This window comes from Varanus komodoensis, unplaced genomic scaffold (assembly GCF_004798865.1).
Source record: "Varanus komodoensis strain SLA01 unplaced genomic scaffold, ASM479886v1 scaffold21, whole genome shotgun sequence".
Classification (NCBI taxonomy): Eukaryota; Metazoa; Chordata; class Lepidosauria; order Squamata; family Varanidae; genus Varanus; species Varanus komodoensis.
The window spans coordinates 9964140-10025087 of NW_025335589.1; the positions used below are offsets into that span (position 1 = coordinate 9964140).

Sequence of the window (60948 nt, forward strand, 5' to 3'; positions counted from 1 at the left end):
AGCACAAAAACTGCAGTTAGTTTAAACTAATGTGTACTGAAACAAGCCATGGTTAGACACTACAAATAGATCTTAACTTGTTTCAATAAGCCAGTTTATATTCATTGGATGTAATGGCAATCCAGTTAGCTTAAATAGTGAAGCAGATGCTTCCAGTTTTTCCTTTGATGTGCCCTGGAGTAGAAACAGAAAGGGAGAGCACTTGAATCCAAGTTTTGAGGAAGTTTTTTCATGTAACCCTAAACTATGGTTTAACATTACATCTAAACCTGGCCAGTGTTTAGCATCCCTTTTATCTTGGGATTTGTCCTTGTAACATTTACAACTCACTCTGTAGAGTTTCCATGGAGGATGCCACTGTGGTTTTGGCATTGTTGGAGCCTTCTTTGCCATTAATGCAGAATTTTTATTTCCACCTGCTTCCATCATAGCCTATAAAGGAAAAAAAACACAAATATTTTCTTTTAATCTCAGAAAAGATATGGCTCTTGGTATCTATAAAGAAATCCTTACATGGTTATAAAGTGGATTACAGAAAACTAGTTTCTGAGAAACGCAGTGCAAGATTGGAATCCAATTTAGATAACACTGCATCCCGAAAGTTATCTATTAAGGAGTCTTACCATAGTCAAGCCTGGAGGCTGTGAACGCTCAGGAATCCCAGCATGTCTATACATATCACCTACACCAGCAGCAGTTCGATTTGCTTCCATTCTGGAAAGAGAAGAAAAAGTAGATGTGGAGCGGAGAAAGTGACATTATACATTACATATATTTTTCAGATACACTATAGTAAGACCATTGACTAAACCCACGTAGCATGGCTTGCTTGAGAGAGAAGCAGCCCCCTTGTCATGCAGTTATTTGAGGATTGTTCAAGTAGGTAACAACAAGCCACAGCAATCACCAGAAGCCTGTCATTTCCTGTTATCCTTCAAAACCTTGTAAAGGTTTTTGATGTCCTCATATTGTGCCTTGGGGTCTAAGACAAATGATGATGGACCCATTTATGCTGCCATCCTAAGCACACTTACTTACTAAATTCATTGGAGTTACTTCTCAGGAGGCATAGTTAGGCTTACAATGTTCATGGGTCTGGTGTCATTTAAACTAAGGTTTCCTAGCAACTTACTCACATCTTCAGTCATACCAAGTCCTAGCCAAACCAAAAAAAAAAAAAAAAACCCCTACAAGAAGGCATTTACAAGTCTTCTTTACTCAAGGTGGAGAAAAGAGTTGTACATATGCTGTTATACTTGAGGATTCCTTATCATCCCAAAATCCTAAGTCCTTCTTTATCTTTCCGATGAGGGAACAGTGGTATCACAAATAGCAGCAATGATGAACTGTAGCATGAAAGGATTCCCAGCATAATCTACCCAAACATGCAATATTTGATTTGGTTTTAACAATGCTATCTGAAGCAACATGGCAGCTATAAACACTTAGGAAAATCAAATTAAGAGTGAGAATATCACTGTGCTTTAACAAATATCAACTGAAATCACGGTGCCTTAAGTTTTTACTTTGAAAAAACGATTCTGCATTTTAGATCAGATTTTTCACTTTAATAAAATATCATTACTTGGACTGGGAAGGAGGCAGTGCCACAACTAATGACTGAGCTGCTGATTCACTAGGCATCCTCTGAATTTTGGTATCTGCAGTCAAAGCCACTCCTTGTAAAAAGAGAAAGCACCCAGTTAAGAAAATGCTAATTAAATCATTACTATTCATTTTTTTCTGAGAAAAACCATTGAAAAACTTACCATCTTAATCCAATACTGGAAGAATGGACTTATCTTTGCACATTAGCAGTTTCCCTTTCCTTCTCCCATCAACAAGAACAAAGCTTCATAGTCAAAAGCTCAAATAAATTTGAAATGTAGACTTCCTTACCAGTAATTACATATAGAAATCTACCATAATAAACTAGCTTCTTAATTTGACCCAATTTTAACTCAGTGCCATCACAGCAATACTAAAACCTCTTTACTATCTAATAGTAAGTATTTTCCATTTCAAGGAAGCTATTATTTTAAGCATGCTTAAACATTTCATACACAATGGCAACAATATTCTACTAGTTAAAAAAGGGAACTGATAAAACAAAACTCTGAAGACAGTAAGTATGATTACTTGCACATTACAGATTTCCATTTAGTCTTCCCAACTTTTTTTTAAAGAGAATAAAACCTTCCAGTTTTATTAACACACAGCAATGATTAAGTATTATATCATTACTGCAAATATCTTCCCTAAGATTTTATACCAGAGCAATACACAATTTCACCCAGACCTAATCCTTGTTTGGCCAAAAACTTACCGGGCCCAGGGGGATATGGATGTGTTCCTGTTATCAAATATTCATTATCTTCTCCTAGATGGTGAGATTAGTTAATTATTACTTTATAGAGGATTAAAGTATACACGCTTGTCCTAAGATTCTTGGAAGTACATTTTTCATTGCAAGTCATGCATAAGAGCAGCTGCTGCTAATATTTACCTTGTAACAAATGCATCCCATGCTGTGTATACCCTTCATAAAAAACTGAGAAATTCACACTTTAACATTGTGACAAGTGCTGCTACTTAATAATCCAAAAGCAACAGCTCCATTAATATTTATATAAAGAGCAAGTAAACAGTCAAAATAAGGAAGCTTTGAGTTTATCAAAATTCCTATCAGGCTGAACATTAAGCAACTGATGCCCACAGAAAAGCAGGGGGAAGAGAGAGAAACTTTTATTGCTGGATGGCAATATATAAAAAACAAACAAACTCTCAACTTGAAATAGCTTACAACTGAATAGTGTGTGTTATGTAGACATGAAAGGCAACCTTATTTGCATCTACTCAGAAATAAGTGGATATATAGATTACATTGCTAGTTACATTAGGTCACACTTGATATAAAAAGCATTGAAGACTCCAAGAACTATAGATGCACTGCCTTCAAAAAAATAAAAAACAAGCATGTATTCAAAATTTATTCATTAAAAAGAGAAACCAAGTGCTTGTTTTTATATTTTCAGATGAAGAACAGCCATACTTTGTAACACCTGGTGTAAAGAATCAAGGGTTTTGGCACCACACACAGTTAACCTAATAAAATCTGCACAACACTTTCCCTGCTCCACTGGGCTTCAGCTGGTGGTTTGACACCTACTATTATTAGGTCTCAGCCTGACACAAGGTGGGTCATCACTGCAGCAACCACCTTCATAGATATATATGTTAAAAAATTAGTGCGGCTCCCCAGTCATATTTGGACAGAAGGTCCATTTTTAAAAATAATGATGGTGATTGCATTCAGTTTGATCAACCATTTGAGAACTTAAACATCTTTTCATAAGCTTTCACTTAGACCTGTTGCCTTTGGATATTTTTCTTACAGACCAATAAACTGCCTATGATTTTTGAATGTGGGATTAATATCAGTTATGTGCTGAGTGCTCTTTATTACTTTATGAATTAGCTGAATGAAGCAGAGCTTTAAAAAAAACCCCAACCATCTTCCACAGGAGGGGTCTCTTAAATTGTGCGAACTTACCATGAATTCTGTAGTACTGAAAGAAGTACAATATTTCTGACTGCAGTGCCATTTTTGCTTCAGAAATTATCTTGGGAATTAATACCCTATCAGTGTAGATATATTCTACAGTTGTGAATGATTACAGGCAGCACATCCAGACAGTTTTATTTATTTATTTTTCGATTTATGTCCTGCCTTTTTCCTACAAAGGGCTCAAGGCAGCTTACATCATTCTCCTCCTCCATCTTATCCCCACAACAACAACCCTGTGAGGTAGGTTGGGCTGAGAGTCTGTGATTGCCCAAAGTCACCCAGTTGGCTCCATGGCTGAGCGGGGACTAGAACCCAGACCGCCTGAGTCCCAGTCCCATGCTCTTAACCACTACACCATACTGGCATCTCTTAAACATGATTTAACACCAAGTATATAAGAATATGCAATGTACACCCCATTCATCCTGAAAAAATATCCTATCTTATTTGTACTTAACTGCTGAATTGGATCTGAATGACTGAGTTCACATGACCTAAGTCAGCAGGGGTGTGGCTTAGCACAGCATGCAAGCCCACTTTGCGTCCCTCAGGGCAGCATATAAATCAACCCATGCAGCCATGGCTTGTTCTTGGATTTAGATGAGTCATAGTCAAACAGAAGAACAGCAAAGAAGGGTTGCTGCTCTGGCCAAGGGACCCTGGCTGCCCTGCTCCTCCTCCTTCTCCAGCCCCACTTAGGTCTTGAGACAGAGGAGGCATGTAGCAGAGGAAGGACCTGCTTGGGTTCACTTCCTCAACAGCATCCCTGATAGAAATTGAATTATTCTAAATATACCAGCAGCACCCTCTGGCAATGACTCAAAGAGTAGTTGATAGTCTTGAGACTGATACTGGCTGAAGGTAGGCAAGGTGTCCCTTTCATGCTTCTGAAGATGCACAGCAATTAAGAGACTAACAATGCATGCATTCTCCTTCTCTTTGTATATGGGCCTAAGTATCAGTGCAATCCCATACATTCAGCAGGATTCAATGCAGTTTAATCTTGGGCAATTGGATATACAATTGTAGCCTGTGTCAAAGGGAGAAAAGGAGGGAGGCGCAGGCAGGCACCATACCTGGACTCTGAAGATACTGCTTATGTCCATAGGAATCAATTACGTTGTGAGGACCTTTCTCTCGAGCATTTTCTTTCAATACAGGCATGTGCAGCACAGAACCATACTCTGTATGAAGTTTAACTGCCATCTTAATTTTGTGGCTGTAGAAGAAAATGCTTTATTACATGTTTATTTCTGATGCATTGTTTTGTCATAACAAATCCATCTTTCGGTGAAAGATGCTCATACCATCAGGAGTTCAGGTACCAAGTTGAGTTGTTTATCCCATTGCTGGGATACAGATTGTTCCAAATCTAGATTCCTGTTGCCTCACATACAGGTAATCAGGGAAGTGTGAGGAATCTGTCGTGTGCAGAAAATCCACCAGATTCCCTTGTTTTGGCTTCCTGAACTCTTGTCTGCTTTGAGTTCAAGATTCTGGAGAGCATGCCCCAGGTTCATTGGATGCTTGCCAGGAATCAATCTGGCAGCAGCAAGCAGGGAAGAAGGTTGGTTGCCCAGAATGGCAGCCACTTTGCTTGCTCGCCTGCCCCCGTTTCCTTGTGTGATGCCCAGGCAGCCCCTGCTTGTGCTCCACAGCTACTGCTCAAACAGTGGCTGCTCCTCACACTGAAGAAGCCAGGTTGTGGTTCACCCACCAGGAAAACAGCTGCTGCCCTCAATCGGTGGCAGTGCCCAGTTGCATGTCAAAGCAGCCACTCAAATGGTGGTTGGGGGAAGTGCCTTCATGGCAGGCACCTTGTGACTTGGTGACTGCCAGGAAAGCACAACCCCAACAGCTGTGCGAGCAGCATCCCTCTTCCATATCAGCTACAGCCAGCCTTTTGGGCTGCTGCTGACAATGCAGAAGGTGGTTGCCAGTTGTGCAACTGGACCTCAGCAAGTGTTTGTGGACTTTCTCTCAGTTTGACTCTCTTCAAAGACCAAGGCAAGCACAAGAGGAAGCCTCTGAATGCTTGGAAGGACAGATTCTGAAAAGGTTCATCCCATCCCTAATAGGAATACTACTGGAATAGTTAGCTAGATTTGATTTGGGTACATCAGTGCACCCCTGCACACAAACTGCAGCACCAAATCATTTGGATAATTTAGTACACAAATGTAATCCTTGCTGGATCAGACTACAGATATTTTACTCCAACATTTTCTTCACATGGCAGGCAACCAGCTCCCTAAAGGATCCCACAAGTAGGATATGAGTACAATAGCACCTTTCTGCCTAACTTTACCAGCAACTGGTACACATTGTTATGTATATCACTGATCCTAAACTCAAGTGCTGGTCCATTTAACCACATGCATCAAAGGAACACACAGTGTTCTGCCAAAGAGGTTCAACTGGTTGGGAGAATTCAGCCCAATTTAACTTTCTAGAAAAGTACTTTCCCAGTTGCTGTAGGACCAGGGCTGACAGAAAGTACCCGATTCCAAAGTTATGTCTAGTAATGATAAGAGTGATTAGATGGGACTCCTGAGTATATGGAAACACATTACGATTCTAGAATAACTTATAACTTCAAAAATATCTTGCTGGCAATTTTACTTACCTTCTTTCATCCAATAGTATAGGTTTTGCATTGTCAGCTACAAACATGTCATGAGTTCTCTTCAAAGATCTGAATACAAGGGTATGCACAGAATGCTTCTGCACTTCCTGAAAAGATAAATTGCAGATACATCTATAACAACACATTTCATTAGACAGGTTTTCACAAATATTGGTTTAGCTTGATAGACAAATGTAATTTATCACCAGGCTAGGTCACCACTTACTCATTTTTATGTGCCAGAGCTTTCAAGGAAGGAACAGTCTCATATTACACTGAGCTATTTAAAGTAACTTGTTTAAGAAAGATCCAAGGTCTATAAAATTTAATTCAGCTCTCCATGCATCAGCCCATGTGCCAACTGGGGCTGGAAAATCAGGGGCTATTCTATGTATTTTCTTTACATAGAACTATGCTAGATCAGACCAAGCTCCATCTAGTCTGGCATTCTAGACACAGTAGCCAAGCAGTTGCCTATGAGAAACCTACAAGCAGAACATGAGTGCAAGTGAACCTTCTCACCCATGTTCTCCTGCAACAGATGTGCACTGGAATACAGTTTCTGATACTGAAGGGAGCACATACCCATCAGGAACAGTGTACATTGATAACATTACTCTCAGTGAATTTGTTTATTCCTCTTTTAAAGCCATCTAAATTGGTGATCATCACTATAATCTGTGCTAGAGAATGCTGTAGTTTTAATTATATGCTATATGAAGAAGTATTTCCTGTTATCTGTCCTGAAACTCCCAACAATCAGTTTCATGGGGTCGCCTCGATTCTAGTATTATGAGAGAGGGAGAAAAATGTCTCCCTATTTACTTTCTTCTCACCATGCAAGTTTTGTGTAAGAATCTTAGAGCTAGACAGAAAAACAACAGCTAGAAACAGAAATGCTTTGCTTGCTGCTGAGGAGGTGTATTTGCTGTCTACTTTCCATATGGGCAGTTAAACTATCCTGAAAAAACAAGAGAGGAAGGCACCTACTTCTTCTGTTTAGATTTGTGTTTACTATATCTGTGCATTTTATAAACACTGAATCAGTTTGAATACTCTAATAGGAAAGTAGAACATAAATCTACTCAATAAAATAAGAAGGCTTCTCTGACATGCTATTATTACTGTGATTTTGTTGTATTTTCATGTTATAAAACTACTTTGGAAAACTTGCCAAGAAATCATTTAAATAAATTTGCAATAGTAATCAGAATGTTATACTGGACATTGAATAACAGCTTAAAAATAATAATTCATTGTACTAGGCAACAAATGCAACAGAAGTGCTTTGTTCAGTATATTGGGATATTTTAGTTGGTTCTTCTAAAAGATATATTCGTTGTATCTCTCAATAACGTATGGGATCTATAAGTCTTTAAGCACAGTGTATTTGGATTACATTGAAGGTGCACAAGATTATACTTCAAAATAAAGTACATATATGATTCTTGTATATATATATATATCAAGGGATTAGTAATTTAACTGTATGCTGTGAGCTTTTCAACATTTTCTGGCTGTTTACATCTTCAATTGTTTCCCTCATTTTGTTTTAGAATGCCTACTAAAAAGGATTACTCTTACGTTGCTTATGCATGTTTGGTTAGCATAGCTTTATTCCTTCTACTGTAAATAAAGCACTCTTTTCACCCATTAAAAAAAGCAACTACATATCAAGGACATATGAGAGAAGGAAGCCAACTCTTACCCCCACATTCTAATAAGTAGGTGTTTACTTTGCAATAGAATCCATAGGAACTGAAGGCTAGCAAGTCTGATCCTGCTTCCTAAATAAATTATGTTAACTTTCTCCCTTTCCGGACCAGAGTGTCAAGATCAAGGATATTAGAGTGATGCTTTGGTCAACAGTCTCTTTTCCCGGCTAAGGAGAACTGGGTGCAAATGTTAACTTAAAAGCATTTCACCATCAGTCTGGCAGGATAACTTCCATATATACAAGTATTTAGAGACCAAAGCTCTGTTAAATTTATCCCCACCATCAACAATGGATTAACAAAAAAACATGAGCAGAGGAAATTATTTACAGAACATTAAACACAATCTGTTACCTTTCTGCCTGCCCAAGATCACAAAACTGTCACTCATTTTTTGTTGACTCAAATCCACTCACTTGTTTAATTAGATTAATGGATATTGTTACATAAAGAGGGCACATTAATCTGTTAATACCATACATCAGAAAGTCAATTGTTGGTGACATTGAAACAGTATACCTTCTTTATGTGACCAAATTGCTATGCTCACCATATGGGGCTCTAGTTTCCAAATGTGAATTAGGCACTAAAATATATGCCTGTGTGGTAATGGAATATATATGTTTGCTGCAGCCAGTTAAGATTATGCACAGGGATCTAACTTGTTTTAATAGTAAAGAATGTTACAAGGTACCATATAGTTAACCCCTTACATAGCAGCTATCATTATTAGCAGACCAAGAGTAAAGAAAAGCAGGGCTATTCCATTTTCTCCATCATTCCTTCAACAACTGCCTATTACAGCTCCATCAGGCTTGACACTGATGCTCTGTATATTCTCTGCATGCACTTTGTGCTTCAAGACTCTGTGTTAATCTATCCTATGTTTGGAGGATCTGGTCCAACTTTCTGATACAGAGAGAATTTGTGCACGTGCAGCCTGCATGTTGTGAATTTCCTCTGTGGCATGGTATTTTTATTCCTACCACTTGCTGGATTGCTGTGAGGAAGTCCAACACCTTGCTGGGACTTAGAGGAAATGCAGAATATAACTATTATTTATTAATTTGTTTAAAAGTCTCTCCCCAATTCTGACAACATGAGTCTGCTGTTAAAGAACTAACACAGCTCCTTCTACATTGTACTCACTTGGGATCTATGCCACTCCGTGAATGACCTATGGCTTGCTTAGGTTTCTTGCACAAATGCAGGTGTAAGACTTCTGCCTTTTTGCAAGATAAAGACTAATACCCTTGCAGCAAAGCCAGTTAGTTGATATTCTGTTAGACATTGTAACATTAGACAAGACTGGAACTTATGAAATAAAAGGAGCTGAGGAAGGCCTGGACAACCCCTATATGTACAGGAACAACAGCAGGGGTCCTTGTTCAATGGTAAGAGCACCTGCTTTGTATGCAGGACTAAAATTCAAACCAATAACCAGCTTCTTGAGGTCAGACAATGACACAATCCTACCTGACACCCAGGAGAGCTACAGCCAATCACTGTCAATAAACTGTGATCTGAGGCATGCTACAACACAAAACAGTACATCAAGAGGGGATTGCCTTTGCCAAAATATATCAACAAGCAAATTCTGGCTGTATCTTGCAATCAAAGTTCCACAGAGCTATACACAAAGACAAAGCTGTGAGTTGCTGACAAGCACAAGTACCCCAGTAAACTTGCTGTTCTGTTTTTCATTAGGCAACCACAGGAACGTACAGCCAAGCAGAGATACTGTAACACTGAAATCTTCAAAAGACCTTTACCACCAGTAAAGAAGGGCTTGAAAATTAGAAGCTATTGACAGCCTGAGTGACCTTTTCCTTTTCTCTTCAGATGGTACTTTAGCCTGAATAGTAACAAAAGGTGGAAAACCAAAACATCCTTAGCTTCCCAATCACAACAACTGCACTTTGTCCATCCTTAAACACAGGTAATTATCCTGGAAGCCCATACAGCAGCTTAAGTCAACAATTAATACTGGGATTCCTGGCTGTCGATACATAAACAACATGGATACTACAGTAGTCCATGTACTATTGTTTATTTAAACATTTCTCTTCTGTCTTTATCAAAAACAGATAAAGAACTGGCATGTGTCAGTTTTCTACACGAGTCTAGCTGTCAATTTTCAGTGAATCAAGAAAGAAAGAAAGAAAGAAAGAAAAACACTGAAAGGTTGAAAGAGCAAATGGATGCGCCTTATACTACCAAGCACACACAAAGAAACAACCTCTTAACTCAGAGATGACTGCAGCCATCACAATGCTCTGACTGAGTACTAACATGAACTGCCCAAAGGATTGCAGCCCAGCATTCAACCATTTGTCACCATTGCTGAAGACCATTAAAAAAAAGAAATAACATGTATTATAGGAATAAATTAAAGATTATGTAAGGGACTAATAACTCCCTGGGCAGTGTCTCAGAGCCCATAGGATGCAGGGGATCTAACTCTCCATAGCATTCCACCATCAGAGAAGAAAATATGAAAGTGGAACCAAACCCATGGCAGTTTCCTCCTCTGTAGTTGAAGCTCTGACCTCTGGAAAGGCCAAGAATGAGTGGCAAGAGAGAGGCTGTGGATCTGCTGGACAGGACAATCTGCCAGCTCCACCTCTGAAGCCTGTCTAACAGAAATTCCTCCAAATCCTTTTTTGGAGGAATAAGGAACATAATCACCTTACACTGTTCTTTCTACTGTGACAGGCCTTTGGATAGATAGGAGCCTTTAAGATCAGATAACTTCACTCCTAGCACTGCTTTCCTCTTTTGGCATGGAAATAACAAGAAATGTTGATAATATGTAAGATGAGAGACAGATATAAATATGTTCTAAACTGAGTCTATCCATGCTGCCTTCTATAGACCAGCACTACCGCGGCTGCTAGGCTGTTAGTGGATCTCTGAAATCTCAAACTAATACACACCTATTTTAAATTTCAGTAAGTTAAACACAGTTTGCTTTAAGAGAGTATGAAGATGAAGATAAAGGCTTTCTGTAGATTAAATGCAATTAATATGCATTGTGGAAGCAATGCATGGCGATTTTAATCTGCTCCTTGTTTTTTTGGGGGGGGAGCAATTTGGTTATCAGCAACTGAATGAACAATAATTAATTATCGAGAAAAACCCCACAGTAGCATACACCTTTATTAGGCTAACCAAAACATAGGAAAAAATGTGCACACATTCAAGATATCCAGAACATTTGATCAAGCTTGGTCAAGAGATCTTAGGAACCTACACACATTTTTGTGGGTTACTTGCAGGAAGAAGAAAAGCAGGGTACGAATGCAATGCAATAACAGTAATATTTCATTGAAACAGGTAATGGATTCTTCCCCTTTATGAACAAAATAGACATCATTGCTAATTACAGGTTGCTTTTCGAACTACTTAAGAAAATCCTCCCCAAAACAGTGACAGGAAAGGATCTTACCAGAACCCTCCCCAAGGTTTGATCAGACCCTTTTCATCAAGTACTCGCATGGACGTACACAACAGGTCTGGATTCATCCCCTTCTGAAGCACAACCGATAGACATTTAAAGAGAAGAAAATTGTTCCAGGCAGCTAATAGATAACCGGGGCGGGGGTGCGTGGGGGGAGAGGCTAGTGTTAGCTCAGTGACCTCCCAACTCAAGAAGTATGAAGGCCCTTACCTCGTTGCTCTTACCCCACGCCACCAATATAAGACGCCCCCCACCCCCATTCCCCACTGGGAAAGGGGCCCGGAGAAAAACCCATGCACTTACCTCTACCATGGCGCCGATCTGTCTTGTCAACTACACCCACCACAACCCCGATCGCTCAACCGCACCGCTACAAACCTAACGCCACACTCAGGCGCGCTAATTACAAGGCGCCCACTTCCGGCGCTTCTCGGCGCGAAGGAAATGACGTGCAGCACGCGCGGACCGCCTCGCTCGCGCCGTCGGGTTGCTTGGCCCGAGCGCGGGAGGGCGGGGCGCGGTGGGGACCGAGTGAGCGGGAGGTTGCTGGGCAGAGCTGCCCTCGTCGCCCCGAGCCCCTTCGTTGAAGGGTGGGGCCTGATATACGCGTAATAAATGATAGACTTAATGTGCACTAACTGCCTAATGCTACTCGTGTCGGCTTAAAGAAAGTTCATCTACGCGGATTGCCGCCCAAGGCCTCCCATGGGGGAATCTTTCCTAAGTAGTGCCCTCCGGAGGTGTGTGGGACTAAAATTTTTAGCATGGCTGACTGGGAGAACCTGGGAGTTGTAGTTCCAGATAGCCGGAGGGCAGCAGGTTGGGGAGAAATGATGCACGGGCTCGTCGACAGAATCGTGAGAAGCGGAAATCTAAAACGTATGCACTGCTTTTTCTGGGCCTTTCCCAGGTGGCCAGTGCCATAGGAACAATTACAAAAATAGGGAGTTCAAAAGCTTGTGAACAAGAATGGTCTGAAATTAAACTACTCCTAAAGTCATAATGTGTTGAGTTATGGGAACTGGAATTGGTCACATAGAGATGAAGTATTTTAAACATGAGTGATTCATGAAGGCATAATAAATCACTAATTTACATCTCTCTTTGTAGAGTGAATCCCAGGTCACATCCCAGGCACAATCAGGTAAAGCTCAGAAAAACCCCAGTAGGAAGCCCCAGAAAGTGGCTGCCACTCAGTGTGAACTAAAGATGGGCAATCTTTTGTTGAATGGTGATTCCATATAATGCTGGAGTTGAATGCCCATCTGCCCCAACTAGAATGGCTAATGGTCAGTGAATATGGGAATTGTAGACTTCCATCCAGTATAAACAGTCTTGCTATAAAAGTGTTTCCTCTCTTTCTATGGATATTGATGCTTTGCAATTTTTACAGTAATTCAAATGCCGCCCTCAAGTTTGTATGTAACCCTCAAAGTTTAATCATGCTCTAGCTGAAGAGCCCCATCTGTTTTTTGAAAGTAGTGTATATTTTAGTGAGTAGGGACATGACTAGGTTTGCTGCTTTTCTGAGCTTGGATTCTATGCTTCACCGCATACAATCCTGTGCAAGATTCAGCATTAAAAAAATCTGCAGTTTCCAGCATCCTCCACCTAACAGCTGGATAAATTTGCATAAGATTGTTCCCAAATTCAGCAGAGGTATATTTCCATCACTATGTTAGCAAATCAATAGATGAAGTTTCTCTAACATTTCTTGCTTGTTGCAAAAATGCTAAATGTTGAGAAAGTAGACCTATCTGGAAAAAAGAAATGTTACTAAACATTTTAAATTCATGCCCACCAGGATTTTCTTGCACCACTCAGGCCCTCTAAACGTTGCTTGGTTCACAACAGTTCCAGCTGGCAAGGCCAATGGCCAGCAATAATGGGAACAACAGCATCTGGAAGGTCACAACTTTTCTGCCCCTGGCTTAGAGGGGAGTTGGTCAAGTCTATTAACATGTACTTATACTTCTAGCTCAGAAAAGTGAGCAGTAAAGGTAAATGTTTGAAACAAAGCAACCTACTCCACCCCTGTGCATATTATTATTATTGTGTAGTTATTTAATGCAGGTGTAGCTCAATGCTTTTGCCATCTGGCTTCATTTTATGCTTTAGAGTTCAGTGACTGCAGTTACAGTTTCTGAACAGAAGAGTGCATGAGTTAGCTTTACTTTGACAGCATGGAACAACTGCCAAACATCACACAGGAGGTAATAGCGGTGCTTGTGAGCTTGAATGACCAGTAGCCTAACAGGAAGTCAGCCAAAGCTGCTTCTGCAAAGGAACAAGTCAGTGGAAGTCACAGAAAGGAACTTCACAGATTTGCCTCAATCCAAAAGTGGTAGTTCATCTAGATACCTGGGTTGTTCTAGCAAGTACTAACTTTTGATGCACTGGCACTCAATATTGCCCAGTTGGGCTATTTTGTATAATTATTTTTGACCTCATGGAAAAAGAGATTTAGGTTGCAATCCAATACATTCTTCTCTCAAAATAAGTCCTCTTGAACTCCTTGGGACTTATGTATTTAGTGCAATACTTCCAGTTGAGTATGTATAAAAGTACAGTCTCATTTTTTCTAAGGGTACAATCTCATGCATATGTAAACAGATGCCTAGCAAGAAATGCCCTTTTGTTTTTAGTTGTGTTTTAATAGGTTTTAATGTGCTTTGTTTAATATGTTTTATATACTGTAAGCTGCCTAGGAAGGCCTTGGGAGTTATAGACAGCTTATAAATTAAAAAGAAGCTGGTTGGAGAATGCTAGGATATGTAGGACTTTTTTCCTGCCTAGATATGCTTTGGATTGCAATGTAAGACTGCAATAGTATAAACCAGTGATGGCGAACCTTTTAGAGACCATGGCTTGCATGCTGACAGAGAGGGCTCTGTGTGCCTGCTGTGGCACGCGTGCCATAGGTTTGCCACCACTGGTATATACACTTTCTCAAGTGTTACTTTCACAAAAGTCACTGGAGTTACATCTCAGCAGACATATATAAGTTGCGCTGTAAAAGGACCCTTGTTTACTATTAGAGCTGGAGACAGTCAACAGCCAATCCTTCCTAACAGGATTTAAAAAATTAATCCAATAACAATTTGCACCAGGCCTATTATAAATCACTAATTTTGTCTTTTGTTCTGCATGAACATATAAAAGATATCAAAATAAAGCTCACAGGTTTGGAAGCAATTTTTGGAGCAGATTTTTCAAAAGTAATTCTGATTGAACTGTGTCACATCTTGCAAACAAGTAAACTCTGGTGGTCTAAGTAAACAGCAGGAAGTAGCCCACACATTAATCTTTAAAAGTGTTCTTGCTTGTATCCGGAGTATAGCAGTTATGGTGTGTTCTCATTTACAAGAAACCACTGTTAAAATATTTGTTGTCTTCACAGTACAGTTTCAGGGCCTCACAGATAGGCCCCTTGTTTACCCTGCTGTTTAAAAAGTCAGTAAGCTTGCAACACTTTTTATAACTAAAAAGTGTAAAGGCATTTTAAAATAAATGAATAACCAGTAGAGAGAGTTCCCCCTTCCACAAACACAGCTTATCTGTGGCCTAGAAGACTTGCTTCAGGAGTCCTGCACATAAGCATGTATTTGATGAAAGGGTTATTAACCAGTGGCCTTGACTTAATCTGACAGAGCAGGGCATTCCACCATAGTTGGAACAAACTAACAGGACAAACAATGCAAGTTAGCATCTCTTTCCTGCATTAACCAAATACATGGATAAATGAAAGAGAACCTAGGAAAAGAGGACTGCATGCAAACATTTTCTCCTTTATTTTTACCTGCATTAACATATTACAGTTTGTTCTTAATTCTACTCAAGCAGAATGAACTAAAATGAATTAATGAATTGCTTAAGTGTGAGCTTTCTTGGCAAAGCTAAGAAAATAATGTGTTCTGTCAGAAGAGTTCAAAGAAATAAAGATCTTTCTTCATCTATTTGCCTAATTAGAACAGCGTGGGCATAGAAATATTCTTGGTGGCTGCCCGAAAATAGTGCAATTTCTGTCTTCTGGATAATAATTTTTTAAACCAAATCATTTCCCAAAAGTACTGGGAATGGGTGTTTGCTATTTTGGTTTTGATGGTGGGGGTTTTAATGCCTGGAGTAGGTAAGGTTAATTTCAATTTACTTTTGAGTACTGGATAATTTCAGGTATGCATTTTGTTTGTATTATTATTTATGGGATGTTCTTAATGGTTCTGTTCCATATGGGCATGCAATGAGGCAAGAAACTTAACAAATAGATCAAGGATGTTTAGAAATGGATATCCCAAGTAACACAATCTGATAGTACACCTCACTACATTGGCTAAATAATATCTCTAAATATTTCAGTCTTTTGAGTGTAATTGTAAGGTGAGATCCAAAAAGTCAAATTCCTGCGCATGCATTGGCAATCCAGATCCCCCATCAACTGGTTCTCTTGGTGGAACATCAGAGAAGTAGGTAATTGTTTCTTTGCATTCAGGACTAGTTGTGAAAGACACATGGAGGTAAAGAAGATTCTCAAAAGTCCTAATGAATCAGTGGAAGTGGCATGGACAGCTCTTTGGATCAAACTCTTAGTGTCCATGCTATTTTTACAGAAATTGTAAAAACACATACATGGGTCAGAGGAGATACAGCAGAATTTTTTCTGCATAATTCCAATTAAAATGTGTAATTCATTTCTTAATTATTCCCAACATGGCATCTGTGTGGTTTTTAGCAAGTCAGCATTTTCATTGAGTTACCAACCATAACTCCAATATTGCTTCCTTAAATAGCCAGTGCAAGCTCAGATCCTATCAGAGGGATTTCTTGCCCCATTATTTCACACTTGTACTGAACCAAATTTGCCATTTTAATTCTCATTCTTCCAATCTGGAAAATTCTTATGGAACTTTTTCAGTCCTTTTGCATTTAACTACCCTAAATAGTTTGGTGTCATCAGTAAACTTGGCCATCCCACCACTTGGGCACCACTTGGATCTTGGCTATTCCTTAAACCATATGATTTATGAACAAGTTGAAAAGCACCAGTCCCAAAGCAGATCCTTGTGGGGCCCAACTTTACCTCCCTCCATTTTAAGAATTACTATTTACTCTCTGCTTTTTTGTTCTATAGCCAGTTATCAATCTGTAATTTCTGAGTGGATTACACCAGTATACCCCAAAATGATTAATTAAAATAGCTTGCTAAATTTGGGATCAGTTGTCAGCATAATTCAAACATAGATATGTTCTGTTTTGGCTTAAACAGAATTTTATTGGACTCTTACCTGTGTAAGGAGATTAATTATACTTAACAAGATTAAAAATAAATACTAGTTTATAAATACTAGTACAATCCTATACACATCAGCTGCTGTTTAGAGAACATATTTACAATTCTGACAGTCTTGGATTTCATAGTGTTGACTAAAGAACAGGAAAAAAGTAACAAAAATTACAAAGACGTTCAGTACCTTTCCCACGAAGAAAGACTAAAATGCTAAGCAAGCAGTGGTTCCCAAGATTTATGTGAGATACCACTTTTTAGCTATTACACTTAAGTAGACCCTCCATGTTTGCTAGTAAATAAGGCTTAGGAAAAGCATTTCAACCTTTTAGAGTGCATGGGGTGGGGGGTGGGGTAGCAGCAAAAGCCAGCAGCCCACCAAACAAATGTCATTTGGGCAGAAAGAGGTCTGATGTGATCTTGGAAACCACAGAGGGTGAAATTGACACTCAAGGCAGGCTTGATTTGGTTTGTAGGCCTGGCATTTGCAGTCCTAGCCTACAAGCTCTATTTTGTGCAGGCATCTGGTTGCCGCTGTTGGAAACTGACTGGGTGAGCTCTGATCTGATCCAGCAGGAATCCTCTTAAATGCTTAAAATTATGAAAGTAAGGAAGTATGTGGCTATAAAAATGCATTTACTGCTTCAGTTATATCACTCATTTGCTAGTGTAGTGTCATGTTGCATCATTTTAACCTAGTGTTGAGGTTGTGTAATACAAAAGATTAGTTCTTCTTTAACACTTCTAGTAGTATATACCGGAGGTCACTTTTACATAGTATTTCAGTTTCTACAAGGTAAAATATGTGCAACCTTGATGATACCACTATCCCTGAAACATAGCAGGGAAACCCGGAAAGGCCATATCTCAAATGCTGCTTTTTTCAAGACACCCAAAAGGAAAAGAGGCCATGTTAGCCCATAAGAAAAAATCCAGTATCCAAGTTCTGGCAAATACCTTGGATTTTGGATCCTTTCAGCTGGACAAACAACAGCGTACACTGTCCTTTGTCTGGACAAACAATTTTGCCAAAGAAGCTGCTATCATAACAGAGAACTTAGTTCATATGCAGGAAACAAGGTTCCACATGAAGTTTTGCATGCAAAACTGTGGCTCTGTTGCACAGTGAGGCTAGAGGTCAAAGAGCAAACTGCAATCCAAATCAGGGCAATGTGGCTTGGTGTGCAGCTTGAATACCAGGATAAGCAATTACAACATGCGAACAGCCCCTGGTAAAGCTGCAATGAAATAATTTTTAGTAAAGGGAATCACTGAAACCCAAAAGAATTCAAGCTAAAGCTGAAATGAATAAGACCTGACTTACTCAACTTACTTGTCCCATTAATTTCAATGAGACACAAGTATGAACTTTCTTGGCATTTGGGGTAATGTTCTTAATACATTGCCATAGGTCAAGGCTGTTAACAACTGGGAAGCTAATGGACAATTGAAACAGAGGCCAAAATAAGAGAGGAGGGAAAGGCCCCTGTCAAAATAGACAATTTGCTAGTCTATTTTGTTTATCTGGATTCTGCTTTTGCAATATTTTGAATCATTTGCAATTAATTTCGGTAAATGAGCACAATTTAAATAACTCCAGGTTTTCCTGTTCTTAAGATGTACATAGCAAATTGCTCAACTGGTGACTTTGTTCAGACACAGAGTGAATAATAGAGTTAAACATTAACAGGGTAATGACAGCTGCACCTCTCACTGATAACCTGAGACGCTTCATTATGATTCATTTATATATGATCACTGATTTGCTTTCTCTGAGTTAGAGCACAGGCTGTTAAGGCGTTTGGATGTTCAAGCAAACCAATATCATGAAACTACTGTTATTCTTTCTCCTTTCCATTCTCATAGTTAAATCTCGAGCTGCGGCCGATTATGATGAAGAGGTTAGAATATCTGTTCTTTTATATTGTAGTAATATTTTTTCCTGAGTTCAGAAAATAGAGACAAAAATTAATACATTTTATTTGTATTAAGGAAACCTTAATTTACAACTGATGTGAATAAGAGAAAAGTAATGCTGTTTTCATATATGAGTATATGTTTTCTGATCCTTTTTCTTTTTCTCCTATTTTCCTTTATGTAGGATGATGACGCACCAACGGTAAGACTGATTTTTTTTTTAAATTAAAGAATAATAGTATAAAGTTTACATCCTGTTGCACTGATTTCTAGATAAGTATTTGCAAATAATTTGCTATCAAATAACTACTTGTAGAAAAATGTAAATATAGTAATGCAATTTGCTAATATACTCATATTCCAGTGCACATTTCATCAGCACTTCTTGAAATAAAGCAAATGGGGAGAAAGTCAGCTGATCCTTACAAGATTTGTACATATTATTTATAGTATCCATCTGGTTAATATAGAAATGTTTTTAATATGTTTTGTAAACATGTAGTAGTGCTTGTAAAAATTAATTTAGAAGTGTATTAGTGTGGATGTGTTCCTTATTCTTAAATTGAGGAAGAAACTATATCTTCATAATGCACAATGACAAAAATGTTATCTATGAGAGGAAAATCCCAGCATTTACGAAAATTAGGATTGAGCTATATTGTAATCAGTTCTCAATTAGACTCATTTGAAAAAAGCCCTTTTGATAAATTAAAAATGTACCCCTGATTAATACTATCACAGTTTTAAAAGAAGTTTTGTTTAAAACAAGTGTTCACAATCCCCAAATTATTTAAGCGTTCTTTAAAAGTTGCTGCCTGATGAAAAATATACAAATATTTAACTGGTTAGTCAATAGATTAATCCATTAAAATTCACATTATTAATAAACAAAGGTTTCTTTGATATAAGATGTACTCTGGTGAAAATTCTTTTCATATTGCTAATCACAGACTCATTAATCTTGTGTTATTTATACAGGTATTTTAATGCATAAAATACTTGACATGAGTTTCTCTCCCTCTTTTATCCCATACAATGTTGTGAGATTGATTTTTATTATTCTCATTTTATAGATGGGAAATTAAAGCCCATCCTTGGTGTTTGAATTCCAAGCTCTTGGATCGAAATCCAGTGTCCCTATCCACAGAACTGGCTATTTTGAATAGCTGTGTTGTTCCTGAAAGGAATGCACCCCAAAACTGCATGCTCATGAGTGGTGGTTGGTGTTTGTTTTCGAGTTTCCCTTTTGGTAACAGCTTCCATGGAACCACCAACGCTCTGTCTGAATTGCTGGTGCTTACATGGGTATTTGACTGTAAACTGCAGAGCAGGACAGTGTAAGGGAAAAAAATCCCTGACAACTTCACTAATTAATGGTTGCCTTATCTTTTATGAGTCCTATTAATTTCTTGGAAGTCCAGTGATTAGCTAGTATTGCACTATGAATTTTGAATTGCTTTTTACACCCTGTTGTTTTTCCATCTATTTTTTTTTGTATGTACAGATTTGGTTTGGGGTTTTGTTAAATTTTAAAAAAGAAATTGCCTGGATATTAAGTAAAGAATATATAACATTCTGTAGTTTTAGTAATTTTTGTAACCCTTTTTTAGGCACATGTAGGTAGACAATCAGTTTGTTAAAAAAAGCCCAGCTAAATATTTTCATGCATTTTTTTCAAGAAAAGCTGCTTTAGAAGGATTGGATTGAGAACAAAAAAGCAGCAGAGAGACATATTCAATCCTTTCTTGTTTTAAGCATTCCCTGGAGCCAGTACATAATGTTTGTTTGCTGTGTGTATTTGCTGGTACAGCACTGAAGGTAAAAGCAGTGGTTAAATAGTTGGCAAACTGGCTAGACAAATGTTCCAGATTTTCCTTTCTGGAACTATGCTGCTTCTGTCCACAATCAAATTATAGTTTTTCATAAAATTGCTCACAATTGTTATATTTATTCTGAATCTTTAAGCCTCAAGAAAGTACATTACTACTGAACATGTAACCGAACAAAAAAGCAAGGTTCAAAATACATGTTCCAGTATCAGATGTTTAGGCATCAACATCAACTTTTTTATGTATACAGATGCCTAATATTTTCCGATACCCATCTTTGAATATAGCCTGGGACTCTTTGTCTTTTTGCTCTGAACAGGTTTTAATAAGTCATTCATGACACAAGCTGAAGAGAGTCATTTTAAAATTGAAGCACATTCTAGCAAATTCAGCTTTTTCATTGCATTGACAGAATGGGAAATGCAGATGCCACCTTCTGCATCACTCACCCAGAGTGGCCTGTTTTATTAATCATGAACTGATGCATGGATGAATGAAATTAGCAGACTTTTCCTGAACCAAATATGATGATGATGATGTAGGATTTACATATTCCATTAAATGCACAAAATACATTAAAATCTTTCACTGCTTACAGACTAATAGTAATATTTTCTTTCCCTTGGTTTTGTACAGGTTGCAGGTGAGCAAGTAGATGCACGAGGTCACAGGCCACTAAAAAGAACGGAGTCATATCAGCCTATCAGACCGGCTCCTCTTCCTCCCAGTGGTGGCTTCAGATATCGAGCTCGTCCAACAAAACCGCCTACTAGTGGCCAAAAGAAAGGCCCAATTGTTTATCCTGACTATGGCGGTTGCAGACACATGGCAGAGGAGCTGGTGGGTCAATTTGCATTGATATTCAGTATACTTCAGTGGGAGTAGTAGGTCTGCTGCTGTTGTTCAGGTTACTTCTCTGCATTTACCTGAATGGAAACGTGTGTCTATCCATTCATGCCTTGTTTGCTTGCTGTGCCCTATAATCCTTCGTTGGTATTTTCCAAAGTATCTTAGAACATTGATTCCTGGGCAGCTTGCTTCTGAGCTCTTGTTGACCCAGAATATTCTGTAGCCCTTACAGAACACTTTCATGACTAGTTGCTTTTATCAACATTCTTATATCATTTTTAAGCCAGTTTGGAGAGTGAGCCAGGCAGCATCTGGAGGGCCACAGGTTACTATGAATTCCCAGATCTGAGGTCAGAAACAGTACGCTGGCTTCAGAACTGGGGATCCATGCTCTGATCCTTCTCCTTCCCTTACACCCAGTATGGAACCCTGCTGAGTGCTTCTTCTAGATCAGAAAATCAGGGATGAGTTAAAGGGGGTGAGGCAGAGAGGGGAGGAGACAGAGGCCACCAGATACCAGATATTTGGTGGTGCTTTCTGCTCCTTCCCTCCCACTCCAAAGTGCCTCAGTGGTGCAGCTGAAATGGCTGCCTAGCTCAACTGTAGAGCAAGTGTTGTAGGAGCCAAATATTTCCATTGCTTCCCTTGCTCTCTGCTAGATCCTCATACGCTCCAAGTTCAAAGATATAAGAGCATTGAGGATGCACTTAATCGGTTTGCTTCCTTAAGAGTTTCAGCTTGCTTACATGTGGTAATTCTACATATTCCTCTCCCTTTAACTATTAATCTGTTAAAATGAATCCAGGTATAAAGATGTGACTAGTAGGTTAATTGCTTTGTTTGCTACTTCCTGAAATGCACACTCAAGGCCCCATTTATACAAGTGCTGCAAGAGTTCTTCCTTGTGATGAAACTCCACATCACACAGGAATATGTATGAATTCAACAACAATCAAAGAATGGAGACCAATTGTCTGACTCTTTGCCACTTATTTTTTTTTATCCATTCAAAGTCCCATCTGCGTAACCAAACTACGTGGAATTGCACTGTGGGGAAACAGCTTCCATGATGTGTTGTCTTTATGAGCACTAGTCTCAGTAGAGTCCAGGGTTATAAAAGTCAAACAATTTATTAATTTATTACTTCAATGCTACTTAATAGTCACATCTCTAAGTAGTTTACATAGAAGCATTCACAATCACTAATTCAAATGCACAGTTCAAAACAATTTCAGTGACAATAGCAATATAAGGAATACTAAGATGAAGTAGCATAGTATTAATTGCAATTAATTACAAGCCAAAGAAAGTTTGCAATAAAGATGTGCTTTCAGGAGGTGTTTAAAACAGAGCATCTTTTCCACCCCCCACACTGCCCAGAGGAGGGTGGATGCTGTCAATTGGAAGGCTCATCTTTGGGATATTGTGCACAAATATGCAAGACAAAATAGCCCATTCCTTTGCCATCAGAAATAATCTTCTCTGCCCTAAAATAACTTGCAGAAAGTGATATTTGCCCAAAAACTGGAAGGTCACAACATTGTCTAAAGAACCGTAAACAATCATGCCTAGGGAATACCTGAAGACATTCTGTTGGTCATGGAAATGTGATGTTAATGGTGTGAATGCAATTAAATACACATGTTCTTGTTATGACAGTGGCAGCTGCTGAGTGGGCAGCAAACAGTGTTGGGACTGTGGAATGTGAGAAGTGGACTTCAGTGTTGCATGGCTAGTTTGGCCCTATCTTACTGCATTTGTAACAGAACTGCTGTTCTTGTCTGTTAAAAGGGAGTATTGTGTCCAACTGGATGTGAGCTGCGAACTGAACTGATAAAACAGGAAAAGGCTGTGAAGCCAGTTGTTCAGGAGCTAACAGACAAAGTGAAGAAGCTAGAGCAATCCTCTTTATCTATCTATAGTTACACTAATACATTGGATGAGCGTCTAGCACAAAGACAGAAAAAAATAAAAGGTAATTCCTATTACAGCAAGAAATCAGTGTGTGGATAACGCTGCTTTGCTTTTCCCATTACTTCAGAAGGCCTCTCTGTGAGGGTGAAGGACAGTAAGCTGTGTGAAAGATCAGATTCTCATGGATGCATTTGAATGGGCAAAGCACAGGGGGAAGGACAGCAGAATGGTTCCTGCCCTCCGCATTTCCTGTAATGTGTTCTTGTACTCATAGAATACAAAGCTTCTACCTGTTTCCTAAAATGTAACACATTCTTGTTGTGAGTTAACTTGATCATCATCTTATGATTTCTTCTGATGCATTTGATTTGCAGCTCAACCTATGCTAATTGTGTCACTTATAAAACCTGTTTTGTACAGTTTTGTCATGGTGTGCTAGATGTCCTCTTCAGAGCAGTATAACTCAATCTAAGTTGACTGCTATAATCCTTTACATTTTCCTGGAAGTAAGTCCAATTTAAAACAATGGATCCTACTTCTGAGTAGACTCTTACAGGATTGTGCTGCAGCAATAACTTGTAGTGACACATTCATCAATATGCTAAATTTGGTCATCTGAGTTTGCACCCTGTCTGGTAATTTGGCAGTGATTCCTAAGATCATGGTTGACTACAACTCTCATCATCTTTTACCATTATCCATGCTTACTGGAGGAGATTGGAGTCATAGTTCAACAACTGAGCCAGTGTGGTGTAATGCTTAAAATGTTGGACTGGGAGATCTTGGTACCAGTCCCCATTCAGGCATGAGGCTCACTGGGTGACTCAGAGGCTGGGTGACTTTCCAACTAGCCTATCCCACAGGCTTGTTGTAAAATAAAACGGGGAAGAGAGAGAGGATTCCTAGATTCTTTGCAGGAAAAGTGGCAGGATATCAATGTAATTAATAAGCATACTGGGATCACACAATTGTAGTTGTAAGATTAGATTTTTTTCTCTTCTAGATAATCAGAATGTAATTACTGAATACAACAAAGAGGTTGAGGAGCACTACAACTTCATTAAAGATAACTTGGAAAAAAACCTTCCATCTACCCTACGACTATTTCGTGCAATTGTGGATTCTTTACACGATAAACTATCAAAATTGGATGATACTCTGACAACCCAGTTGACAGAGTGCCGCACTCCTTGTTCGGTGTCATGCAACATACCTGTGGTTTCAGGAAAAGGTAATGCTTGCCTTGCTCTGCAGTTGGAACAGGTGCCTCAGAAGTTCTGACTATGTCCTTTGCACATTTGTGACGAGGGCCTTCAGCTGCATTCCTGATATTCTCACATGGTGTCTCCTGCTTCATTGAGCAAAATGTGCCCTAGGATTGACCAGTGTTTTGTATGCATTCTGTAGCTCTGACAACCATCATAATGTTTTGGCTAATTCTGCCCACAGCTGCAACAGCAGCTTCTGAGTCCAAGTTGGTTGCTAGGGTTCATTCTCCCTGATCTTCCATTCAGCTGCTTATTAAGAGGTCTTAAGCACTAGATTCCCTGAGGAATAATCCGACTGGGGCTGCATGCTTTTGGGCAAGTATGAAGCTAGCAGTCAGCAAGGCAGAGTCAAATGTGCTGGCACTGCCTCTTCCTTCTCTTTCCCTTCTCCCACTCCACCCCCTAGGCAGCTAGGATAAAGACAGAGCACTTTTACAAGAGGCCTGAACTGATTCTTTAGAGAGGATTTTGCCATTAGTCCAGGGGTATCCTTGCCCACCTCTGGTGAGGCAATCCTGCCTTCTGTTGCTTCCTCTCCAACCAATTGATGGCATTAAAGGAAACTTGTTTTCTGACACTCAAATGAAAATGTCTTGCCATCTTGCTTTGGGCCTTTAAGATCTTGTGGTTACAAGGTTCCTTGTCAGCGTGGCTCAGAATTCAGAATATTAATGGGGATAAGGGAAAGCATTTTCAAATTAGTTTGATTCCCCAGAGCATTATGGACTTCAGTAGGGCATTGGACACAAGCAAACACACAGTGAATGGGTTCACACCACCTAAGAAGCCACGGTAGCTTATAAGTCAGGTGGCTTGTTGTATTTTTTGAACTCAGCAGTATCGTTTGTTAACCATTGTGGCAGCATTCTCCCATCACAACCTGGCTTTATTGTGTTCCGTGAACTTAGTCTTTGAAAATCATCTGTTTAAGGGAAGTTCAGGGTGACACAGGTACATTATTATTTTCTTATTCACATCCTCTTACAATGTTTTAGCTAATGCTGTAGAATAAAGTAAAATGCAGTGAACTACTTTATACAGATAATTTTCTTCTGTTTAGGTCTGGTAATGTCAAGGCATTCAAAAGAGATTTTTATAGTTTCCTCTATAACATACTCAACAAATTTCTTATTGCAGAGTGTGAAGACATAATTAGGAAAGGAGCTGAAACATCTCAGTTGTACCTTGTTCAACCTGATCCTTTCTTCAAACCATACAGAGTTTATTGTGACATGACAACAGACAATGGAGGTAATTAAGTCAGAAAATTCTTAAGAATGTATTAAATGAAAGAAGGCGTTTTTGCTCCTTCAGACAGTGGTATAGATTAGGACATACATGGGTAAGTAATGACAACCTGCCCTCAAGGAAAGATGTCCTCACCTACATGCTCATAAACCTCCTTTCTTGGAGAAGCTGCCCATGTGATTCTTTCAGGAAAAGCTGTGAGGAGAATGTGGTACGTCGGTGTAGCTGCCTAAGCACTGAGGTTGGAGTACTTTGGCCTGGCCCCAGATGATGCCAGGAGGCCGTAGGATTGTGCCCCTCATGAATAATACAGATAGTGTCAAGAAGATGAGGCCCCATTGAGAGCATCTTACACAAGCTCCCCCTGTCCCACTTGCTGTTGTGTTAAGTAAGGAGAAGTGAAACAGAAGAAGAATTTGGTACCAATTATATTTAATCCACATTTCTTCACCTACAAGGAAACATAGTTACCATGACAGTTCAACTTAGAATTTAAGATTTGTTTATTAAACATGCTTCAAATTATTTCAGGCTCTGGTGGGATTTTCATTTTGTTTGGTTTTCTCCCTTAGTTTTTTGTCTGTTGTGAGCATGATCCATTCAAAGTTAAGCATGTTTAAGTTTCACTGATTTCAAAAGAAGATATTTAAATCTCTGCCAGTGAAACCAATGGGACTTGAATGCACTTAGTTTTCATAGGAACATGCTCTGTATCCTTAAATTTTATTTACATGTTGGTAGCACACATATCGCCACATATAGTGATCCCTTGAGGCTGGCAAAATAAAAATCTTATTTTCCATCCAAAGCCAAGTATAGTTAATGGGACTTAAGTATGAAGTGATAAAAGTGAAGTGAATGTGGGCAGAATGCCATGACGACTGGGAGATGCTAAGTGCTGTAGGACATTTTGTATCTAAACACACACAGCATCGTGCCCATATATTATTTCACCAGGAAAACTTGCTGGTGGATCACATCCAATATAAGTTTTGATAGAAATTCATAGGATTACAATGTAATTTTATGGTGGGTTGTATGCTGCTTCAAATATAGCTCTGTTAATTTTACCCAACTCTTCTTAATGCTGGTATCATCAGACATTCTGAAATCCAAAGAGTTTGAGGGAGCATTGAGAAAAGATGCCAAGAATATGCCATATCTCTGTTGTTTTCTCTCTCTTCCTCTCTTTCTTAGCAGGAAGTGGCATTGTTTAATTGCATGATCATTAATTTTAATGATTTCTTTGGCAGGTTGGCTTCTTATTCAGAACCGGCAAGATGGCAGTGTTGGCTTTGGAAGAACATGGGATGCGTATAAAAAAGGATTTGGAAATATTGCATCCAGTGGTGGAAAGAACTACTGTGACACTCCAGGTAAGAACTGAACTCTGAGCAGCATTTATTCATAAATCATTATCAGTTATTCTGCTGGTGCAGTTTTTTATCCATTTTTGAGTTGTATTACTGGGAGTTGTATGATATTTCTGCCCCACTGACTGCACTTCTATTCTTTGTTGTGGGCAAACAAATTGGAACATCAGGCTTGACCTTTATGCCTAACTCTTTTGTCTGATGTTTCTTTTGTGAGATTTCTATCGGTGCCTACAACTGATACAGCAAGGGACTGTGAAGAAACCTTTTTCTGAACTGCTAATGGTTCTGGAACTTTCCTCCCATAGAGGCTCATTGAAGTAGCTTTCGCCAACCTGGTGACCTCCAGTCCCTTGGCCAGAACTTCCAATGTTCCTGTCTGATGGATATGCTAGTTAGGGCTGATGGAATCTGAAGTCAGTGTATCTATTGAGCAGAAGGTTGGGGAAGGCTGCACTAAAGACTGAGAGACTAATGTTAAATGCATCATCTGTAGCATTGTATAAAACATAAAAGTGCGAGTATTTCAAATCAGAATCGTGGTGCAAATTCTCCCCAATAACCATTTGCATGGACAGGGTCTCAGTGTCAGAATCACATCAGGTGGGGAAAATACAGGTCACTGAAGCTCTCAGTGTAACTGATCCAGTCAGTTTGTCTCCGTCATTCCACAGCAGGCTGCCAGCTGAGTGGTTTCAGACAGCTCTAGATTGAAATGATTACACATGCATAAGTCTGCTTCTTTCAGATCTTAGAATTAGTATGTTTGGCTCAGTTATTACTGATTTAGGACAGTTGGGCAGAATGTTTATAGCTTCTTCTGAAAATAATGTCAGGCAATGTATTTTGATTGTGTCACAGGTGAATATTGGCTTGGAAATGAGAAAATCAACCAGATTACCAAACTTGGCCCCACGGAAATTTTAATTGAAATGGAAGATTGGGCTGGTACTAAGGTCAAAGCGCAATATGGAAGATTCGGCATTCAGAGTGAAGCAAACAAGTACCAGCTCTCAGTTAGTGACTATAAAGGTACTGCAGGAAATGCCTTGCTAGATGGAGCACATCAGCTGACTGGAGAGAACAGAACAATGACCATTCACAATGGCATGTTCTTCAGCACCTTTGACAGAGACAATGATGGATGGTATGTATGCATTCGCACTTGATTTGCCACTGTACTCTGCCACGGACATTTGAGACATTAGTTTCTTTATGTAAGAGATGGATTTCTTGTTTTACAACACTTACGCAGGCCACTAATATTGCAGCCTGAATATTAAAGTACTGCAGTGGTTAGACAGGCATATGTGTCATTAAGAATAAATGAACATTAATGACTAATGGATTCATGACTATACTTGTAGATGATTTTAGTCTGCAGTCCTGCCCGCAGAGCCCCACTGAACTCCCCAGAATTTTCTTTTGAATTAACATTATATAGGATTGTGCTGTCCGTCTGGAACAGTTGCAAAAAAAACGATCCCAGAGGTATAATCATTGGTAATACTGATAGTTTGGAGAACTAAAAGATGTTCTTCTGCAACAGAATAGTGCATGGAGGGGAGGCTTTGTGTAATCAAGATACAGGTGTTTTTGGGTGCACAATTTGGGGTTTTTTTTTTTTTTGAAGATAAGAGGGTATTTACAGATTACATATTTATTAGTATTCATATATATTTGACCAGTCTCACAGGCTTTGTATATATTTTTCCCTCCCAGGATAACCCCAGACCCCAAAAAACAGTGTTCTAAGGAAGATGGTGGTGGCTGGTGGTACAATCGCTGCCATTCTTCCAATCCTAATGGCAGATACTACTGGGGTGGACATTATACTCCAGAGATGGCAAAGCATGGAACAGACGATGGAATTGTATGGATGAACTGGAAAGGGTCCTGGTATTCATTGAAGAAAATTAGCATGAAGATCAGGCCAGTTGTCCAAACAGTGTGATCGTGATATAAACAGTGACAACATTTTGTGCTCACATCTGTTTCATGATATGTAAACTTTACTTTACACCAGAGCAGTAAAACAACAAAAGCAAAGTGAGTAGCATGTTCGTATGAAGGAATAAAATGTGTTACTGTTTAGAACCATTGCAATTCTACAATGTAAAGAATACAATAAAAATACAATGAAATAAAGCATTTGAAACACATCAAACAGAAGTTCATAATAAAATGTTTATTGAGTGTAAAAAAATTAGGTTTCCAAGTGTGATTGCTATAGGAGCAAAACCTGCCCTTGAGAGTGAACTCACCTTATGAAATTTGAACAAAAACTGATTTTATCCAAATCTGGTCAAGCATTCCCTCCATGAGGATAGGATTTAAAAACTTTATTCAAGCTGTAGAAAAGATAGGACAGTTCAACAAATAATGAAGGAATTCCTCCATCAGTCCACTGTTACTTGGTGCAATCCGCTGAAACATTCTCATTAAAATACTTTTCTGAAAAGGCATTTAACTTCTGTTGTATACTGAGTCTTATTATGACATTTCTGAGAGTAGCATCGAAGATAAGCTTCAGATCGCTCTTATATTTGAATTTAGGTTTAAATCTTGCACATAAGGGAACTAGCTTTTTCTACGTGATAGGACAGGGGTTGGAATGAATATAAACGCTGTGGACCTATTGTTAAAAACAACATTCATAATGGGTAAATTTCAAAGTGTAGAAACACTTCCCCCAAAAGCTGTGATGACAGATTTGTGGACTAATCTTTGGAGTGAGATTACAAATTAGCTGGTTTAGCTTCCATTTGTACTGCCAGACATACCTTGGGTAAATGGGAACTTGAAAATTAATATACTTCAAGCCAAGAATTAAAAGTTAAAATAATTAATTTTACTGTTATTACACTAGTAATAAAGGAGATACAGTGGGTACCCCTGCTGATGCCAAGGATCATTCTCAGTGTTTTTGTTTAAAGAAATGCATTGTGATTGTAAGTAGCAATGTTCTGTTGAATATTAATTTGTTAAAACAGCTTGCAAGTGTCATTTGTGCTGCCCAGAAAGATCCTAAGAAAGACATAGCAGAAACCCTTTGCTCCAGGTTGCCAGGCTGGGGTCAATTCACTAATCCATTCTAGTTTTTTCTGCCTGGTGTAGTACAGATGTGTTAAACTACAACTCCCTAGCTGAGGGATACTAGGAATTGTAATCCAACGCATCTGGAATACACTGTGTTGGTGAAACCTGGCTTTCCCATTGAAAAACAAATACAAAGTGGAGAACCAAGTCTGCTGAAGAGGTCTAATAGCATAAGACAGCCTTGCTGGATTTTCTTAGTGGTTTATCCTGCTTCCAGGACATGCCATCTAGATGCCTCTGGGAAGTTTGCAGTAAGGCAGCAATTCTCTGTTGATTGACCATATAGGTATATGGCCTCTGAACATAGAGGTGCCACTTATTTAATTTTTTACTATTAACATATTTAGGCATGAATATTTATCCCCCTTCCCTATTTTTCATCTGAAAGCAGAGCCACCTTTCACATGTCACACTAAATTATTACTAATGTAAATTAGGGCATTTAAACAAATTTAGATTTCGGGGCATTGAGCTCAGGTCTCAATACCCAAAAATGTAAGTTTCCTCATTCTAAATTATATTGCAATGGTCTATCATTCCAGACAAAAGAAGGCTGTGGTTGTAGTGATCATATCCTAGGTCCTCAAGGATACAGTTCAACAAGGATGACTGTACCCCCCCAAAGTAAAATGAGTATAGGCATCCGACGGGTGGATGAGTGTGGATGTGAAGCTCACCTCCATGTATTTCTCACCCTGCAAATCATTTACAGGGCTGAACTGGCTGTGGTGATGACAATGGTGCTTTGGAGCAGGAGGGAAGGAGGGTAAAGAGACTCCAGGAAACATAGTTCTTTGGGTGATGCTGGTCTCCTTTTAAAATCTGGTGTACAATATGTTGTGGGGCGATTTTACAGATGAGACCAGAGACTGGTTGGAATTACTGAGAGATTTATTTACCTGCCGGCAGGGACCATGCACTCGTGAGAGTGTGGTGCTGAGCAGATCGAAGGCAGGATTTTTATACTCTTTTACACGGACGGCTATGCAGGTGCTTGAATAACAGCGAACAATAGGGGAAATCCACTGAGCTACATTCGCACACATTCTTTTTTTTGCTAAAGCAAGCAAGCGAGTGTACAGGGCGTGACGTTATGCTGGAGCGTAGCAACAAAGGCTGCTTTGTGGTCAGCCTTGCGTAGCGTGCACATTCGTTGGGGTTCTTGTTCTTACGCGAACAGGACACTCTGATCATGCTTCTTACCTGTGACGAGCCGTGCCCTAGCTGCATGTTCGATTGTGAGGGGGGTTACAACACAATATACTTACTACTTGGTAGCTAACCATTAGGAGAATCAGATTATCTGACACCTTTTGTATAAGTCTATCCCTTTAAAAGACAAATACTTTCTCAGCTAATAGGTGAATTTTTGTACTCTAATAGTGTATCAGCTTAAGACTCTCCAACATGGATTCAGGAGAACTATTGTGAAGAAAATTGATGTGCTTGCGGCTGCTAAGCAGTAGTAGTGAATCTCCTAGTTGGGTTACTGAAATGTTTAACTATTTGGGCAATGCTCAGAAAGTAATCAGATTTAACTTGTTCTATAGCTGCGGCTGCTGTTTCTAATATGTAGAATCTCTTGAAATAACTCTTTCAAGAGCACCAAGGTCTGAGCAGATAAGCATTTTTACAGTATTCTCTTCAAACTTACAGTGAGCTTGATTTTAAAGTGGTGAGAATTTAGTAAGCAATTTGGGAAAGGGTGCAATCCAGTGGGGTTCCCTGCAGCTTCCAGACATGGAGGGTTACAGGAAATTTTTTAAAAATATTTTTATTGCGCTGCACAGAAATAACCAAACCACAACATTTAAAAAGAAAAAGTGTCAGGGGGCTGGGTGGGAGGGAAAGAACAAACCTGAAACAATACATTTTTTGAAGTCTAAATAAAAAGATCCATTGCACTAATTACCCTTCCATTCTTAAAAATAATCATGCATGGACTTCATCAAAGGCACCCCAAATATCCATTTTTGGATCTAAAGACTACAGAATGGTCTCACTGCTGCATAGAATCACTCCCTCTCACATCATCTCCCTGGCCCAGCTGGCTGTTTCTTCCTTGCTACCTTGTGTAAGCCAGGAGCCATGAGGATCTTGTACAGAGTTAGCTATGGACTTGTTGCAAGCACCTTGTCTAGCTTCTCAAGCTGCACTGACAAACTCATCCAATGAAGCAGACTAGGCTGTGCTCCAAGCCTCTCACCTGGATGAGAAGTAACTACAATAACTCTAGAGTCAAAGTCCCAGTGGACACAAGTGATCTTTTCCTGGGATGTATTTTCCAGCAAATTTATTAAACGTCCTTAGGGTCATTGTGATCCTAAAAAGTCGCACAGGGAAACAAATAGAAGGTTTAACACAGGCAGTGAGATGTTTCTTTGCTGCCATTCCTGCAGACACACACTAGGGTTTGACTGCAGCCACTAGGGGTTTTCCTTCCATCTGCTATAGTGTTTCATTGCTCTCAGCTCCAAAGCAGTGGTGGTGAACCTATGGCACGCGTGCTGTAGGGGGCACACAGAGCCCTCTCTGTCAGCACGCAAGCCAAGTCACCCCAGCAGCCGAGCATCGGATAACAGCGCACATAGGAGCCATGCGCATGCTCGGAAAGGAGTAGCAGCACCAGGCGATGACGTCATGAGCCGTGACTCATCCGAGCTTTCGCATGGCCAGTCAGTGCACTGCCAAGGATACACACACACACACACACACACACACACACACACACGCACGCACATGTGTGTGTGTGCTTGGACTGGTGAGTTTTAATTTGTTTTTATTAACACAAGATTTAAGCTTTGAGTATCAGCATGCCTATGACAGCAAAGATCACATTAATTGTGCAAAAGCACGCCAAATGCAAACTGTTACCTTTCAATAAAAAGTCGTTTGTATCATTGAAAGCTCTGTTATTGTGTTTTTCTTTTAAGACAAAAAATGTTAATGTATGAGTTCTTTTTTCTAAACTAAAACCTCAGTATTCAGGTTTGATTGCAGTGTCGGCACTTTGCGATAGATGAGTGGGTTTTGGGTTGCAGTTTGGGCACGTGGTCTCTAAAAGGTTCGCCATCACTGGGTTAGAGTCATACAAGCTTGCAACAGACAGGGTGCTCAGGAGTGATTGGATCAACTGTCTGGGGCATTCCTGTGTTCACAGCTTATCTTGGACTTCTACAGGGATGCTAATCATATCAGCCTGATCATCACCACCCCACACAACCTCTGAAAACCAACCAGATGCATTGTTCTCTGGGAGTGGACCATCTTAATAAGTCCTCCATCCTACCAGGGAGAAAAGCTTCAGTCAGTCTGAATCTCAGCAGGCAGTGATCTCTCCCTGACAAAAGGGCTGAGTCAAAGTCCCCCAGACTCAGAAATTCTCCAGAAACAACAGCCCAGAGGACCCAAAATCGCATCTAAGGCCTCTGTCAGCTCAGGTAGGAGACTGATGGGTTATAGGGTGTGTGGTACACCAGCAGAAAGACAGATATACTTTGAGAAACACTTCCATCAGACATTGACAGATACTTATTAATGATTTCTGTAAATAAATTAAACACATATTTTTTTCAATTAGAATTGTTTATTTAATTTAAACAGGCAGATTTCTCTCAGTTGCTTTAGGTAAAAATGACACACACACAAAACAGAATGTTGAGGAATATATTCTTTTGGAAGGTTGGGGGGTTTTTTGTAAGGGGGGGGTCTTTGTTTTGGGATCTATTCTGTCTCTACAGGCCGAATTTTCATTCTAACTGTTTTCAGAGAATAATCTGATGGCCTGAAGGGTACCCAAATCACCCCATTTTCAATCTCATATGGAACATTGTTCCTTGGGTCATACTGACCTCCTGAATGGTACATCCCATTGAGATTAGCGGCTTGGCAGTTGTTGTACCACCATCCACCCCCATACATCTCAGCACAGTTCTCCTCCCACTGATCACTGTCTCTGTCAAATGTACTGAATGTCATATTAGCGTGAGCTGTGTATTGACTACCACCTTCCTCTGAGCCTTTGATCAAAGCATCCCCAGCAGTCCCTTCATAATTTGAGATGATGAGCTTATAACCTTCTGATTCAGAGCCTATCTGCACATTATATTCTGCATAAGCTTCATTCCCTTCCCAGTCCTCTAATTCAACCCGAAGGACAGAGTCCTTCTGGGTCAACATATGAAGATTTTCATTGCCCAACCAGAACTCTCCTTTTCCTTTGCCATCCACATTACCAAAACCTTTCTTGTAGTCGTCCCAGGTCCGGTTAAAATTCAATGACCCATCCAATCTCTGTTGGATCAGAAGCCATCCTCCCAAAGTGGTCTCTTGGTCGCAATAAACTGAAAAACCCTTAGAGGATCCTGCTGGCTTGATTTTGAAAAGACCACTTCGAGTACCAGAAGTGTGTTTTTGGCGGATATCCTCACAGTCTAAAAAAACAAAGTTGATCGGGTTGACAAGTTTTCAGTTAAGTTTTTATTACAAGGTCACAGGAATCCAAACAGTAACCATTATCATGCCGAAGCCAAGTGAATTACTGAATTTTGTGCTAAAGCAGAAAGTCACATTGCACTCCCCCCTCACTCCCAACCACCCCAAAATGATCACTTACATGCATACTGAATTACTGATGGCATTCTCTATACGACCGCCTTGCTATTCATTTACTTGTGGTATGATCTCATCCCCCACACAGCAACAAACAGACACATTGCTCTAAAGGCTTAAACAATAACAACTGCAGTAATGATGTAGCTTGTGTGTCAGTTTGGTTGCAAAATTCACTTCTGTTCCCTCAACAAGTATTTTCCATTAAATATATGGGTACCTGTCCTGATGGAGCTTTCCCCCTGCTTCACTCCTCCCGTGTTCGAGCTGCGTGCCCGAAAATCAGGGTTATCCTCTCCACTCTGATCATGTAGCACCCCTTCTAGCTCCCCCTGTAATAGTGGGATTTTGATTGACTTGGTCTCAAAAGTAGAGCCCCCTTTGTTGAAGGCACTACTACTACTGCTGCCAGACACGACTGTCCTGGAATAGGTCGAGCCGCCGGAAACAGCTGTCTTGGAATGCGTTGAGCCTCCACTTGCCATAGGCTCAAATACAGGGGAAGAATGGTCAAACCTCGACAAGTCCTCTTCTTCTCCTTCACCTAGGTCAGAGAAGTCTGGTCTTCCAACTGTTCCTGTGCTATGGTGTGTTTCGAGAGTATGGACTCTGCCTCCAGAAGCTGAGCTAAAAAATTCTTTTGCATCTGGGTGCAGAGAAGACAAGTCAGGTAAGCCACTTCCTCCTCCACCAACATTACCACCAACAGCACTACCACCAGTGGTCAGTTTGCTATAGTAGGTGGAGCCACCTGCTCCTTTTTCAAAGTCTCCGGTGTGGGAACATTCTCCACCTTCGGGAGTTCTATAGTGTTCGGCAATCTCTTCTCTCGTACCATCTGGGCCTTGGATAACCTTTTTGGTAATTGTTTTGATGCACGTTAGGGTATGCGTACCAGGTCTGACTATTCTTATGTCAGAGCTACCCCCTTCATCGGTAGTAGTAGTAGTGACTAGCTTGCCAGTGTGAGGTTGCCCAGCTGTTTCTGGTCTGGACACAACAACTGGGGAGCCTCTGGACTCCAACCCAGAATCTTCCACTACTACTTCCATCACTTTTATATAATCAAGCACACGGGCTTCTTGTTGTGACAGAGGACCAGTTTTAAAGTGGCTAGGAACAGAGTCCTTCAGTGGTCTTATTTTCAGCACTTTTAAGGGTTTACTTTCCAATTCCGATTGAATGTTGATGCTTTTAGTTTGTACAAGTTGCTTCTGTATTGTGTCATAGCTCCCCATGTCCACGTTGTAGTTGGGAACTCGAGCACAAGATCCTTTACAGCCACGTAGTTTAATATCAATGTCCACCTAGGCAGAGATCAATAGAAAACATTGTATAGATGTGTATATTTTAATTTCTAAATTTCCTAAAGTAGTTTTCTCTGTAATGGTTAGGCATGTCTAACTGAACAATTCTGCTGGGCTACTATTGGTGGCAGCTCCACTGCTTCTTCAAAGGATTTAGGGCAGCCTTTTCCAACCTGCTGCTCTCCATTTATTTTTGACTATATCACCCTCCAGTCCTGACCATTGGTCTTGCTGGTGGGAGCTGATGGAAACTGAAATCCCAAACATCTAGTGCTCGCCAGGTTGGAGAAGAAGCTTGTAAAAGAAAGAAGGGGCACCACCTACTGATTCATTTGCAACAGTAAGTTTGTCTCCACCTCAAAAAATAATAGAATGACTATAATGGCACAAAAGTTTCTGAAAATGTCTTGTTTCCTCATTTCTTGGGAGATATGGCTTGATGAATTGGAGTGATAAGGGGATAATATTTGGTTAGGTGCAAAAGAAGAAATCTATCATAAATCAGCTTTAATTTAAATCAATTTTGGAAGTCAACAAAATGATGAAACTCACCTCTAAACGTTTAATCTCTCCAACTTGATTCTCGATAGTGCTTTGCATGGATTTAATCCTGTTTACATGGTTGACGACTCTCTGTTTCAGTGTCACAATTCTCCTTCTCAAATCATCAGTTGTTTGCCCATAGCTCTCATCTAACCCTGAAACCAAGGGAGAGTAGAAGCCATCATTTTCACAGGTTTTTCTCCATCATTGATCTAAACTACTTATTTGGCATTTAAAGATATACATGTGTACAATAATGGGTGGGGGCAGGGATGATTAGCAGAAACTCATTTTAGGCAAAACTTCACTGGTATGTTCCAATCCCATGCTTGGGGTTCCACAAAGTCTTCCTTTCTTTTCTTTTTTAATTTACAAAAGGCAGCTGTGACTCCAAATTGGGATTAGGCTAAAATATCCTCAGGGCCACAAATTACCCATCTCTGAACTAATGGAATAAGTGAATCTTTATTCTGGAGAGTACTGACAGAAAAGGAATTTTGATTCAGTTGTGGGGCAGAATGTGTCCTCAAAATTACGTTAAGAGTAGATTTGAAAGTGTACCAAATAGTCTTCTTTTGGAAAGAGGAAATGGAACAAGATCACACTAGAGGAAAGAAGTTTCTTCAAGGTGTTCAAGCAAAATCGTTAATGCAGATAAATATTGTAATATGGGAGGAGGTTGAGAGGAATGTTGCAGACTGGACAATGAGGGCCTTCATCAAATTATCTTATGATACTTAATACAGCCCTGACATTACACTGAGGAATCTGTCTGACTTATTAAATGCAACTGATCTTATATAATAAGGGTGCAATGAATAGTCATAGTTTTGGGTTCTTTAGCAGTTAGAGGACAATAGACTTCTAGAAATGAAACTTACGTTGTTCATCAACCAAATTTCTTTCCAAAATGGTAGTGATTTCCTGTTTCAGAATATTTGATGACTTGTAGCTTTCTTGATTGTCTGAGAGTAGTTTCTTAATTTTGGCAATCCTGTCAGTAAAGTCTTGATCCATTTCATGGATCAGTCCTTGCATCCTGCATCCTGAGGGACATTTGGTGCCCTAAAATACAGAACAAACAAGAAAAATCAATAGAAATACCTGTCTCTTGTTTAATAAGCCTTCATGTTTTATCCCACTCTTTCTCCTGGTGCTCTTTAGATATGGGACAATAAATCTCATCAACCTATTCTAGCATAACCAATAGTCAGAAGTTTAGTCCAACACTTCTGGAGAGCTCCTGGTTGGAAAAAGCTGTTACAAGCTGTGTGTGTTGTAGCAGGAATAAAACTTGCTCTTCTGTTAAAGTCTTGGTGCATCTGCTTGGCTCTCGCTTCTGACAACAGACTTTTTGGGAACTGATCAACATGAATGTGTAAACCCCTTCCATGAATAATAGAATTCCAAAGGGAGTTTTTCATTGGTTAGGTGGCACTGGTCCATAGTTAGCAATGATCTGATAGCTAAGGTTCTAGGCTATGAACCTTTCTGTGTCAGAAACAAATACAACTGTGTTCAACACGATTTAGGTACATGTGTGTAGAATTACATTTTGAATTGACTTGACTATCATTGACATTATTAATCATAGATGTGTGGGGTTTAAAAGTTAAAATGATATTTAAATTAAAAATGATAGTCTTTCTATCTACAAATTTAATCTACAAATTCCAGGAAACCTGGAATGGCAATTACTGAATAATGAACAGTTTGCTGGATTAAACTGATGTCATCCATAGTTATTGTATCACAGCTACGACTTTGTAGCTGCACAGTGGTGCATATGCAAAGGTGTGATTGGTATATTTCAGGCACTTTCATTGTGTGCGACTACAGATCTGAATGTCTTTCAGACAAGGGACAACTTCCATTTAGAGAATCTCTTGCAGACTGCAGTCAAAGGCAAAATGAGGCAAGGCCAAAATATCAGCTTCGAAACCACCAATGATCAGAGGTTAAGGAAAAGAGATGGGGTAGGAAAAGAAGGCATGGCCATTTGATGACCTCTGGTGTTGCGACTCCCAGAGAGCTACATATGGCCTGTGAGCCTGAGGGGCTTCATCCCTAGGTTATTGGCTTACCCAGTCTTCATCAGTGCATATTGGCCAAGCCTTTTCTTGTTTGCAACCAGCCTGAGATTTATGCTCCACCACTCTAGGACCACGAGCTACTCCTCCTTGTTCTTCAAAGGTGGGTTCTGTTTCTGCTTGCTGTCATGTAAAAGTAGGGTAGGGGAGACACATGTCAAAATGAAGGATGAGTTAGTCTCACAGTAATCTGCTAAAGACAACCACCGGGCTCCTGCTACTGCTAACTCCTAGAATTTACTGAAACATAATCACCCAGGTTTAGATATTTACTTGCAATTATTTCATCAGAATATTTTCATTAAATTAAAATTCTGTAGTGACACTCCCATGTATGTTCATGAGACCCTTTGCACATTTGCTTTTCTGGTTTAGTAAATATCAGAATGCTTAACTGCAACATGTTAGGTGCTTTGCAATGATATAAGTATCTTTAAAATGAAATAATAAAATGAAGAATGCTGAAATGTCATTCTGTTTGCCAACATCCAGCCTCTAGATTGTACTTTCCTCTCAATTACATGAAGAAATTTGGATTGCTTCTAAAGGCCTGTTTAACTTGAAATACAGTGTAGTCATATGCATTGATATGAATACAACCTTAAGGCAAAATCCTATGTATGTTTAGACAGAAAAAAGTCTCAACTCCTAGCATGCCCCAGTGCCCCTCACTAGAAGCTCCAGCTTTAGAACACTCTGCCCAGTTATTTACACTTAGGCCCTATCTGAGTGTAGGTAATTAATGAGAGCATTTGGTCATGACTGACTTAAATCCCACATATTTCAGTGGGACTTATCTGTCATTAAATTTCTCTGGATGCAACATGTTGTAGTCCTAGTGCTAAAGTAGCTCATACAATTGAGCACGGGACTTTTGTTTTGTCTTTTACATGCAGACGGAATACTGGGGGTTTTTTTGCAGTGGGCCAGGGAATTTGGATTTGACTTTTCAAGTCGTCCTATGCATCTGCCAAGTTTGGTTAGTTATCAGCATTCCAAAAGTGTAAGTCTTCAAGATGCCATTTTTGTCACTAAAGTTTGTCACTAAAGTTTCATTGTGCAAAGAAGGTGGACAAACTTGAAGTCCTTGCTCAGTATTAGCTATTTAAGGGAAAGTGGTACTGAACAATGAACAACACTATTATTCTGCTTTGAAGCTAGCAACTTAATGAGGCTATCATGCCCACACAAAGCAATAATAACAGAATTTAAAAGAGTTTTTCTTTTTCCTTCCTTTCTTCCCTCCCCGTTTTTTTTTTTTTTTTACAAAGCACTTCTTTTTCAGATGAAATATTCAATCTCTGCCTAAACACTGAAGAGAGTATTCACAAATGTTTTCATAAGTTATCATGAATTAATCTACATAGGGTTAACTGCTGGGAATTAATTCAAACTATTTCAATTGTATTTAGTTGTTTTTTTTTAATCCCAAAGCTTTATCACCGCATAAAGTTTCTGATGCAGATTATGACCACATATAGTCATGTTTCCAGCTATCAGGTCATTGGAAACAAAACTAGTGTGGGCTATTAAGTTAAAATTGATAAGTTTGATAGTATTGTATGCATTGCTTCTTTAATCATTACATGTAGGATAAAAGAACAAACATGAAGAACTCTGATATAGTTGGCTGACTGAACAAGGCATGTGCTGTATGCTCTTGTTCCACTGGCATAGCTTCTCAGTTTAGAAACTGGAGAAAAGTTTATTCTTGGTCTGAATTTGTTCTGCAAGAAGGAACATAGGAAGCATTTTGTTTTATACATTAGTAGCACCTTTGTTCACCTTCATTCTAAACATTAATCTTAGTGTTTCTGGTCTCAGACTGCTTACGGTTAACATAATTAAAGTTGCAAGTACTTGGGAATACATCCTAATAATTCAGTGGAGTTTATTTCTAAATAGTCAAATTGTACAGTCAGTTTTATTGCAACATGAGTGTAAATTGGATTTAAATTAAAAACAACGCAGAGCCCTAGGTTATATAGATTTTTCAAATACTTCTTTATACAAATAATCAGTTTACAATATACAATTATATACAATTCTGTATACAATTACAAGTTTCATGGCATGCTCGAATACTCTCTCTACTTGCCATATGAAAACTAGGAAGCGATATGTTTCTTGCTGCCCAAGAATCACTCCTCCCCAATTCCAGCCTTTGAAGTAGAAAGCCCATGCCTAAGTTTCATTTTATTAGTAGCAGTAGGTTGATTTTAGCCATTGATTTAATTGAAATATATTCCTACGGAGATACACATTGGAAGAAACAAAGCTCAGAAGCAGAGGAAGCAAACTCATACCTGGGTGATGCTGAAGCACAGCAGTAGACAGAAGACTCGAATCTGAAACATCTTCAGAAAGGTGCAGATGTGACACTGAAGGATGCCTTTCACTTAGGTATTGGGTTGAATTTAAGCTGTATTCTTGTGTTTCTTCCCTCAATCCAAATTAATTATTAGCCTTCCTCCTGTTTGAAGAGTCAAACAGGAGGTTGCTGACCCAGGACCTATTGCACAAGTTCTGAAGTTTGTTTGCTAGACATCTGTTTGCACAATACCAGCAAACATGCAGGATACATTTGGGTGGATGACCCATCATATTCCAAGAAACGTATTGGGTTATGTTTGGAATGAATCATGTATAGATAAACAATGGAGAGAAAAGCCACACAACCTCTGCTAAATGTACATGCTTTGTCACTGGCATTCCTTGCACTGCAGAAATGCCATTTCTTTGTTAATTACCAAGGACGCAGGGTTGCGAGCCCACAGTCTGTTGTATTGCAATTTGGAAAATCACACGAAAGTTGCTAACAACATGTTTATTGGCCCCCAAGCAGGACTAAAGACAGCCATTGATTTAAATAAACAGCTCCAAGTTTATTGCAACCATTTCTGATCAATAACAGTTGAGGAAATAAGCTTACCTCTACCCACCGTAAGTGGAGCGGGTTCTTGTCTCTAAGGTGACAGCTGGGGGGCCTCCTTAGTTAGCTATCTATTCTCTCAAGTGATCTTACTTCAGATCACAACTTCAGTTCACACCTAAAGGAGCTTCTTGTTCTTCAGTTATGGATCTGAGAAGGTGCGAATCCTTACCTGCAGCAATCTATGATATAGTCTGTGTCTGTTATAGTTCACATTTTGTTTCAATGCAAGATGGAGTCCATGCCTGTTGTAAACCACCATCAAAGCATGCAGATATAATAAGTGTTTTTTAATTGGTGCATCTGCGATTATTGTAGTTTGCATTTCACAGTCATTGGATAGGTTTCTACCTATTTCCTCCTGGAAAAGTAGATAAACATGAAACCTTTCTTTGTGGGGAGAGACACTTGCCTTTGAGGAGAGACACTAGCCTGTCAGTTTCAGTCCCCTCTTCTGCAAAGACTGGTTTGCATGTTTATGAAACCTACCTACTTGGATAATTTAAATACAGAATTAAGTTCCATTTCTTCCACAAATGGTACAGGAAATGGCCACAGCTATCACACTACTTGTGTATCACGGAAACAGTCATTTACCCAGTTGTTAATCATATTTGTTGCAGGGTATAGTGATCTCTTTGTGGATATCAAGACTACCAGTTTAGTTGCCATTGGCAAATCGTGCAGGAACTAGTGAACATGGATTCCCTGCCCGTTTCTCCTTCATTTCTTATGTGTTTTGTGACTGTGTGCTCTGCTATTGTGAAGTCACCTCTCTCCATCACTAGAGAACACCTCCACCATGCAACCTATTTTCTCCTGCTTAAACAGTAGCTGCACACCTAAGAGTGAACAGCTGTTAGATAGTTTAAAGCAGAGGTGGCAAATAGGAGGCCACCCTGATGTTTTAGCCCTTGCAGCTCCCACTAGCCCTCGCTTGCCACTATTCCTTGCCACTATTTCAAAGTCAGCAGTTAAGAACTTTTCTAAGAGCATTCTCATTGCAAAAGTAAACTAGCGTAAGAGCGAAGCATCGGTTTCTTAGAAATACTCATCATCAACTGGTAAGCCTTTTGTATTTCCCCACCCTTTCTTTATCTTATTATTTAAAATGTCTTGAGGTGCAATCCTACACATTTCCGGACAGGAAAATCTGCCCTACAAGTGCCAGCATGTCACTGCCAACCATACTGGCTGGGAAATGGTGTGACTAATAGGACTTTGTACCATTACAGGGCATGAAAGGAGTTGTTCTGGATCAGAGCCAAAGCTTATCCTGTCTAGCATTACATTCAGACAGTGGTTAACCAGTTGCCTCTGGGAAACCCACAAATAGAACATGAGCGCAAAAGCATGTATGTAACCAATGTGAGGAACAGGATGCTAAATCAGATGGACATCTGGTCTGCTCCAACAGGAATCTTCCTATGCTTCTAAGAGCATGCATATAAACCTCCTTACAACAGCAGTCTGCATCCTTTTTGGCACCAGGGACCAGTTTCATGGAAGACAATTTTTCCATGAACCAGGGGTAGGGATGGTTTTGGGATGATTCAAATGCATTACAATTGTTGTGCACTTTATTCCCATTATTATTACATTGTAATATATAATGAAATAATTATAAAACTCATCATAATGTAGAATCAGTGGGAGCCTCCCTCTGACCTGCAAACCTGCAGCCCAGCCCTGACCTGCTTTCCAGTTTCCTCACTGTTCGCACATGCTCTTCCTGGCTTCTCTATGCCACTTGCTACTTGGCTCTTCTGCCACTGCCGCCGCCGCCACTGCCACCGTGGCTGTTCCATCCACTGCTGCTGCTCCCTCCTCCATTTGAGGCCCAAGACTCAAAAGGCCCTAAACATAATCTGTATTTGCAGCCACTCCCCAGCGGTGATGCTAATGAAGCTTGACTCACTGGCCTGCCGCTCACCTCCTACTGTGTGGCCTGGGGGTTGGGGACCCCTGCCTTACAAGATCCCAAACTAGTTGTACAGCAGTTTGGATCCCAATGCATAGTATATTTAAGATGCAGTCCTATATATGTGTACACAGAAAAAAGGCATAAATATGCATAGGAATGCATCCTAAAAAGATGCGTTGCCTTTCCTAAATGAAAAATTTTAAGTAGAAATATTAAACAAACCATTGGAAAGTAATTCATGTAGTAAGCTGTTTTCTAGTTTAGAATGCCCTTGCTTTAAAATAAGTCACTTTTCAGTAATAGGTCACATTTATCAAGGACATTTTGAAAGGATTTGCATTTTGTTCATTAAATACCAGACAAATGACAAAACTGCAAAGCACCTGGAAAAACATGTTTCTGATACGCAATCACCTTTTATGCAAATAGATGAAAGTGGCGTAGGGAAACCCAAAAGAGTAGGCCATCACAGCTACAGGTAACACAGCTACCACAATGGCCAAATGTGAGGTGCACTCAGGGGATTTCAGCTAACTACATTTTTGTAACTTTCTATGTTTTGGCAGAAATAACAATCCCTACTTAAAGCAGAGCAATGCAAGCCAAGCAAACACTCTTCTGACTGCCCTGATGCCCATTCTTAATTGCTTGGTTCAGCCATAAACTTCTGAAAGTCCCATTCATTTAAGTGGAAGAGATTTAAACACATACCTAATTCTCTGATCATCAGTGGTGAAATGAGTGGCTTTGACTGGATCAGGCCTATCCTTTATTTACTGATACTGTTTTTAAAATGTGTTTGAAGAAGGCTTTCAGGATAGACACACACCCTCATGCCTTGATCTAAAACACTGAAGTCAAACTAAAATCAGCTATACTTAAGGGCTACAATTCTTTTCAGTTATTTGGGAGTGAAGGCCTTTGAAATCAATGGGATTTACTTCTGAGTAAACATGCAGAGTCTATCTATGCTCTGGCACAACCTCTCCTTGTTCAAAGGCCACCCAGCTCACAGGTTAGAATACAGATGGAAAAGCAAGTGGGCTGCCTAATTAAGGATCCTTCCACATGTCCTGTCAAACTCTAAGCTGTAACCAGTAAAGTTGTGGCCAAGTTAAAACCCAGCACTTCCTTTGCATAGTGTATGAATGCCTTTCCCGGAATTGCTACCTAGTTAGTTGCAATTGATGTAATCCAAAGAACTTCAGGATTCAGGTGGACTGCACTAGTGAGCCATTTGCCTTTTCACAACCTAGTGCAAAATTGTACAATCATGTGCAGTTGTATAGATGCATACCAAGATTATACATATACTTACATATACACCAATAATTTCAAAGCACCTATTGGCCCCCACACAGGAATTAAGACTCAACAGATACAAGGGGATTTAAATTATTTAGCTATGTATTTCCCTCAAGTCACCCTACTTCATACCAGACTTTAGCTCAGACCTGAGGTTGCTCCTTGTTCTTTAGTTGTACCAGGTTTCCCCAAAAAGATGCACTAGGGCAGTGATGGTGAACCTTTTAGAGACCAAGGGCCCCAAACAGCAACCCAAACCCCACTTATTTAATGCAAAGTGCCAACCTGAAAAAGGAGGTTTTAGTTTAGAAAAAGAGCTCACAGCCTGTCCAAGCAAATACACACACACACACACACACACACACACATCCTTGGCAGCGCACTGACCGGCTAATGAATTGCAGAATGAGAAGTCAACATGTGGCGCCGCTACTCATCCCCGAGCATGCGCATGGTTTCTATGTGTGCTGTTATCCAATGCTCAACTGCTGGGGTGATGCTGGGACGACTTGGCTCATGTGCCAACAGACAGGGCTCTGCGTGCCCACTGTGGCACGCGTGCCATAGGTTTACCACCACTGACCTAACCCTGCCCTGGTGCACACCCTTAATCCTATTATAGGGCTAAAGTTCCATTAAAAAGAGGGCGATTTTGAAAAAGCCTTCCTTGAGTAGCTTTTTCTGCACAGCTCATAATTTCTGCCCATTCTAAACACATTCCAACCATCACAATCATGCCAGGACACCTCGTTTTTCTAACCCTACCCCTACCCTGGTGCACACCCCTAACTCTAATAGACGAGTAAAATACCATTGAAAAGAGGGCGATTTTGAAAAAGCCTTCCTTGAGTAGCTTTTTCTGCACAGCTCAACATTTGTGCCCATCCTAAACACATTCCGACCATCAAAATCATGCCAGGACACCTCATTTTTCTAACCCTAACCCAGTGATGGTGAACCTTTTAGAGACCGAGTGCCCAAACTGCAACCCAAAACCCCCTTATTTATCACAATGTGCCAACACTGGAATAAACCTGAAAACAGCCAGTCCAAGCAAATATACATATATCCTTGGCAGTGCACTGACCAGCCATGCAAAAGCTTGGACAATTAGCAGCTAATGTGTCGCGGCTTGCGATGTCATCACATGGCCCCTTTACTCCTTTCTGAGCATGCGCATGGCCCCTGTGTGCACTGCTATCCGATGTTCGGCTGCTGGGGTGATGCTGGTGCGACTTTGCTCGCGTGCCGACAGAGAGGGCTCTGTGTGCCCGCTGTGGCACGCATGCCATAGGTTCACCACCACTACACTAGGGCTTATTTTCAGGTGATGTCTTTTTTTTTCATGTACAACAATCTATGTTTATTCATGTATTCATGTGCAAAAATCTACATTTATTCAAATATAGTCATGTCATTCTTCTAGAACATCATCATAACTCTCCAAACCTCGGATTGTATTGCAAAGGACATACTAAATGTGTCTGTCTGGCTGATGACCTTAACTGGGGCTTATTTTTGGGGTATGGCTTATATTATGAGCATCCTGAAAAATCATGCTAGGGCTTATTTTCCAGTTAGGTCTTATTTTCGGGGAAACAGGGTATATCCAAAATGTGTCTCATTCTAATGGTGTGGGGGATTAAAAACAAAAGAGAAGGGCTTCCAAATCAAAATACCAGCCTTTTAAAGTTCAGGGCTAGTAACTACGAGTAAGCCATACCAGAGGCATCTTAGTCTTTTAGAATGGGGAAACAACTGCACAGAAGCCAGGAAATCATTTCAAAATTGGTGGCTGAGAGAAAGGGTGTGGAGACCAGAGGAACCCAAGAAAGTTGGCTTGGGTCTCCCAAAGGACCATAATTAGCTGCGGTGCCTAAGGTTCCTGGCCATCCTCTAAGGCAGTGGTCCTCAAACTTTTTCACCAGGGGGCCCGTTGAATGGTGCTGGCGGTGGGCGCGGGCTGCCAAGGCAGTGCCGGCGGGGGGCATGGGCTGGTGAGGGGACGGGGCGTGCACACATGCGCAGTGAGGTGGGGGGGCGCACAGGACGGGGGGGGCGCGTGGGGTGTGGCAGCGGCTTGCTCGCACGGACAGCATTTTCTCCAAGTGAGTTCAAAACAATCTCTGTGCGAGCAAGCCGCATGCCCGCACACAAGCGGCCAGTGCAAACTCTCTGGCGTGGGCTGGTTAAATGGGCATGGCGGGCCAGATCCAGCCCGTGGGCTGTAGTTTGAGGACTCAGGTTTCTTTAGTTTGCACTTCAAATCAGAACCTTGGTTTACACCCAAGAATGCTCTTGGTTTCTTGACGGATTTGTGAATGATCACCAGCCCAAACTATGAAGCCTCAGGAACAAGGAGCCCTCAGCTACGTAAGGCTGTCAACTGTCTTCACTTTCTTCAAGTTGGCAAGCATTAAAAATTTGGCCTGGGCCAGCTTCCCTTTGCCACAGGGTTGTCTCAAGGCTGTCACCACTGTGTTCTGCATGTTCTCGCCATCCAAAATGGTGTCTGCCACAGGAAGGGTCTATCCTAATTTACCATTCTTTGGATTGTTTACTGAGTACAATGTCCCATAGGATTAGCAGCAGATACCTCAATAACTAAGCACACTTTTCCTGAAATAGATGGATCCCATTTTCCCTGAACAGGCAAGACAGCAAGAATGTACTATCTAAACGAGACACTGGAGAGGACACCCATAATGCCGTAGTTATTTGGCAAGATCTTAGAGGCATTCTGTACAATTTAGTATAATGCAGTCATTTGGAGGGTTGCCATCTTTTTTTCTGGTAAATCTCTGTCCTATGCCTTTAAGTATTGTTGGACAGATTCACAATTTTACTGTGAATCTTTTACTGCAAATATAAAATATAGGGGAATCATTGTCTTTTATGTTTTTGTCAGTTGTACAGGAGTCCTCCCCAGAAAAATTGTAGTTAGCATAATCTTGTATATTTTTTCATTTCAAAACTCCTGATGCATTACATGATATAAGTCACGAGTCTCCTGTCTAGATGAAATAAATCACACATTCAGTGGAATGAGTCCTTATTCATTTTAAGCCATCAATTTCAGTGGGACTGAAGCATGGCTAACTTTATCCAGATTAAAGCTTTAAGGCAGATTTCCTCAACCTGGTGCTCTCCTTTTCTTTTGAATTATAACTCCCATTATCTCAGACCGTTGGCCATGTAAGCTGGAGTTAATAAAAGCTGTAGTTCAAACCATCTGGGGGTACTGCACTAGTACAGGCGGCCTTAAGATGCAGCTTTCAAAAGGGCATGCAGAATCATAATTTCAGATGATGTCCCATTACAATATTTGATGCAGGTATTTCTGGGCAAATAAGCTGTCCAAGCAGGTGTATGTGAGTATATGTGTGTAACAATTGACTAGAGACAATTCATTCACTAAGAGTAACCAATATTAGTTGGTGACAAGTAGGTAATTAATTTCAGGCTAGAATCCCCTGTGAAGAGTTTGATACAACTATATTTTATTCTCTTAAAAAATGGTTCACATAATGCCCCGCTTTCATTTAAAGACAGAGAAAATATAAATGACAATGGATGAATGGAACAGTGTCTTAGCTCCCAATATGAATGGATGGGGTGTCATTTTCTCCATAAACAGTTTCATAGCAAGAAGGAAGTGAGTAAGGAGAGTTTATTAAATTAGCATATCTGGTCACTTGGTACATTCATTGAAAACCAGTGCTGGTTTTTAAGCTGCAGTTGTCTAGCTCCAAAGTTAAAAATGGGATGCCACAAATGGCAATTACAGGTAATGTAATGGCAGGGTGTTTTTTGGTGAAACTTTAACTGAACGACATTAGATGTTGACATATAAAATAGGAATACATATACATGTGTATAAACCAGTCATTTCTAGGCAGTTGTAAACCTTTACAAAGTTCTTCTCAATCTTTCAGAGCAGGTGGCACCTCAGAAGCAATTCATGACACATTTTATTTGTCCATATTTATTTAAATTTGTGTTGAGGAGACATATTGCAAAGTAACTAGAAACAGTGGCTCTAACTGAGAACAATTTTTTGCCTATGCAGTATACCCACAAGTAGAAATTGCCATATCATTGTTACATACAGACACAATCCAGAGAATGTCAAGATTCAGGCTTTCAACAGGTAAACTGCACTGGTGATCCATTCACTTTTCTACAACCCAGTGCAAAATTGTGCAATTGTGCATATGGAATACATTCCAAAATGTGAGCTATGAGCTGAAATGATCAAACAGCAGATGCTATCCTACAGAAGTTGGTGTGAATTCAGAGTTGCGCCATTTTAGTTTTGTGGCTTTTCTAGTTGAATCCTTGTCCCAAAAAAATCCTTTTAAAATTCTCCAACCTACAGTCAAAGAGAAAAGGGACTGCTGTAATTTTTCGCTCAAGAAAAGACTACATTATGTATGTTAAAAATAGGATGGCATGACATGTAAAAACCTTGCTGGAAGAGGCCCAATGTTTCTCTAGTCCATTATTCTGGGAAACCCAGTGGAAGGAACTTCCCTCCCATTCTTCCCACCCATGCATACACAGCTGGGGTCTTCCTCCAGATACCACCTACCAAATAGCATTAGCCATTTAAAAGAGAGAGAGTCTTCTCCATCACAGTGCCTCATTAAAGGAAAACCCTCCGAAAAGAAACTGCTGCCCACAGTATTACCTTTTCTGCACTTGGCACAGATGTTTCTCTGTTTCCCAGAAATTTTAGCTATAAAATGTTTGATTATGGTATTGATTGTTTGTAGCCTGTTCTTAATCTGCTTTACTGTGTGAGCCTACCTGGGAACTTTTGATTAAGTCATGACATATTATTGTACATTGATTTTAATAGGTTCTTTCTAAGTACAATTAAGGGCACAGTCCTATTCATATTTAGCCAAAACAAGTCACACAGCTCTCAGCATTCCCCAGCCAGCATGGGTGGCTGAAGAATACCAAGAGCTGCAAAATTTATTTCTGTTTTAAAATGCCTAAGATTGTTTCCTGTGTTTGGACTCTACCCATGAATTTTATCTAATTGTCCTTTAAAGTAACTTAAGCTAGTGGACACTACAGCATCTTGTGGCCAAAAAATTTCACGTGTTTCAGGTACACACTTAAAAGAGGTGTGTTTAATTTTGCCACCACAACATGCATCTTTACAATGGCTTTTGTGCAGTCCAGAGTTGGTGGCTGTGCCTAGTCCTGCAAGATGACCATCTGTGTCTTGACACTCACCCGTTTCTGTTTTTCCTTTAATTATACCAGACCATCACCTGTTCCCGACTTTGCCTTCACCTCTGTTCCTACCAGGACTTTGCTGGGATCTGACCCTTGCCTGTTCTTCACTCCGCTTTTGCCTCTGCCCCTGCCCGTTCTATGTCTCAGCAGTGTCTACCACTTGCCTGAATGAGCCTTGTCTCCTGAATCCATCACCCCTAGTGTTCCAGTCAAGGAAGCCTGCCACTTTCATGTGGAACTGACAGTGATCTACTCAGACAACTCTGAGGACATAATGCTCGAACATTACTCAATGGTTTAATATTTTAGCTGAATTTGTTACCTTTCTAAATATCTCCACGGTGTCCAAGGTCTTTTACTCCTCCACTTTGCTGTCCTGTGATTATTGAAAGTCTGCTAAAGGGAATGACTTTCATGGTTGTTTTTTTCATGGAATACCACCGCGAGCGCCAGGTTGCCCAAATAATGCCATTGTCATTTCCAGCATCCTTTGCACTGTAAGAACCACCTGAAAGGCAAACAACACCTTACTACAGAAGCTGCTTAATTTTTGCACACATATTTAAAAGTAATATATGCAAGTCAATTAATCAGTACATAACTGATTTTAAGCCTTTAGAATTTCTAGTCTCTAATGTTTAGTTTTACAATTTGAAGAGCTCTCAGACATATTAATACAAGCTTTAAATCACAGGAAATTACATATATTTGGCTATCTGGTGTCACAGCACAGTAGGTACTTTATTCCTTGAATTCTGAAGAGACTGTGGGCACAATGAAGACAAAGTACAGCACTTCTAAGTTGCATTGATTGAGCATCTGTTTAAATCTCTTCCACTGCTTCTTACATCACCATACAATTTGGTGAGTGAGGTATGGTGATTGCACAATAAAAGTATCATTTGGAAGTACCAAAAGGATATTATGGATTCATATGATTACCTTTGTAATATTTCCCATTGAGGTGAGCAGCATGACATCTGTTCATCCACCATCCAGATCCATCCTGTTCAGCACAATTTTCATCAAACCGATCATTGTCATTGTCATGTGTGCTGAACTGCATGCCATTGTGGGAGGTAAAGAACTTGTCACTGGGATCATCTCCAAAGTCAAAACCATCAAAAGCATTCCCAGCATCACCCCCAGTAAAGAAAGCATAGCTCAGGCGGTACTTATCCTCTTCACTTCCCACTTTGAAGTGGGCATAATCTGCATAGCTGTGGAAAGAAAACAGTTTAAAATGCTCAATTTTAAAAGTGTATGCTTTTTATACTGTTTATTACCCAGAACACAAGTGTTCAAAGAAGTGTGCTTGGTCATTGATCTGCACTTACCCTCTTAAACAGCTGAAGTTAGTTTCATCAAGAAAATATGTAATAAAGCACTTCACTCAAAAAGTACAAAATGTACAGGCATCATTGGCCATGCAACTAAGGTAAAAGGCCACTAATGCTACCGATGGAGTTAAGTTCTCAGCAGTGGTGCAGAGTGTCCTGCCATCAGATCAGGAACCTGTGTGCTGCCAACTGCCTGTTTCTCACACCCCAGGCATGGACCGATGGCCATGGCTCCCTCAGAGGGGTCCCCAGGCCTGAATGCCCAATCCGGGGGTTTCTTCCTCAAAGCGTGGCATTGGGAGGTGGTGCTGGAGAATGACTGTATTCAATTGCCAACTTATCTTTTCCCACCAAATCTTATAAAAGAAAATACTGGGCCTATCAGTGGCCTTTCACTCATACAATGGAATAAAATGAACAAGCAGAGGACACTGGCCACACCTATGTGGTTGGGGCTTTTCATTCATTGCAGCTTTTATTTCTAGCTTTATAGCAAATATCTATGGTGTTGAATTCCATCCCCAAAATACGTTCAACACCACGGAGTGCCAGAATACACAAAATGTGTACGGATCCTTTAACAGCTTCTTAATTAAGACTAGTTGTTTGATGTGCCTTCTTTTGAATCAGAACAGCTATTTATATTGTGTTGGATCCAAACTAAATCATACTTTAGGCCCACTGAAACCAGTGAAACAATTTTGCCAGAACTAATCAAGTCTCCGTAAACTTCAGTGAGCCTAAATTTTGATTAATTCAGTCTGAATTTAGCCAATTGTATATTGCTAGCACAGTGAAGCCAGTTTGCTGAGTTAGTTTTATTTATAAATGTTCAGAGTTGTCAGAATATTTGCAGACCTGCTTGTGTGAGGGGAAGTACAGTCAGTCTGATGGAAAGAAACCTAAGGAACAAAAATAGTTTTGTGGGCCAGGCTAAAAACTGAGAGAAGCCCTAGGATTTGGGGGCAGCTAAAGACCAAGAGGAAGATTGCAGAAGCTGAACCAACAAGCCAGCAATGCTCAGCTCTTAAGACTAAAAACAATGTGTACTAGACACAGGCAGAGAGAAAAATGCATAACAGTCTAAGAGGCTTTTGCCTTGCCAACATCAATCAAGTCTATTTATAGATTTTGGTTCATGAACTAGAATAGGATAGAAATAAAAGTGGAGATGGACATCTGAACTGACCAGGTAAAATGCTAGAGTTTGGCAGCTATACTGTCTATGAGTTGTGTAGCAATGTCATGTGACAAAGTCAGAAAGCATCCAGTCCTGACTGTTGTGGGGTCTCATCCCAATGAAAACATACCCCAATCCACAGCTCCTGTATCTATCTTTTCTTTCTTCCCCCAACAGCCTCCTGGCACCATCCTCCTGGCTTCCATTACCAATTTCTCCTATGCCCAGGCAAACCACCAACACTATGATGGTAAAGAACTCTGAGGCCTATTACTAAAGAAAGGGTCTTCATGGGATACCTTGTTTGGCCACTCCAGTCTTCCAGTTCTATCCGCAATGCATATGGAATGGTGGTTTGGGTGGTTATTAAGTGAATCTTTTCATTTCCCAACCAGAATTCTGTCTGATCATTTGGCGATAGGTGTCCAAACCCTTCCTTGTATTGGATCCAGTTTTTGTTAAAATCTTCACTCCCATCAAGTCTCTGATAATGAATTGTGGAGAAGAACAGAAGGGAAGGGAGATTAACAGGGTTAGTATATCTTTCTTAAAGTTGAACGATTGCAATGCAGCATACATCAATGATGCATCAATGATGCTATGCATCAATTGAATTCCACACATTCAGTTGACATGCTACTTACCCTTTGGAATACTGTCCAGCCATTGCCCAAAGTATCAATTTCACAATAGACTAGGAACTGCTCCTTGGCTTTCATAGGTTTGATGAAGTAGAGTCCACTCTGCCTGGCACCTTTATTAGCAATGTCTTGGCAATCTATAAGAGACACAGAGGAGAAATGGCCAGAAGCTTAGCTGTAGTCCAATTTATCCTTCTTCTACGTAAGCAAGACTAAAAAAGGCCCTTACTATAATGGGTATTTGTTATGTCTTTACTTTGTCCTTTGCCTGAGGTGTTCAGGACATGGTGTGTGCCCCTCCTCTTCACAACAATGCACTCCCCAGAGAGGTCTGCCTGCCACTGTCATTATTTGCTTTTCGGTGCCAGGCCAAAACCTTTTTATTTAAATGTTATTTTAATTGATTGTTAAATTATTTATTGTTTTTATCTAACTCCAGGATGTCTCCAATTTTGTATATTTGTATATTGTATTTATTTGTTGGAAGCCTCCCCAAGGCTTATGCGAATGGGGTGGCATACAAGCACTCCAAACAAACAAACAAACAATCCTGTGGGAATATTAGGCTGAGCAGAGATCTGAAGCCAGATTTCCTTGGTCTAACAAATTCTACCCACTAAACAACAGTGGCTATTCTAAAAGTGAACCTAAATTGCACTTTTAACTAATACCAAATACCATTAATATCAAAGTGCTTTGCATAGGAGAATATACATAGCAAAATATATTAAGCTACATTCATACTGTACTTACATCAAAAGTCATAGTAGTGTCTTGGAACTCTATTCCGTCTATTTCGTATCATAATGACTGAGGCCCAGACAAAAGAATATGCCCACAGTAGGTTGTGGTTTCTGATTACTGTGGTTGCTAACAATTTAAAGCAAACCACTCTAATGAATATTTTGAACCTGGGGTTTGTGCTGTGGCCCAACATCAGATAAGGAACTCGGGACAAATGGGTAAATACTTGTTTGGTGCATGTTTGTGTGGGTATCCATTGCTCCTATGGGCCAAAACACCTACAGAATGAGATACCTCTGCATGATCAGGAGGAAAAAATGTACTTAATGGTATTTCACTAGAATCCCTGAAAATGTTAAGAATATTCTACCCCAGAAATATTTCCCATACAATGTAATTAACTAGTACAAATAGAGTCAGAGAAGGATGATTTGTAAATAACTCTTCTGTTTTATACTGGAACGAAGAAGTTCAGGCTTCCATAGAACCTGATTTAATCATAAGGGTTCTTTGACTGATTTGAGTTTGTGTTTGTATGTCTTTATTAAATAAAGAATGGATGCAATACAAAAATTATTGGATAAAATTATTCTGATGCCATGAAAGAATAATTTGGACATAGATTTTTTTTTATTTCATGAAAGTCTCCATATGTGTTGACATGTCTGTTTTCTTGCATGCAACTCTCCTGTAAACCATGAATGGGTGTAGCTTTCTTCCTAGTATATATACACCATTGGCATAAAGTGACTTGGTTTGGACAACCATTTTGTAACTCAGCTTCTGCTTGTAGGTTCTCATATTGTCCAAGCCTGGCGTGGGTGGGTTGTTGGTTTGCTAAAGAATCTGCCTACAACCCTACAATAGTCCATGGGTTCTAGTTGGTTTGTTAACCACACCAAACAACCCACCCTTGCCAGGTTGAGATGGCATGATGACCGATGAGTGGGGGCTGGCTCATGGAACAGGTGCCAGTGACCCACACTAGCTTATTTATGTAAAATGTTCATGCAAACCCAGTCACTGTGAAAGATATATTTATGCCACATTACACATGGATAATCATCACATGTGGCATTCCAAACACATTTTAAATGTTTTATCTGACAAAGCTTTTTATAACATCTAAAGAGTCCTTAAAGCTCTTTACATGTTCACACTTTGCTTATAAAGTCTTCTCATTTTTATAAGTTAAGCTATTTGTTAGTCAACACAAGCACAGTCACACAGAGGTGTTGGCGCACAAATCAGTACATCAGAAGTGGGCTTTTGAATCTACTGCTAGCTAGATTATGCTGTGCGTTGATCACATAGTGCTTTAGCACTGTGTCATTTTGCGGCATAATTGCATTTTTACTGATCATAATTATTTTAAGTAGTCTGTTACATTAGCTGTGTTGAACAACTCCATTTTGAAATTATATAGTTTATTAATTATATAAAATTATATAGTGAATATAAATAAATAATAGAGGCATTATCCAATTACTCTTACCCTTTCCAGTTAAGTCCTGTATCTCAACAGTGTCTTTACATGGATTCTGGCATTGAGTCTCAAGCTGCATTGTCTTTTGCTTCAGTATCTGGATCTTGTTATTGTTTTGCAGTATAATTTCTGTCAACTCCCTGGAAATTTAAAACAACAACAACAACAACACAGTATAGCTTGGAACAATACTTGATACACACTGCTGTACCCACACCTTTCTTCCACATGAAGATCAACTGTATGGAGGGGTAAGTGGTAATGTACCCTGTCCTACCCTATTCAGAGGAAAAGGCTTCCCTTTCCTCTGTTCCCCAGGCACAGGGTTTTGGGGGAGGCCACTGAGGAGTCTCCTTCCCTTCTCCATGCATGCAGGACAGACATGGAGGGAAGGACTGAGCAGGGCTATGGACTTTTAAAAGCAACCCGTGCTAGGTTTGCCAAGCATGCATTGCCAAAAAGGTGGAACTGCACCACCAAAAAAGAGAGAATGCATCTCTGCATAATATTTTTATAAGTTAATGTGTATGTCTAAAGGATTGTTTAGTTTATGTAGAAATTTAAAGAAACAGGACATTCGTGTGCCTGTTTCACCTTCTGTTTAAAGGTTAACTATGCATTGTGCAATTTCAGGATCCATACTGCTTTGTTCTTTATCTTCTGGCTTGTCCTGGACTGGCTAGCTCTTCAAATAGAGAACTCTCCTCTGCGAAGGAGGTCACCTGACCACCTTATGTCTATGTTCATACATGCTTATAGGAATGAGCACGCTGGACACAATGAAGACATGCAAACAGCAAGAGCAAAGTAAACTGGTACAAAGCTCACAAGATGCGTTTGGGACAGTAACAATCTATTCACAACAGGGCTGTGAAGATAAAATGAAACGAGTGGGAGAATCATGTATATTACTGTGAGCTCACTGGAGGAAAATATGAGATCACAAGCAAACATATTATTTTCTGACCAATTTTGCTGTTTACCTCAACAGGTTATGCATTTTGGTAGAAAGACGGCGTATCAAATAAATATTATGTAAAACTGCTTCTATTTGATTACAAATCCAGGCTGAATGCAGCCTTCTTCAACCTGGCACTCCCCTTTTCCTGAGGTGTTGCACTATAACTCTCATTATTCCACTTCTGTCTACCTGGGATGATAATAGCTATAGTTCATTACCTCCAGGAGTAGAGCACATTGAAAAGGGCTTATCTAATAAACTGTGCTTTTAGATGCAGAAGAAGCAGCTGGTTTGACTTGGCCCTAACCCCATTTCCTCAAGTAGGCATGCATAGGATTATAACTGGAGCTTGGCAGACCACTTCATTCTTTCCTGAAACAGGGAAGTAGTCTTTGTTATGCTGAAACAGTTATAAGAACATAGGCATTTTCTTTTGCACAGCAACACAGTGTCTGTTAGAAAAACTAGATAATGCAAATATGGCCTGCTTCTGAACTAATAGTAGAAGATACATACTGCAATGTATTTTCATAGGATATAATATTGTTTTCATATCTGATGATTTCTTCTATGAGTCCTCTGGATTTTTGAGTATAGCCAGGCATCACATCTGTAGAACAGGCACAAAGATGTAGGAAACATGAATGATACAATACTGAGTAAGCTGGGAAGCAAAAGGAGGCTGCATTGTACTGTAGTAGCCTTTGTGTTCTCACTTGGTTGAGTTGATGGGCCTGGGACATAGATTCGTCGGATCTCTCGGATTAATTGTTCTGTTGTATCTGAAGAGTTGGAGATCTGCTGCAACTTGTTTTCAAGTATCTGGAGTTCTCGATCAATGGCAGGCTGATAATTATTCAAGAAATCTGCAATCCCACATGTGGTAGGGCAAAAGTTACCCTAAACAAAAGGAAGATTTTTAATCATATTAAGTAATAAGAAGCATTTACTATTAGCATTTGTTGTCTCCAACATATGCAGACAGTGCAGCATGTAAATAAATAAATTTATTTGCAGTAGACATCTAAACAATTCAAACAATAATGACAATAAACTCTCTTCAAATATTGCATGCTGTGAATTTAAAAAGGAATTTTATATTTTAAACAACAATTGTATAATTTTACAATAGCCTATAATCTGCCAGAAATAAACATATTAGTAAGAAGTACAAGAATAGCAAGGATTTAGACTTACAAATCGTTGATCCAAGATGCAGCAGTTTTCCTGGGTAGCAACGTACTAAATAAAAGAGAAAGAGAGAGCAGTTTCAATGATTTTGCTACTTCGTTGATTACCTGAGCCATTGTTTAAACCAATCATTACTCCGCCTGGTTACACTTACAGCACTGCAAGTTGAAAACAGGATAGATAGAAGAGGCAGCCAGATATTGAACTTTAGTATCATTGTGCCTATAGCTCTGTGAGCTCCCAGAAACTGAAAAGGTAGCACTTAAATCAATGTGGTTTTGTCGACTTCGACGACCTGATCTTGCTCTCTGAGCTGCACAGTGACAGCTTAAGGGATCAGGCGGCACTAGGTGAGTGGATGCAGCATTGTAAATAGGAGGAGACTGTGCAAAGGGAGGGCGGCCGCTTCCGGGCTGTGTGGAGGCGTTTCCAGGATTTGCTGGCTCCCATTCTTCCTTTTTTAGCACAAATGTATTTCTTGGCCACAGCCCCATCCTTCAAGTCCTCTTTGTGGGGTAGGACACAGTGGTGAAAGGACACATTGGCCCTATGGAGCAATCGCTTCCAGTAATCATTTGTAGTAAACCTAACCCGAATCTCTGAAAAACATCAATGAGATAATGGATGTCTTAAGAGGAACACCTGGTTGTTACCTGCTTCTAAAGTTTGAACAACTAAAAAGTGAACACAATATTCCATGAAATGGCTTATACCCAGGTCCAACTGACTTCAGGCAGCAGACATGGCAGGGGGTAGCAACAATATGTTGGACAATATATTGTATGTACTGTATGGCCTGTCCTTAGGTACCAAATTGCCATCTGCTGCAGTGGAGGATGCTGTCCCATTACCAGTGTTAAACCGAGACTGAAATTCCAGTCTGGTTAGCTTCTCTGGGAATGGGAGGAGCACCATCTTGTCTTTTGTTTCAGTCAGCAGAGGGCTTTGGGCCTGCTCTACATATGCTGTGTTTAAGGACCCCAGGGTTGTCATTATTGCTAATGGTTCAGATTAAGATTTGGAAAAATGTTTTGTGTATTTGTATTTTCCTCTTCCTGCAAAAGAGGCAAGGCTTTCTTAAGGATACATACTCAGCCATAAACATGTCATTAATGCCTCAGGGCATGGAAAGTGTTTCTGAGGGTCAAACTATAGTTAATTTGCCCTCCCATTGAGATTAGTAAGCATGGGAGAGAATCCAGTTCCAACTGGGCTTGCAGTGGTTGGCTGGGGGAAGGGGGAGAAAGCAAAGCTGCGACTTAATTTTCTTTCCACATCACAGTCCCAATTCTATCTCTCCCTCCTTGCTGGTTGTTTGTTAAACACAAGGCCAAGCGTCTCAATGCTGCTCGCTCTGAGGTGGCTCAAGCCAGGCTTTCTAGGTTGGCTCATTCTTCCTGAGAGGTACCTTTTTGAACAAGATCCCACTCCCAGAAAGTTAGCCACATGAGGATGTCTCTTTGGGGGTACCCCAGAGGGTCTTCTTTGTTGCTGTTCCACCTGGAAAAGGTTAGGAGTGATGTATTTTGGACAGGAGCATAAGAAAAGTCATGCTGGATCAGACCAGTGGTCCATCCAGTCCAGTACACTGCTTGCACAGTGGCAAACCAGCTGTCCACAGGATCCATCAACAGGATGGGTACAAGAGTTCCATCTGCCCAGCAACTGGAGTATGCAGGCATGCCATCTCTGATAATGGAGACAGCACATAGCCAGCAAGGCTAGTAGCCATTGAGAGCTCCTCCTCCATGAATTTGTCCAATCCTCTTTTAAATAACAGACATAAGTCAAAACACAAAAGTCATTTTTCATTCTATGAAACATTTATTCAGACAGTACATTTTTTCAGAGCAGGGATTACCTGCCGGTTCACACAATTCCCATATTATTATGTATTTGCCAAATATTTGTATTTCCTATTAGCCTAGAAGTATTACCTACAGTTGTACCATGAGAAATTCCTTTTTATTACTCATCTAACAATACAGCTGTATGAGTATATGTAAAATACCCAGTATTTTAATGTTGATTTTAATTATGTTTTACTTCAGTTGTGGGTTATTGGTCTTATTATTGTTTGGAATATTTATGATCTTTTATATTATTGTATTTATTGAATTTGTTTGTAAGCTGTCCAGAGATGTATAGTGATTGGACAGGTTAGAAATATCCCAAACAAACAAACAAATAAATAAATAAATAAGCTACACAGTTTGTATTTGTGGTTTCTTCATATTTTCCCTATGACATGTATTTATTTAATTAAAAAAACTTTTTATCTTGACATTATGAAGTGAATTAGACAATAAATACATTGTACCCAACATATAAGAAATATAAAATACCCAAATATAAACAAATCAATATCATGAAGGAACAAAGATTGAAGAAAAACTCAGCTAAAGTCTTTCAGAAAAATTGTGTCGTGGCCAGATGCCTAAATGGGGAGAAAAAGTACTGGGGGTTGTCTCAAAACTTTCCTTAGGAAGGTATTCTGTGAAGAGGGACTACTTATGCAAATGCCCTGATCCCAAGGGTCGCATACTGTTTCTTTTTCTGCCTTGAAATAAAAGCATGTGCTTCTCACTTCAGAACTGTTTCTTTTACCTGTATGCAACTTCATATCATTAACTGACTCATTATTTCTTTTGCTTTGAAAAGTTCCATTATCCCCAGTAGTGGTGTATTTCTTAGTAAGAGTGTTTAGGATTGCAGTTGAGCTTAAAGGAGCATTTATAGCTCAATTTTATTGTATTCAAGTACAGAATGACATATAGAACTAACTATTGTAAATCTGAGAAGAGCCATGCCGGATCAGACCAAAGGTCAATCTAGTCCAGTACTCTGTACACACCGTGGCAAACCAGCTGCCCACAGGATCCTTCAAGCAGGATGGGTGCAAGACCAGTTCCTGCCCAAGTAACTGGTTTATGCAGGCATGCCACATGTGGTAAAGGAGGTAGCACTTAGCCAACAAGGCCACTAGCCACCGATAGCCTCCTCCCTCATGAATCTGCCCTATCTCCTTTTAAATCCATCCACTTCCTGCAGCAGCAAATCCCATAGTTTAACAATATGCTGTGTGAAGAAGTACTTCCTTTTATCTGTCCAAAACCTCTCACCAATTGGCTTCATGGGATGACCCTGGGTTGATCTCATGAAAGGGAGAAAAATGTCTGTTCCATTTATTACAGGTGTAGGCAATCAGAGGCTGCTTCACCTGTACCATTATCATGCGGCCTGCAAAAGATTGTCTGTGAAAGAACAATGGTTGCCCACCCCCATGTATTACTTTT

At 39.9% G+C, this 60948-nt stretch overlaps 4 protein-coding genes across 4 annotated transcripts in view; 1 reads left to right on the forward strand and 3 right to left on the reverse strand.

Moving 5' to 3' along the window:
- The window catches only part of PLRG1 (pleiotropic regulator 1), a 23708-nt gene extending 11945 nt beyond the window's left edge, over positions 1-11763 (reverse strand). Inside the window, exons 1-7 of the mRNA XM_044430824.1 lie at positions 11673-11763; positions 6195-6301; positions 4645-4787; positions 2327-2380; positions 1586-1679; positions 624-714; positions 331-432 (exon numbers count right to left, since the gene is read on the reverse strand). Coding sequence (XP_044286759.1) covers positions 331-432; positions 624-714; positions 1586-1679; positions 2327-2380; positions 4645-4787; positions 6195-6301; positions 11673-11681 — 600 coding nt within the window. The 5' untranslated portion in view covers positions 11682-11763. The remainder of the gene's footprint in view (positions 1-330; positions 433-623; positions 715-1585; positions 1680-2326; positions 2381-4644; positions 4788-6194; positions 6302-11672) is intronic.
- A 6643-nt stretch (positions 11764-18406) lies between these two features.
- Positions 18407-29518, forward strand: FGB (fibrinogen beta chain). The gene is made up of 9 exons (XM_044430826.1): positions 18407-18551; positions 18752-18769; positions 21033-21236; positions 23037-23220; positions 24163-24390; positions 25565-25678; positions 26929-27051; positions 27910-28195; positions 28771-29518. Exons 1-9 carry the CDS (start codon positions 18456-18458, stop codon positions 29000-29002), a joined length of 1485 nt encoding a protein of 494 aa, XP_044286761.1. The 5' UTR covers positions 18407-18455; the 3' UTR covers positions 29003-29518.
- A 4195-nt stretch (positions 29519-33713) lies between these two features.
- FGA (fibrinogen alpha chain) lies at positions 33714-41113 on the reverse strand. The gene is made up of 6 exons (XM_044430827.1): positions 41005-41113; positions 38693-38821; positions 37490-37673; positions 36618-36763; positions 34979-36065; positions 33714-34580 (listed from the first exon to the last, which is right to left on the reverse strand). Exons 1-6 carry the CDS (start codon positions 41053-41055, stop codon positions 33871-33873), a joined length of 2307 nt encoding a protein of 768 aa, XP_044286762.1. The 5' UTR covers positions 41056-41113; the 3' UTR covers positions 33714-33870.
- Positions 41114-48342: 7229 nt separating this feature from the next.
- Positions 48343-58004, reverse strand: FGG (fibrinogen gamma chain). Its single transcript, XM_044430923.1, has 10 exons — positions 57807-58004; positions 57659-57703; positions 57178-57361; positions 56978-57071; positions 55510-55640; positions 53274-53407; positions 52929-53113; positions 51052-51329; positions 50432-50617; positions 48343-49231 (listed from the first exon to the last, which is right to left on the reverse strand). Exons 1-9 carry the CDS (start codon positions 57867-57869, stop codon positions 50436-50438), a joined length of 1296 nt encoding a protein of 431 aa, XP_044286858.1. The 5' UTR covers positions 57870-58004; the 3' UTR covers positions 48343-49231; positions 50432-50435.
- Positions 58005-60948: the final 2944 nt, after the last annotated feature.

Excerpts from the sequence above, each read along its gene's own strand:
- FGB (XM_044430826.1), top strand. The coding sequence starts at position 18,456 with ATGTTCAAGCAAACCAATATCATGAAACTACTGTTATTCTTTCTCCTT. Across the intron at positions 23,221-24,162 it reads AAGACAGAAAAAAATAAAAG|ATAATCAGAATGTAATTACT; the intron begins GTAATTCCTATT and ends TTTCTCTTCTAG. Across the intron at positions 24,391-25,564 it reads ACCTGTGGTTTCAGGAAAAG|AGTGTGAAGACATAATTAGG; the intron begins GTAATGCTTGCC and ends TTCTTATTGCAG.
- FGA (XM_044430827.1), bottom strand. The coding sequence starts at position 41,055 with ATGTTTCAGATTCGAGTCTTCTGTCTACTGCTGTGCTTCAGCATCACC. Across the intron at positions 36,764-37,489 it reads AAATTTGGTTGATGAACAAC|GGTTAGATGAGAGCTATGGG; the intron begins GTAAGTTTCATT and ends CCTTGGTTTCAG. Across the intron at positions 36,066-36,617 it reads GAGAGATTAAACGTTTAGAG|GTGGACATTGATATTAAACT; the intron begins GTGAGTTTCATC and ends ATCTCTGCCTAG.
- FGG (XM_044430923.1), bottom strand. The coding sequence starts at position 57,869 with ATGATACTAAAGTTCAATATCTGGCTGCCTCTTCTATCTATCCTGTTT. Across the intron at positions 53,114-53,273 it reads GCTGGACAGTATTCCAAAGG|AGACTTGATGGGAGTGAAGA; the intron begins GTAAGTAGCATG and ends ATTCATTATCAG. Across the intron at positions 51,330-52,928 it reads GACTGGAGTGGCCAAACAAG|CTATGCAGATTATGCCCACT; the intron begins GTATCCCATGAA and ends TTCTTTCCACAG.